At 42.7% G+C, this 71,428-nt stretch overlaps 2 protein-coding genes and 1 pseudogene across 7 annotated transcripts; 1 reads left to right on the forward strand and 2 right to left on the reverse strand.

Moving 5' to 3' along the window:
* Positions 1-4,334: 4,334 nt before the first annotated feature.
* On the reverse strand, positions 4,335-37,006 carry SPPL2B (signal peptide peptidase like 2B). Of its 4 annotated transcripts, none has more exons than XM_066205791.1 (15): positions 36,934-37,006; positions 27,391-27,510; positions 25,157-25,339; positions 24,371-24,460; positions 23,874-24,013; positions 22,913-23,055; positions 21,980-22,076; positions 21,709-21,825; positions 20,123-20,204; positions 19,240-19,314; positions 19,043-19,105; positions 17,643-17,742; positions 16,725-16,802; positions 14,342-14,502; positions 4,335-13,350 (listed from the first exon to the last, which is right to left on the reverse strand). In XM_066205791.1, exons 2-15 carry the CDS (start codon positions 27,490-27,492, stop codon positions 13,063-13,065), a joined length of 1,719 nt encoding a protein of 572 aa, XP_066061888.1. In that variant the 5' UTR covers positions 27,493-27,510; positions 36,934-37,006; the 3' UTR covers positions 4,335-13,062. The 4 variants fall into 4 exon arrangements, with proteins under 4 accessions (XP_066061888.1, XP_066061887.1, XP_066061890.1 ...); XM_066205790.1 differs by lacking the exon at positions 36,934-37,006 and adding an exon at positions 36,264-36,481; XM_066205792.1 differs by lacking the exon at positions 36,934-37,006 and adding an exon at positions 36,264-36,481 and having other exon boundaries at positions 13,282-13,350; positions 14,274-14,502.
* On the forward strand, positions 36,380-46,132 carry LSM7 (LSM7 homolog, U6 small nuclear RNA and mRNA degradation associated). 3 transcript variants are annotated; one of them, XM_066205795.1, is made up of 5 exons: positions 36,380-36,535; positions 36,705-36,795; positions 38,014-38,085; positions 44,955-45,366; positions 45,589-46,132. In XM_066205795.1, the coding sequence occupies exons 1-5, from the start codon at positions 36,479-36,481 to the stop codon at positions 45,899-45,901; spliced, it is 945 nt and encodes a 314-aa protein (XP_066061892.1). In that variant the 5' UTR covers positions 36,380-36,478; the 3' UTR covers positions 45,902-46,132. The 3 variants fall into 3 exon arrangements, with proteins under 3 accessions (XP_066061892.1, XP_066061893.1, XP_066061891.1); XM_066205796.1 differs by lacking the exons at positions 44,955-45,366; positions 45,589-46,132 and adding an exon at positions 40,403-41,449 and having other exon boundaries at positions 36,436-36,535; XM_066205794.1 differs by lacking the exons at positions 36,380-36,535; positions 36,705-36,795; positions 38,014-38,085 and adding an exon at positions 40,546-44,220.
* Positions 46,133-49,034: 2,902 nt separating this feature from the next.
* Positions 49,035-68,035, reverse strand: LOC136302088 (ceramide synthase 4-like; annotated as a pseudogene).
* Positions 68,036-71,428: the final 3,393 nt, after the last annotated feature.

Genomic DNA, 71,428 nt, shown 5'->3' on the forward strand with positions numbered 1-71,428 from the left:
ACAATTTCTGCACTCCTGCTGAAGGGGCTGGGAGCAAACGCATCAATGTTAGGTGAGAAGAAGAGACACTATGGATGTGATCTCTGGCAACCAAACTCAACAGGGCCAGTTGGGACAACCCTTGTCTCTTATGCTTGCTGCACATACGGTCACAGTGTGCAGATAAAATGAGCACTGCACTAAAGCAATATAATACTCAAAGTTTAATAGAACAATCAGGAAAATATTGTGGTGCACCAGAAGGATTTACACATCTCTAACAGTTTTTAGCTGGTTTGCTACATTTCATGTTGGAATGCTGGAAAATGCTGTGCATGGGATATGGAATTATTTCCACGGTCAAGAAAATTTCTAGATGCAGAAACACAGTTAGGAGAAATTTACATGAAAGGATGTCGAAGACCATTCACTTCGTTCTGTGTCCCAGGAAGATCCTTTTACTGAGGGCATGGAAAAAATGAACGTGAGGTTAAATGATTGTGTCTCCTGGTTCCTTCTCTGTGGCGCAACAACTAGAGAAAAGGAATGGGGACAGAAACCAGCTAATGAAAACTGTTTCGAAATGAAGAGCTTTTTATTGTGAGAATCCTATCCTGACACATCAAGATATATGTCACATACTCTGCAGCACCACGCTCAAAAGACATTTTAAGTGCAGATTTCCTTGCTTAATCTTCTTTTTCTGCATTGGGAAAAGACATTTCTCATTTTTGAAAGGGAAAAAAGTATTGGTTGATTTAATTCAATTTTAAATCTTGATTTCACAGTGATAAACCAATCAAGATATAAGAAAACATGGGCATAGAAAAGAACAATACTTGTACATAACTTTATGAGAGACATTTGAGAAGAAAATTCTTTTTCATAAAATTAAATTCTTCACTATGCATTTTTATAAATATGCAAAACTGATGGTTATGTGGCTTTCTTCTGCTAGAGTTTCCCTCTCTTTTTTTTTCTCCTGCAGAAAAATCACAGAAACATTGAGTGACTCACTAACTTCTTATTAATTAAAGTTGCTTGAACTTTGATGGAATTGTTTTGAGAGTATGCAACCATTGAACAGCTCTGTAATGGCCACAGAGTCGTGCCCTTTCTCTATTCCCATTCAGGGAGTACAAAGACACAGACTAAATATACTCTTCATTTGGACTTCTAGAGGTTATTTGGAAAGAATTTCTCACTTGAAATACCTCACTTGGAGCACTACGTCTACCTGTGGGGTCCTCAGCATCTGGAAGGACATGGACTTGTCAGAGCATGTCCAGAGGAGATGCTCCAAGGGCTGGAGCCCCTTAGCTCTGGAGTCAAGCTGGGAGACCTGGGGGTGTTTGCCTGGAGAAGAGAAGGCTCCAGGGAGGGCTCAGAGCCCCTTTCAGGGCCTAAAGGGGCTCCAGGAGAGCTGGAGAGGGACTTGGGACAAGGGATGGAGGGACAGGACAAGGGGAAATGGCTTCCCACTGCCAGAGGGCAGGGATAGATGGGATAATGGGAAGAAATTCTTGGCTGTGAGGGTGTGAGGCCCTGACACAGAGAAGTTGTGCCTGCCCCATCCCTGGAAGTGTTCAAGGCCAGGCTGGACAGGACTTGGATTTAATGGAAGGTGGGGCCCTAGTTTAATAGAAGGTGTCCATTTAATGGAAGGGACTGGAGCAAGATGGGCTTTAAGGTCCCTCCCAACCCAAACAATTATGGGATTCTGTGAATAGACTATTGCCCTAATCACTGTATAGTAGGTGTTGTGGATATTTTTGCCAGCTTTAAAGAGCTCCTGACTGTGGCAGGACAAATAATGTAACAGAGTACAGCTGACAGGGCAAAAGAAACCTCCTCAAGTTCAACAAGTCTGAAAAGTTCTTCCCCTGGAATCCCCATGCTACAGAATCATGTGTTCTCTGAAGAAGAGAACATTCTCAGAAGAATGTTCTCTGTATTAGTGCAATTCCACGTTGTGAAGCAGACTGACCTAGGAAGGGGCGGCAGCCGGTCAACTCTTGCTGCTCAGGTAGTGTTTCCTTGTAATCCTCCACATAAAAGGACTTTCCCTGCCCCACACAGAGGAAAACATGGAACATTTGAATGGCTGGGCTAGATGGCTGTGCATTGCAGAGGATGCAGACATACCTGACTATAACATAATTTGCTCAGGAGCATTTGTTAGGAACAGGGTGATTCCTGGGAGCCACTGGAGACATATAGCACACTCTTCTGAAAGCTGCATCTCTTTCCAAGGAACACTTCTAACTGTGAGCAGTATACAGAGGTGATCTAGAGAGTCAAATCTGTTTTGGAGGTGAAATTGAAAAACTGTGAATATGGGAGTTGTATTTAAATCAAAGAACCAGAGATCACAATACTGTATATGCCTCGTTAAGTTTCCACAAGAAGAAAATAGCACAGATTTGCAGCCTCGCCAAGTCCTAGGGTCCCCAGGTGGTCCAAGAACTCCCCAGTTAATCTTCCTGCACATGAGGCAACGAGGTGATTTGAAATTTGGAAGTTGACTGAATATTTTCCGAAAAGGTATTTCAGCGCAGGTCTCCAGGTGGGAATTTCAGTGTGCCCTGAAACCGACCTTCAGGCAGCACCTGTGCATAGAGCAATCACTGTGCTTAACTGAGCCATCATCCTGGGTGGAGAATGTGGAGAATTCAGCCCTTCCTTCCAGAGTTGCCTGAGGGGGTTTTGCTGCAAAACTAAGCAAGGTGTGCAGAGATAAGATGCTTGTGAATAGTCCACACGAACTGTCCCTGCAGACGCAGAAACGGTCACGTAGGACAGATCTTTAGCAAACGCACAAGGTAGTCAGGAGGGGCTTGGATTATCAAGATCTGCACCTCTGGCACTGCAGGGAGAACTGTGGGCTCTACCGCAAGTGTTCAGCAGACTAGCAGTTCAGTCAACAGTTCCTGTTTGAATGATGCCTATAATATGGGCCTTTTACAAAAATAAACAACCCCCCCAAAAACCCCCCAAAACAAACAAAAAACCCAAACAACCTCCCCAAAAACCAAACAAACACATCCCCTGCAAAAACACAAACAAAAAACCAAAACAAAACACAAAAAACCCAAACAAAACAAAAAAAACCCTAAAACAGTAACACCCCCCCCCCCCAACCAACCCAAACCCACAAAACTCCAAACATCTGTCCTTGTCTATTCTGTCTATAACATTCTGTCCTTGTCTATCTCTGTTTATTGTCCATTAGGAATAACCAAGTACAAGAATATAAAGGCCACACAATTTGTTCATTAAGCTGATTCTGTTCCAGCATGCAGATGTATGTCTAAATCTAGAATACCAGACACTGTTTTAAATGCTATAGGCTGAGGTTTACCATACTTTGGGACAAGCTTTGTGGCCAGATTGTATCTTAAATATTTATTACCCTCTATTTAAAATGAACCCAGTCTTTCTAGTTTTGAACACACTTTTTCTGAATGGAAGCAGCTGTCTCTTGGTTCCTCAGTGACAGCCCAGACAGAAAGGCTGTCTTGCTGCAGCTAGATTTTTAACGGCTTGGATTTTTTTGTGTGTGTGTGTGTGTGTGTGTGGTTTTTGTGGGGTTTTTTTTGTTTGGTTGGTTGGTTGGGGTTTTTTTGGTGTGTTTTTTTTTTTGGTAGGCTTGGTTGGGTTTTTTTGTTAATGTTTTTTTAGAGTCAGATACCACAAGAAATTTCTCAATTTCCCTCTTCTCCGTTGTATTGTGTATTTAAAAGGGAAATGCAGGACATTCTAAGCAGAAACACAGGGTGGAATTGCACTTGTTAGTTTGTACCCCTCCTGGATACACCTGTGACTTGACCTGTAATTCAGTAGATATTCAGCGTTTTTTTTAGAAAAAGGGACTGTTAGTAAACACCTCCCTTCCCAAGCAACAGCACTTCAACATGCAACAGAGTAGTCAAACCTAATTTACCGGTACAATTGATCACACAGCTTTAAATGGCTGGTGAGGCCCTGGCACAGGGTGTCCACAGAAGCTGTGGCTGCCCCTGGATCCTGGAAGTGTCCAAGGCCAGGGCTTGGAGCAACCTGGGATATTGGGACAGGGTGTGGGATGGAATGGGCTTTAAGGTCCTTCCAACGCAAACTGTTCTGGGATTCTGTCAGGGTGACAAAAGCCCAGGAAAGAGATTACTTGTGTGGACCGTGTGGGGATGTCAAACACTCTTTCTGGTATTGAGCAAGTTTTAAGAATTTTGCATGGAATCCAGCTCATGGTGGGAGCTGTACACAGCAATCTTTAAATTCCAAATGACCTTTTATCCCGGAGTAAACATTTTTAAAGTGTTTCAAACTTAAGGGTGATATAGAATAGCAAAACTCAGTTCAAAAATTAAGTATCTTTATTTGACACTTTTAGAAAATTTTTTACAGTTTTAAACTAAAACAGACTAAAGGAAATTCCAGTGTTTTTAAAAGCAAAAGAGAAGGAAAAAACCAAACTTGACTGCCATTGTCAAGTTTGTTTTCTTTCATGGCATCTATATATGCCTGAAACAGCCTTCATTATTCTATAGAAATTTTACTCTGCAGAAACCCTTGGGATATTTGTCATCTCTTTAAGACCCTGCCATCTCTGTTTATTTTGAAATAGGGATTTTTTAAAGTTACATTACAGAAGGAAAGCTAATCTACACCTGGTCACTGGAAATCCTATGTATTACAATGCATTTACAAATATAAAAATATATATATTATGATATGCTGTGCAATTGGATACAAGGCTGTAATTCAGCCAGAGGGAGGGCTGGTATCAAAACCATAAAGATCCATACAGACATAGGGTGGGAAAAGGCCACCCAGACTGAACTGAAAATCTGAAAATCTGATGCATGTACTATGGTAAGACCCACAGTTTTGGAAAAACAGAAATGTTTGCCAAATTTTTTTTTTACTACTTGGAAACAAACTTGCTTTTTCCCCTTGGTCTTCGCGATGGCTCTCTCCTACTGTCAGCACAGGAAGGGATCAGTAAGGTGACACAGTCAGCTCTTTGTTACTACTCGCAAACAATAACAGCAGAAAAAAATATCTTGTACCATAGATAGAAGATACTTGTATCATAGAAAAAAGTCACAGAATTACTGATTTATCTACCCTTGCAGATACCATGCAATATGCACAATTTTGCAAGTAGCAGCCTGTGTGAGGGGAGAGGGACCCTCTTCCCCCTGGGGAATCGACAACGCCACAAGCAGCTACAACTGTGGAACTGATCCACGTGGCATATACCATTGACAGACTGACTGACAAGGTAAAGGCAATACAAGATAGGAACCAGGGAATCGAGGAAGGACATTCATTTTATCAGCATCACTGACTACATCCTTTCACAGAACTAAATTACTCATTCTTTATGTCCCGTCTGCACTTCATTTCCATTGCTTGTTTGTTTGAAAATTTTTCTGCAGGAAAAATACTCCAAGTAAGTTTTCATACCAGTCTCCTACACTGGCCAACTTCCTTAGCAGTTCTTTATTTGGAGGGAGTTTTGTTTTTTAGTGTAGGTTTTTTTCTAATTAAAAAAAAAAAAATTAAGGAGCCAAACTGCACAGAAGATCTTAAACCAGCAAAAACATATATGTTGGAACAAGAGAAAATCTTTCCTTCGGTACCTGAAATGAGCTTAGTTTATTCTTCATGCGTACACATGTAGAGGCAAACAGATGCATTTGCAAGTGCTAAAATTAACAATCTTTTAGTTCGCACTCTTCATAACACTATCCTACATACTACTATTTGAACACCATTACAAATTCCTTCCACAAAGACATCAGACATTTAAGACTGTTCTATTAATGTTATCACCAAGAATCAACTTCCTCTCTAAAAGCTGCTACCATCAAGAATCCAAGAAATGAGCATTAAGCAAATGGGTCTTATCTTGTAAATCATCTTTATACTGCTTGAAATGTTTGCCTCCAGCCTCCCACCAATCCACACTCAAAGCATTTCTGATTCAGTTTCAGTAAAGTAACACTAGCAGGGGTCATAGGGGGCTCGTGGGTTGCTGGTGGGTTACCAGACTCCAGTTCCTCCAGCCTTGAAGGAACGTGGTCAGAGCATCCCTGAGCAGGGCTGTAAATTCAGGTTTTTCTAATGTTTTGCTTTCCTCTCTTGCTAGGCTGAAAGTACCAGAGTTCACAGTTCCTGTCAGTGGCTTTAGGATTGAGGCTTCATGTGTTCAGCCCCGTGAGGAACGCAACATCTAGCCCAAGCCCCAGGCTGAGCACAGTGGTCAGTTCCATTTCATGCCTTTCATACGGCACCAGGAGTCCATTGTGATACAGAGATTCCTTCTTGCTCTCCCACAACCAGTGCTGGCTGTGGGACTCTCTATGAGAGTTTGAAAGCCGAAAGGTCGCTGGAGGAAACAAGTGGCAAAGTATGAGTTGAGGACAAACTGGGGACATGCTCACCCCAGCACAGGCACACCACTGCACTAACTGGCCATCAGAGCAATCAGCCTGTTTCCCACACAGGCTGGCTGCCAACTCAGGGCCTGCTGTAACATCTCTGATATACACTTTTTGAAGTCTCCACTACTGTTTATGAAAAAAGTAGGTTATGACCCAAACCAAATTAAACTATGCCACTGTTGGGTTTTTTTACTTAGTCAGACTAAACCTAAACCACTATTTTGAAGTTTTTGTTTAACATAAATCAGAACCGCTTCAGTCAGAGCAGAACAATAAAATTCTCTTCTGGTTCCTTGCTGGGGAATGCATGTAAAAGAACTGTGCTCCTCCCCAAACATCACCAGCTTCCCACTATCCTGGTGTTCAAGGCTTGGATCCACAATAAAGTGGAGGGTTTGTGGCAATTTCCTGACTACAGATATATGTTTCAGATGAAAAGAGCTATTTCTATCCATTCCAAACCTGGCTTAAGGAAGAAGTTATTGTATTGGAAACATCAGACATGACTCTTGCATGCAACCCTACCCCAAGGGTCGCGCTCTGGGAAACTGCACCGACTGCACAGGGTGTTGCTGCTCATGCAAAGTGTCACATTCCCAGGGATCAAGATCTTTCAGAATTTGACGATGAGGTGTTGCCTGTCTGCTACTGCAGGGCTCCTACCAGCCTAAGCCACCAATTTTTTAGGAGTTATGACAGAATCTTAGGATCATAAAATGGTTTGGGTTGGAAGGGACCTTAATGATCATCTCATTCCAGCCCCTGCCATGGGCAGGCATGTCATCCACTAGATTCAGGTTGTTCAGAGATACATCCAGCCTAGCCTTGAACTTCCAGGGATGAGGCATGAGCTGGTAATGAGGTGGTTTACTCTGAAACCATGTCTCCTCATATCTTCAGCTACCAATATTTACATGAAACACTCAAAGTCAGTTCCCAACATACAATGCACATCTGTCAGCAGGAAGCACTTCTCAACCAAAAAAAATCTAGCTTGCAGATCATCTCAGAATTTCTCAAACACCTGGATGAAGTTTGCCATGTGGAGCTAAACTTACATGCTGACATGCAGAAAAAGATTATGAGAAAACTGGATAAACGGTAACACCACCTTCATCTAAGGAAAGTGGCTCCAAATAATCATAGAAGCATGTGCACCAGTAAGCCCTGGCTGCTGGACTCACCAACAGTTTCTGGGAAACAGAACCAAGCCTGAGGCCCTGCATCACATCAAGTTAAGTCCTCTGCTAGTTCCTGAAATTACAGATGATTGTGTACAGTACACTAGTTCCCAATTAAAGAAAATCCAAATTAAACACATTATTAATCACCTATCACTAATCTACAGATGGCAAAATGTCATTTTACTCCACATAATTTCAATATTTAACTGCAAAACTGGAAAAGGTGGAACCCTCATGGAAGAGCACATAATTGATAAATAGAGATGACAGAGAGAATCAGGGAAAAGAAAGTTCTTTTATGCCACTGCCCAAAGGAAGCTTCTGGTAGCACACAAAGCTGTCTTGTTCTGAAAGCGTTCCAGGGTGCCAGAATCAATTCAACAAATTAAACACAGACAAAAAAAAAGACTAAAATTGCTGTGGTTTCTTTCCAGAGGATTTATCACTTTTAAGTAGCAGAAAACACAGTCTTTGTCTCATAAGAACTGAACTGTCCATCACAGCAGTTACAGAACACCCTGACAGCATTCACAATATATAAATCGATTGTTCTGGGATAAAGTTCATGCTATAACATCATTAAACCCAGCAATCCTGACCCTCAGACAATCTGGACGGGTAGGCCAGGGCTTGTTGGCTGGCCCCAATTGCCAGCGGCATGAAATTACTCTGGTGGGTGTGGTTCAATTCTCTCCTCGCAGAACCAAAGGAGTTCATGCACTGGGTACTGCCCTGTCCTGCTGAACCCTTCCCCTGTCAGCCACTCCGAGATTTTTCTACCACCAGCACCAAAATTTCCTTATCATAATTAAAGTCTATTAATTCTAATGTCATCCTTACTTGAAAATGACAAATTATTTTCCCAATTTGTAGCAGCATTTCAGATTTTTGGATATTTATCATGCTCCTAAGTCTTCTCTTTGGAATAAACACTTCCACTGCCTTTCTTGTTCGGTGTCTCCTCACACTTTTTGAGTCATCTTCAGTTTTTTCTTATCTTCCCTCTCTCCACCCTACCCAGCACCACTGGCAAAAACCTAAACTGAAAAGCTGCTAGTGCAGCTCTGCTCTTCATGTCCTGCCCCAGCTGGGAAACCACATGTGAGATTCAAATACCTACAGATTCATTGTTCCTTGTTAATGATGCTTTCCGGACCTCTGACCATAGTTCCTGTCCTTGGTTGCCTGAAGACATAGCCCTACATTCCTTCTAAAACATTAGACATTGTACTTGTCGTGGGAAAAAGCACCATCTCTGCAGGCTTCGGATGAGTATTTGGATCTACTAAGTATGTCTGTACTTCACATTTGTGTCAATGTGCTATGTGCCAAGTGTTGATAATCATCAGTTGTATACACTGCTGCTTGGCCAGCATATTCAGCCCTCAGTGTACTGCAACTAACACACCAAATGAAGAAAGCATGTACAAAATACTCTGCTTTGTTCATGGACAGTCAATGAAGCTGCTGTTAAAAAGAAGTATCATGGGCTTTACATCCCATACAGCCTGTGTAGTGAAACAAACCAGAAACACACACACAGTCATGGGCCTAAAGACAGGAACAAAAGTACTGCATCTTGCACTAAAACAGTGCACGCAAGTTTTAACTTCAAGGCAACACTGTTCTCAAACATCCAATACTGGCTTTTCTAAAGAGCTGCAGGTAAATTCACAGCATCTCCCTGAGGCAGATTAATTCATTAATGACTGCAGCCACGGTCTGCAAGCTCACAGGGCTGTCATTTCAGCAGAGGCTACTGGCTGGGCTCCCTCTGGCTCCACAGTCAGCACCAGTTTCCAGCATACTCAGAAGTCAACAGGCACTACCATGGTAGTCATGATCTGTTCCCAGTTAGAACAACGCATCAGGAATGCAAAAACCAAAGCTGAAACACAGATACGTGTATAGCTGAAAAATACTATCAAGACATCCGTAACAGCCATACTGAGGGGTACTGTAAGGAAAGAGCATCCTCTGAAGGAAAAACTTGACAATTATCCAAGACCATGGAAAATGTTTAAGAAATTTGGAAACTAACAGTTTTCTAAACAAAATTCTCTATGAAACATATTAATAAACCTTTTGGAAAATAGGCTGTGCTGCAGATTTTCTGTTGTGGCAACTGTCCAAGTTTAGAGAAAACATTTAGTATTTTCACAAGTGTAATTCTTACATATGTGGATGTGCTTTTATTAGTGCCACTGGTAAAAACAGAATATATTTTCAAATCTATTCTTTTGTGTTTCTTTTCTATATATTTAATTTAAAATGCTCTTCATTTGTGACAATAAAATCCACAAAATTTAAAGAGAGTTTGGGATACTTTTCTCTTGTCACCCTCAGTAAAGTCTTTCATATTCCATTCTACCTTCAGCTGCATTTGGGCAATCCTTCAGGAGGAAACAGACCAAAAGAAACACTTGAGGAAGGAATCTGATCCTCGTTATTGTGATCCAAAGAGTCAGGTTTTCTCAAATGGATTTTTGTTTTAGTGGTGTTAGTTGTTGTTGGGGTTTTTGTGTTTGTTTGGGGGTTTTTTTGACTAAAAGAAACGCTTCCCCTGAACACATACAAGTTCTCAGGAACAGAACCCTTACTGAATTTCTAGGCAGATAAGGCTTAGTATGTGAAAGACATAAACAAGAAGCCTATCAACATTATTTTTAACATTAATATTGCTTTCAGTACTTCAAATATTAAAACTCAAATTTGGTGTGGAATATGTATCTGAAATCACCAAATAAAATCAGAGTCAGTCACATTGAACTGATATGCATTATTTTCCTATACAACATTAAGTTTTAAATTAAGCTGATCAGGGAGGTTTTTCAAATATTAAAAAATACAGCCTTGGTTTTTGATGGAAGTGATTGAACTGCCCAGGATCAGGGTCTGAACAGTCACAGCCAAACTGGAGCACCAGGGTCATCTGATTTGTCCAGTTCTGAGATAGTCAAAATCTGTAAATTGCTGCCACTTCACATGCTTTAACTGGAGGTACCGCACTGAGAAGCTATTGTGGTGTTTTTCCCCTGCATTCTTTGTTCCTTGGGGGAGAAAAAAGTTACACTTAAAAATAGACGGAAATTCCCAAAAATCTGAGGTGAAGGAGATTTGTCCAGAATGCAACTGTGAAATGCCTAGTTCAGTGTGACCAGTTCTGTTTTAACCGAACTATGAACAATCTGAGAAATAAACTGTTTCCTAACCACACAGAAGAACAAACGTGGAAGTACATTTTCAAGTAGATGATAATACCTAATGCTTTGTCATCAGAAAGCTACTGGCTTTTAAACATGTAGAAAGCTACTCCAAACAACATTCTGACTAAGGATCATCAAGGCAAAAACCAACAGAACTTTGAGTCAGTCTCCAACTTACCTTGCTATTTGTCAAGTTCATTATTTGAACACACAATTGCTTTCTTAATTTAATAACCATACTTACACAATGACTTAAATTCAGGCATAATCCAGCTGACTGAAGTTTTCAGTAGAATGTTTATGTTGCTTTTTATTAGTAATAACTGGTTCAGGTTACTGCTGGCCAAGGTAATAGTCCATTAAAGAGGAGACTGAAAACCAGATTGCTTTAGTACAATCTTCCATCAGGGCAATTTGTAAATTAAATGTAGTGTTGGTCATTGGACTCAGGGAGCCTTCCAAAAAACTTAACAAATATCCTATCAGACAAAGGTTCAAGGCTTTAAGCAGGAGCTGGTAAAACTCTGAAGCCAGAGTGTGGTTTTAGAGAAAGCTGCTAGCTTTCCAGAGAAAGAATACTACCACTGCCCACAGAAGCTTTCATCCAAAAAGCACAGGGCAAACTTTTGGAAGACCTAGCCAAAAAGACAATGGCTGATATTTAACAGACAGACTTGAAAAGAGAACCCACCAACTCCAACATGCCAACTGGAGATTCTCAATTTAACAGCAATGCCCCTGACTGCATCACTGCGACAATACTTTTGTAAGTGACATTTTGGATTCTCAAATACTCGAGAGTATTTCTTCCATGCAATCTGGTAGTCATATCCAAGGATCCTATAATAATTCAATTTTCTATTTTAGTTTTCATGTGAAGTGTTTGAGGCTTTCTGGAATTGCAACTAAAATGCAGAGCAGACTTCTCTCCTAAAGGCAAATATACTTAGATGGAATACACAAATCACATCCTCTTCCTGTGTACAAAAGTTGATGCATAAAAGACTCAATCATGTTATACAGGAAAACACACAATTTCAGGAATATGAAGTAAGACCAGCTGCACCCCAAAATTTTTAAATTCACAAATTCCTTCACATTGTAGCAAGAGATGCAAAATAATAGGTGAGCTCCCAGGCTCATTCCAAAACCTGACAGACTATGCTTTGGCTACTCTTGGGACAAGGACAAAACATGACTTAGGCAGTTGGTAAGTTACAGAGCAGCAAGTAGCTTTTAAATCACAATTGTTTCTAGCACCATATGTGCTCTGTTGGGAATGAAAAAACAGACTATTTTCTTCAGAATTAGAAATCACAATTATATTCCTTGAATGAACAACAAATAGAAGCTCAAAGCCCCAAATATAAGAACATTTGCGCTTTAACATTTTCCCAATGAAAATACTGCCTGTTAAGCTTAGTATAGTGCTCCTACCTATTTTTTTTTTTTACCTATTTGGCCTATATTATATTTCTAAACATTTCTAATATGCATTTGCTTCCAGGCAGCATTCTGTGACCAAGCCGGTTTATTATTAGAGCCCTTAGAGTTCACATGAATGCCTAGAAAGCTTCCTGGAGCTCTATTCACCCTGCCTTTTAAACTAAACTAGTAGCCCAGGTACCTAGAAAACAAAGACAAAAAATTAAGAGATGCATTTAATGCACCATGGTAACATACACTTTTGGAGTAATGGTAATTAACCATTCTCTGCATTTCCTGAATGTCAGTTTATAATAATGCATTCCCTTTTATCACTGGCTTTGACAAGTCAGGAGAAGTAAAGTAAACGATGACAATAGGGAAAGTGCCAAAAAAAAAAAAGTGACCATGTTTCTCTCAAGTAAGCATTATAGCAGAGTTGTTCAATGCTTTCCTTCCATGTTAACCTATGCCATGGTAAAACAGGGAAACAGCCGCACAAGCTCGAAGTACTGAGTAAATAAAGACTCTTGATGCTACCCTGCTATAATGCAAATGGAAAAAATGGTCAAAGGCGTTCACTAACAGTGATCATTAAAACCCACAGATCAGAACTCCTGGAGAGCACCATATTTCAGAAAGATGTTTTAAGTATACAGCTGTACCGAAGCTGGAGACAACATTCCTTGTTGGATTCGACGATCAGACTCCTAGTGAGGTTCCTCAATGAAAGCAAACCCTACTAAACCAGTCCTAAATACATACTGGTTTTATATAGATATGTTTGTGAGGGAAAGTACGGAGTTCTTATCACATCACTTATTCCAACTGTTTTTGTTCTGCATTTAGGCATTTGCTTTCAAGGTCATCCTTATTCTGAGCAGGTGGTTCCTCACTGTGGGCAACAGAGATTTCTGACTGGTCTGTCTTTGCACTGGCATCAGCCAACTCCTCTTCAGCCGACGTGGAGCTGTGCAGCTCCTTCACATGGAGGGTGGGATTGGTCATTTGCTCTGTGTCTTGTTGAGAGGTTGGTACACTGCTGTCTTTGGGAAGCGGAGGGCAGTTGACAGGAGCTATCACCACGGGAGGCTGAGGTAGGTCTTTCTGTAAATGGAAGATCACAGTCAAAATGACAGAAAGCAAGAACTACTGTTCCCAGGTATCTGAGGTAATGGTCATACAGGATGAAGATTAAAGGTCCATCAACTACGTTATCCTTCTCCAGCAGTGGACAGATGCATACAGTTATCTTTTCTTTGTGTTTTATAGGACACCAGGAAAATTTTTCCTTCCAGTAAAGTGTTTGCTTTCTGAGTGATTGTTCCTCACCAGTTTCAGATGTGCTCACCTGATAAGGCAGCAACAGGCACTTGGTCCTTGGACACTGTCCAGTTCTGCCCACCTTTACTATCAGTGCACAAGAACTGGCAACTTTTATGTAACATTTCAGATGATCTCTAATATTTCTCTAATTAAATTCCTTTCCCTAGTGGAAGCTTGTGAAGGTTATCACAAATAGTTGAATAATAAAATAAAACTCACTGGGGAAACCTCTTGCTTGATAGATTTGGCCTTCTAGTAAATATTGAAAAACTAAAATCATGCATCATGATAGAAATTACTCCTTTTTGAATCAAGTTAATCTCACTTGCAGCACAGTGAAACAAAGTGATAATTTACTGCACTGGACTACATTTCCACCTTCAAAAACAGTAAGCTATGAAAAAATATGAAGAAAATACCTTAAGCATATATTTCACATAGTACTAAACCCCGCATTTTATATAATATTGTAACCTTTCACTATTACTGATACTTCCAAGAGAGATCAAACAAGTAACATTTTGGCCAAATCAAGGATAGACAAGGTCTACTTTACTTGTCATTACTCTGATTTAAGTGGCCATAAACACTGCAAAAACCAGAAAACATTACTGAGGCAAAAAAAAAGTATGTAAAAAAGCAAATAATCGAGCAAAACCAAAATCTTTGTGTTTGTGTGATAATACTGCAATATTTTACTCAACTTTAATTTTAGTTAGGTTTTTATAATATTAGTATTTCCTGAAGACACTCATATCAAACTGGTATTCACCGCAAAGCCGCTGCCCGTCCAGAACATGGCAAGCTCCCTTCTCCAAAGGGCCACCACGAAGCTGGTGAGGAGAGTGCAGGGCACCAGGTAGAGGAGAGCAGGCTGACCCATCTGCATCAGTGCCAAGGCAACAAAGGTCACAAGAAGGCCTATGCCATATGCTAGGAGGAAAAAAAATCCAGCAAAAACGCGTTATTCAGATATAGCTTTGCTCAAGCACAACTAAATAATTGGCTAAAGAGAAGTTTTTCAGGCCTCTTTAGAGAGAAGCATTATTTACACCATGTAAACCTGGAATACTACAGCTTTTCTTTTGATAATAATATGTGAAAGTAGTGTGAATGGCCTAGCCCATATTGTGCAAGTAAATAATTACCTTAAGCAAAATAACTATATGAAATATTCCATCTCATATTATATTTACAAATTCAGCAGATACAGACAAATATTTTGACCATTATAATGTGCTTCTTGTTTGGGTTGGCTTTGGCTGTTTCCTACTATCCTGGCACACAGGTCTAGGTTATACGTTTTTATTATTTTCTATTTAATTTCTGCATAAATGTGGCAAAATTTATTTAGTAGAAGAGAAGCAGCTTGTATCTCACAGTGTAATTATTTTCAATTACATTTTCAAGACAATGAAGTTAATCCAACCTTTTCTTCAGATCCAGATTGCAGATTTTTCTTCAGAAGGTCAAGAAAGGCATTGAGGGGCTGTCCAGAGAAGGGAATGGAGCTGGGGAAGGGTCTGAAAGAAGCAGCTGAGGGAGCTGGGGGGGCTCAGCCTGGAGAAAAGGAGACTCAGGGGGGACCTTCCCACTCTCTACAACTCCCTAACAGGAGGGTACAGCCAGGTGGGCTCCCAGGGAACAAGGGACAGGACAAGATGAAACGGCCTCAAGTTCTGCCAGGGGAGATTTAGATTGGATATTAGGCAGAGCTTCCTCCCCAAAAGGGTTTTCCAGTCCTGGCACAGCTGCCCAGAGCAGTGGTGGAGGACCTATCCCTGCAGGTATTTAAAGATGTATGGATGGGGACATGGTTAGAGGTGGGCTTGGCAGTGCTGGAGGACTGCCTGGACTTGATGGGCAGTGGATTGTGATTAGAATAACCAGTAACTCTTTAAAGTTCTTGAAAATGCCTTTTTTTTTTTTTTTTTTGGGGGGGGGGGCATATTCCATTATTATTGAGAGTTCCTAATATCTATATTTTAGTATCTCTTATTGTTTTTTATTGTGATTTAAGTCCGTTGCCTCACATCTAATGTGCACACTAGTAAGAAAAGTCTCTCTATCCTCTCTGCAGTCTCCCATTAGGTTGCTGTGGACAGCAACAGAATCTGCTCTTGGCCTCCTCTTCTTTTTACAACGCTGTGCTCCAGTCTTCTGCCATTCTGACAGTCTCCACTGGATTTACTCCAGTATGTCAATGTCTGTCTGGCACCAGGGATCCTGGTTAACCCAGTCTTAAGTGACAAATTGAGAGGAATAAGAACTCCTCTCATAACTGCAGACTCCATCTTGCTAACTCAGCCCTGTACGTGGCTCATTCTCAGTGCTGAAATAGCACACTGCTTTATCAATAGAACATTTCCCTATTTCTGCAAACACATTTTCAAAGTACCACATAAGACAACAATTTTGTTTTACTATATATGAGAGAAAATAATTTGGAATATCAATAAAAGCATCTCTCTACCCATTAGTCATGTCCATGAATGTACATATTTTTTCAAAAGAATTTCTAAAGAAGTTGTTCATTACAACTTCTCATGAAATTTACTGCAAGCATTAGAAGTCTTTGCTAGCAGAAGTACACTGTAAGAAAGACAACAGGAATCTGTCAGATCCTATCCATCAGTAGTGTTTAAGTTCATGGCACGTAACTATGGATTTTACAAACTAAAGAAGAAAATTTATCTAGAGGTATTATAGTCATCATAATAAAATTCCCTGCATCATAGGTTATGGATTTTTAAAATACACAAGAAATCAAGAAATAAGGAACAAAGTCAAAGGATGATTTCCCTGAACCTGAATTCTCATCACAATCAACTCAAAGATTGATGAATCAAGAAACCACGACTAGCTGAGCACACATAAAGATAGTGTAACTACAACAGGCAGAATGCGACCCTTGGCAGCCATGGTAACAAGAAGCTCCCCTTATGTAAGGCAGACAAAACAGCTCAGAAAAGCAACATCAGCCAGTTTGGTGATGGAAGATCTACCCTTGAAAGCACCTTGCTAAATATTTCTGTTTAATAATAAAAGGAGGAACAGGATGGAACACCCATACTATGCTATGCAAGACTGATGACATGCTTTTAGAGGGAGTCACTCCTGCAGGTCTTGTGCTCAGGTGGCACTGTGGTACATACCTATTGTGCAGGCTACAAAATAGACTCTGGATGACTGCACCTGGATATCAAATCTATGGCAATAGGCTACCAGTAAGCCTAGGAAAAGAAAGAATAGTTACTACACGCTTTCGACCTAGTCACGCACTTCATCATAAAAACAAAACCATCAAACAGGAACAGAAACATCAAACAGGAACAGAAACATCAAACAGGAACAGTTACAAATGTGCAGATCATAGATAAAAATGCCATCCCATCCCTACTAAACATTTGTAAAAATACAGTGTTCACAACAAGAGCAAGAGTAAGTTCAGCCCTTCAAGCTGATACTGAAGACAGTAGAATTTTATGGTTAATGACTATGCTTGCTGAAGGCTTTGGGAAGGAGGGGAGACCAATGGGGATGACAGATTTCATATTTCCCAAAATACAAGAAAGCAAACAAATTATTTCTCAAAAGAAATCTGAAAGCCAAAAGGTGCATAATTTCTTCACCTGCAGTGATGCCAGGTATAGTTCTACATACTATCTAAAATCAAACTGGAGAGAAGGTATGATAGAAATCCTGGATGAAGTGTGACTAACAGTAAGGAAATTTTGAGTGGTCAGGCATCTGTACTTAAACCGTGTGCAAATGGACAAATAATTTCCTCTATCATCATACTACTGAAGATGTTTTATAGTATAGAATCAGTTGCTAAATCAGCTCTTGTGATTTCTCTACATTTCCTGACATCACTGCATATGAAACTGAACTGCAAGATCAATGTGCATTTTTCTTGTTGAAAAGGTAAACAGTGCACAAAAAACCCTATACTTGAAAATTTATCAGATTTATAGTAGTCAAATCAAACCGACCACTTGAAGCAGGAGTACAAGAGGAATAAACTAATACGACAATTCAACACGTAAAATTCTTCACATGCTGAACAATACCTGGAACTAAAATGTCTCCAAATCCTAGGAGAGAAAAAGGCCTGTCACACAGAGCCAATGGTGAGGAATTCAGTCGTGGAACCTTCAGGACCATTGGGAGCTTGGAATGAGAGAGACATATGTCTGATGAAAAGCACAGTGATGCTCAAACTGCAGGCTTCAAATACAGCGAATGTATCTTTTTATACATTCATTACATACAATATTACTGACAACTAACAAAATGCATTTACGATGGGAGCAATGAAATACTTTCTAAATACTATGTTAATTTCAAAGTCCTCACATACAATTGGGTATCAACTCTGCTTTAGCTGCAGGTACAAAATTTAGGTAAGCTGCTACATGCATAAGAAATAATACTTTATATAGTTAATTTATCTGGGTGCAATAAAAGTCTCAAAAGACCAATACATGAATAATTTTAAAAAGTCATTTTTCAAATCACTTTAAAGACACTTTCCTGCCCCCAGTGTTCCTATTTATTACATAATTTGCAACGCGAGGCACAGTATGCCATGGTCCATTGCAAATCTATATTCTCTTTATTATAGTTAATTTTCTTTTCTTATATTAGTGCCAAAAAAAATTTATATACTTATACTTTCATTACTGTTTTATACAATTCATTCTGTGCATAAAGTTGAATCCAAAGGGATACTAAAGGGATACAGGCGAGAAGAACAAAAGAAGTCAAAGAAATTAGTATAGACTCTGTGGATTGATGCTGCAAACAACTATTTTCTTTGCTATTTTCACACATGACACTATTACATTCATTGCTGAAATAGATCAAATTAATCCCTAAATTAACAAAAACAGGTTTTCCTACAAATTCTTTTTCTTTGTTTTGCTCACTACATGTCACGGTCTCCTACATCTCACATACTTTCCTCCCTGAGTCAGCCACATCTTGTAAGGTATTCATGCAATTTGCTGCTGTCCAACGGTGCAAACCCACTGAACATTGACTTCTGTTTTCTTCTGTCTCCAATTTGTTTCTCTCCTTTACCTACAGCCTCAGCTTTTCATAAAGCAAATGTCAGAAAAGGGAAGGAGGGAGAAGAGACAGATATGTTTTATCTCTTCAGGAAAAGATGCTTATGCTTAATTAGCAGCAAGTTAATATTTACAGATGTGGTCAAGTTTTTGTGAAGCTGAGCTAACCAGCTTTCTTATATTGAAACCATGTCAAAAAAAGATAAAGGAAAATCAAAGCTGGCATGATGAATCACAAGTCTGCTTTGCCCCTCCAGAATAAACATTCAGGAGCACTTATTCCCACATTAAGTTCTTTGAAGACTGGCATCTTCATTTCAGCTCTGTGGTCTTGAATTTGAGAGAAGTTTAAAGTGTAATAGTTGAAAGTTAGTGTCTGATTTTCAGACAACACGGAGTACCTTTTCATGAGTGGCAGAATCAGACGGGCCTGCAGCCACCTCCACCATTATACTCTCCCCAGTCTAAAGAAAAAAATGGGGAAATTGTAAATCAGCACTTCACTCAGCAGCTCTGGGAGCATTTAGGAAGACACAGAGAAAGAAGTCATTACACTTTGCTCTGTGGGCAGCAGGCAATAGAGAAGCACCTTACTTACCTTTGTTAGAAAAGGTGTGATAAATACAAAGAATACATCATACACAAAAAGAACCAGGAGCAGTAAGGTACAACCCTGAAGGAAGAAACAAGATATTTGGTATTTACACACTATGCATTAGCAAACAGCAAAGAAATAATAATTAGAAGGCTATTCAAAGACAAAGCTAACAAAGACTAAAACAAGCCATTCATGTATTTTTCTAAATATTTTAGATGGAGGAATAGGGTCTTGCATGCACCATATAAAAGAAAGTAATTCTTAAACACAGAATTACGTTAGGGCCCAAAATTCTTTATCATGTAAAATCTGGAAATGATGCCATTTCAATTTGCTGGGAAATATGAAGAAGCTCTGCACTGGAGCATGCCAGGCATAGCTTGAAACACTATACATGATTTTACTGTCAGTCTATACAAACTTATAGGTGAAGATAATTTGAAACAAGAGTTTGAAGAGCTGCTTAAGGGGCAACTAAGTGACTAATACTGATTTTTGTCTTAGGATACTGACTAAGCTCAGAAAAATTTGAAAAAAACACTAGACTGATGCATTAGCTGTATGTCAATTAGAAAAACAAAATCAAACCAATCAAAACAAACCAAACAAAAAAACCCCCAACAAAATAACCAAATACATAAATAAATGGGTTGTGTATGATTTACTAGTCAACACTCTACAGAATCTACAGAACAATCACATGCCACTTATTAGTCTTCATTATATTCGTTGCATCCCTTCTTTCCACACTACATATGAATGGAAGTGCATTTCCAAGGTAATATACTCCATTATAAGTGACTCTCTGTTCAAACACATACAAACAAACTTCTTCTCTTTAATTTTCTTCTTAAAGTCTTTAACTTCTGTTAAACTTTCATACCTTAAAAGTAGGCAAGCGAATTGTTTTCAACAAGTAAAGACAGAAAGCAATTCCTAAAGCATCTTGCAGAACCCAGGCCCACCTTAAAAAGAGGAGAGTAACATTTTTGCAGGAAACAGCAGGAAAGGCAGACCAAGCCTTGTCCTCACGAAGGACCTGCTTGGGACAAATCGTGCTCCCCCCCACTCCCCACCCCATCCCGCCCTGATTTTATTCAAAGTACTTGCTTGAAATTGACATTGTTGTCAGCATGAATTTGCAAATGGGAAGTTGTTCATCATCAACCTGATAACTTTCCACAAATAAGTCCCTGGGAGATGAGGGAAGAACTGCGCAATACTGTCTATCTAGACTTCAGTAAGGCTTTCCACTGACAATCTTCCATAAAATCCTCACAGAGAAACTGACTAAGTACAAGCTGAATGAATGGTGAGGTAGACTTAAAACTGGCTGAATGAGGTCAGTGGATACCAAAATGGGAAGTGCTGGGCTCTTTTGTCCTGTGCATAGGTGTGCACCCTTGTGTACTGAGGCAAATTGACACCTGGGCCTGTTTTCCAATTGTGTTTTGCAGGTTGAGTATAAAAGTGCTCTTTGCTTTACTCTCAACTGCTAGGGTCAAAGAGAAGTATGATCTGAGACAAACATCACTAAGATTTCCCAAAAATTGCTATGATCTAGGTATAATCAGAGATGATGCTGTTGCATCAATACCTCTGCACTTGCTGATGGAGCTTCGTGCAGGAGACACTCAGGCCCACTTCAGCTCTGAGGCAGAAAACGGATCCTAGTCCTAAATACAGTAGGTTGGAACACCCTATAGTACTGCTGTACACCTCAGTCTGACACTTCTCTCTCTAAAAGGTCTTTCAAAGTTGATGATTCCTGGATTTGAGTTCTGTCACTGGATGATCCACACAGAACACAGATCCCACAAAGGCAGTAACATGCATTCAAAGCACAACTCAGACATCTTTGGTATCATCATCAGAAACATAAGCCAGCACTTCAGTTCCAATACTGAACCCCCAATAGAGGAACCAAGAAGATGAACACAACCTGTATACATGGGGAAACTGGAATATCTGGGAGTGAGATAAGAGGTAAAAAACCCGAAACAAAAACAAGACACTCCATAAAAGGTCCACCTCTAACAATAGTAGTAAGAACATGCTACAGTCAGGTACTATGGCAACACTGGGTGTAGAGAATTACTGACTCATATCAGAAAGCTGAGAGAAACTAAAGATCTGACAATCTTACCAGTTCTTATTCTCATGAAGAAATAAGTTAGACAACTTGTGTCCAACTTTCCATACTACTTCTGAAAGGCTGTCTTAAGTCAAAGAGATCAGAATACTGACTGGGACTCAGAGAAATTCAAGCTTAACAAGAGACAGTCTGTAATTTAAACGAACAAGAAAATGATGAAGTACATAAGGAACAACTAAGAATTTCTGCCTGTCTCTACTTTTCTTCCTGTCATTCCTTATTTCTGGATACATGTAGACTTCTGTGGGTGTCAGTTACTTATACTATAAAAGCGTATTACAATTTTTAGCACAGACATTAAAATGTACACTTACTGATCTTCATTTCTGAAGATTCCCCAGACTATGCTGACAGAGATACAAAATACTGCCAAGAGCAACATCCGGACCTGGGGACGCTTGTGAAAATAAGGCAAGTTGTTGTCTGGGATTCTGAAAAAGAAACACACCAAAGCTACAGTTGTCTGTGTAGATAGCCTCTTTCTTATAAACATTTTGAAGCATGAAGCCACCTTTTAAACCCCACACCTACTCAACAGTAAAAAACCTAATTTCCCCTATTACAATTTTGAAAGTTGCCACATACCTACACTTTCCCAAGGGGAATCTTCTTACAAAAGGAGACAGACAACTGTAAAGACCAATCGAGGCAGCCAGGCAGAATATTCCTATTATAACATAGACTGAGGGGAAAAAAGTATTAAGTCCAAGTAGGATAAGGCAAGAGATGCTTTTTCCGTATCCTGACTGAATAAAGAACAGACAGTCAATAAGGCTTACTGAGAAACAAGGCTTACATTTCAACCGTGAATGGTAAACTCAGAGACTCCAAATGATTGATTAGATTTGTGCTCTTTAAGTATCTAATTCTAGATCCTTTTACTCAGATGTACGTTATGCAATACCTACTTAAACAAATCAAAACCTCTATCCTAATCTTCTTAAAGTTAAGTCAAAAACCTCAAAGGCAAACTATGGTGAAGCATTTATCTTCTCTTTATGAGTATACAGGTGCATTATAAGGGAATATTAAAATCACTGAGTAGCAAAATGAATCAATACAGATGGGATGCATGTTTCACTACTTCCTCAGCAATACAAAGAAGCATTAGGCTGTCATGGCTTTTTTTGTCTATCTGATGAGTGATCAATAGAAAATTATATTCTTTATAAAGACAAAAAAAAAGATCCTTGATTTTGACTTCAAATTGAACAATAACAGAGATAAAATAATAGGTCTGAGAACCCCTTTAACAAAAGTAAAAGGTGGAAAATACTAAGTCTGTGTCTACTTAGTAGGCTTTAATATTTGAAAGAAGCTTTATGACCAACCACACAAAAAGAAGGATGAGAAAACTACTCAGCGAGTTTTCTTACAGTATTTTAAAAGAATTTAGGGATGAAGACACATGACAGAAGAGAGATGTTTCCTTATTATTTTCACAAAAAAATGTTCTTTAACGATGTCAGCCTTCTGATAATGAAGATGTAACCAATACAAATACAACCTTAAGAGTACCTAAGTGGTCATAGAAGAAATAAAGGAGGACGAGCATTGAGCAGCACATCACTACAAACACACAGATCATTATGGGAGTCACATCCACTGTTTCATCATCATGTTTCTCCGCCCCATCGTCACGCTTGTGCTTCATGTACCTCCTGAAAGAGTAACATGGCTACCATCAGTTCATTCCTTCTACAACAAAATACACAAGGACACTGAATCTTCAACGTTCAAAGCAAAGGACACAAGGGGTTGAAAATATGTCACAACACCAATGCCTGCTTTGATTCCCATTCAAGTCAGTGAAACACCACATTTTCCATGGATGTATGAACATCAGCTGTAATGCAATGCAAAACCAGTAACTGCTGTGTTATCTAGAGTACTATTTCATTTCATAAAAACTCAATTGAATCCTGAAAACTACCACAGAATAATTTGCTAACTTCAGAAGAAACCTTTAAATCAGGTTGTGTGTACAAAATAAAATGTTAGAAATTACCTCCTTCTCCCAATCCCACTTATTGACAAAAGTAACCATAAAATTTCATTTCAGAATTGATAACAAACATAGCATATGTTAGCTATCCAATCAACTTGATTTGCCCTACACCAGTAAAACAAAATTTTATTATTTTTTTACAAAGTATTTTTGTGGTGAATTTTTGCAAAAGCCCAAACAGAAAGTCTATAACGTAATCATTTTCTTTCTGACTTTTTCAAATGTTTGGTCTTTTGACATGGCAAAATCCTAAAATGATCTACGTACAATTTATATTCTAATGATTTCCTACAGTGACCAAATCAATGCAAGGCTCAGGCCTTTCGAACATCACATTAGCATTTTCCCATTCTGGCTACAGTCTCCTAACCTCACTAGCAGAGCTGCCAGGTGATGCTTACACACACACTATCTACTTTTTTCTTCTGTGAAAAATACGTGAAAACTGGTATACTGCATTCAGTTACTCACTTTTTCACATCTCTGCTTCCTGCCCAGTAACCTCCAATTGCAACAGTCCCCACGGCCATGACAAAGATAATCACCATGTTGTAGTCCAGCACAGGCTCATTTGGTGCGTACATTGCTCCTTTCACTGAGCTGCCAAAACTCTGTGGAGGTAAATACAAGTTAGGAAGGACATCCAGAAGGCCTCCTTAGCAAAGGTTCACTTGTTTAATTTTCAGTAAGCAACCTCAGAATCAGGCTTTACTATAAACACATAAGAACCATCTATTGGCCCTTCTATTAGTGATATTTATTTTCAGCACCAGGCTGTATTTTGATTTTATTCCAAAGATGAGAAATAACCCCTCAAGAGATTTGATTTTTTTTCCAAAACACAATAATGCAATCTTCATGAATACACTCTCTACAAATTCAAAGCTCTTAAGGTGGACTTAATACAGTTGAGCAGTGACTCATTTACGTGAGATAATATAAATGAGAGCTTTTAGTATCGAGTTTACCTTGCCAATATCTAACATATCATTATAGCTAAGCAGAGCCACAGGAATATCAATCTCTTCATACTGACTTCTATTACCTCCAGGAGGAACCTGAAAGACAGTTCAGACCAGGTAAGAATATGTTTATTTCTGCAAATACTTCCACTCTTTCAAAAGGGTTAAAGTTGCAAGTTCCGTTCCTGCTAATTTAAAAAATATTCTAGAAGGGAACTTAAGGACAGCAAACATTCAAAAGTCAAAATATATGCCTACTCCCAGCGAAACTGAAGTAATGTAAGATTGTAACAGCAAAATGCAGCAACCAAATTTCAAGCAGTATTTTCTGCACATCAGGGTCATGGGTTTATGACTGATGTGTGCCTCTAGTATTGACTAGGACTCAAACCCACTAATTTTATTTTCAAAAGACAAAATACATGGTGTTGATGCGCCAGCTGAATCTAAAGCACTAGATTCATTGTAGTAGTATGATGGAGTCACACACCAACCTCATCCTTTGACTCCAGTATTTCATCTGGAACAAGAGTAATTCTGAGCCCCTAACTCGAATGTCACATAAGCTCCACGTCAACTCTTCCTACTTAAATGAGCACCTCTTGTTTCATTCATTCTTCCATCAGATACATGATTTTCACATATAGCTATGTAATGTATGTACATGCAGAAACACATATGCATTATTTACCTTAAAGAGAAACATCAAATACCAGCAATATGCACTGAAGACAAGACAATATCTAGCATCAGAGGAGTATCAGCAGCATAGGAAGATAAAAAGCAACTTACCAGTCTCTCTCTACTAACAATCAGCAGCCCACGAGCCCCATTTATCTGAGCAAGCCTCACTTTCTCATAGAAGGTACAATTTCCTCGCATCACCATGGGGATTTGATTATTAAATCCCCCATCAGGTACATCAGAAGGAGAACACAAAACAGATGCAGTCTGATCCTGCAGTTGCAAGAGTGACTGAAAAAAAGAAATGAGATAAATACATATACGTAACATAAAATAAAAGAAGTCAAGAGCAGAAAGCAGAGTTTCTAAGGAGTAATTTAAAACTTTCCAGTAATGGAGTGGTATTCTCAGAGCAACATGAAAGCTGAAACAGCGCTGCCTTCTCTGTTATGTAGGGTCCTGCCTTGTTTCACCATATTGTACAGAATTCTGCTGGTAATAAAATTTGGGATATGACCTTCACTTGCATTTATTTTCTTCAGCATCATCGCTGTTCTGATGCACACAGCCAGGATGTGGGAGGAGGACAGCAAGGTTTTATCTTTGCTGGGGTGGCAGAGTGGCAGGCTGGGATGATGGGGGTATGAACAGCTAGAAACCAAAACACAGGCTGGGGAAAAGTACAGAAGCGTAGGCAATAAACTTCCATGTAGAAACCTACTGTATTCAGTGACTTGAGATCGTTGCAAGCCAATTCCTTAGTTTTGGCTCTCCTCAGACCCAAAGGCATCTAATCTGGTGTGTTTCAACAGGAACATCCCAAAGACACTTCTAGGTTTTAGAAATGACACTGGCACAAATTGTTCCTTGCAAAATCTAAACAACCACCAGCATCTTTGTCCAATTCTATTTGCAAGTTACTTGAAAATTGCAATTATCTACCAAACAACCAAGCTGTGCTAAAAGAAGCAGTCTCAGCCCTTGCTGAGGTGAGCTGTTAAGATTTGAGAAGAGTCAAGGTAAAGTTTTAACCTGAAAAAATGACACATGGAACAGTTTGTATCAGAAATCCACAAGTACACAATATATAATACCAGTGTAATGGACTCTACTGTTTCAGGAGGGAAAGGGAAGTGCCAGGTTGTCAATAGCTACAACCTTTTGCAGAAAACTGCTGTCTCCAGCCTGACCTCTAGAGACAGTGAAAGGCTCCTACCCACACTTCCTGGTTGTCCAAGTTTCAGAGCACAACACAAATGGAGAGTGAGCTCAGAGTGGTGCACTGCATTGCCTCAGTTAGTGAACTGTACTGCTGGAGTACTGAAGGAGGAGGAGCAAGAATGTGAAAGAAGGGAAAAGCAGGAAAGAACCAAGGAAGGAGACAGGGACAGGCAAGGGATATAGCATACACTACCCAAATGTCTGTGCAAGCTTTTCTGGACTATATCGGCTCCTGCAGAACTACTGAGATACGACTACTGAATTTTTATGAGACTGATTTTAACAAGGTGTCAGTACAGTCCCCAGCTCTCCTAAGTACCACAGTCAGTCATGCTTGAGCTGATTCACATTACATGGTCAGGGCAAGTGCAAGAGTTTATCAGCTGAGTCTATACAAGGCAAAAACTACTACTGATGTACCTAGGGACTAATACACAGTTGCAATAAACTCACCAGAAATAACTGAGACTTGCCTATACATTAGTAAGGAACTCCAATAATTCTGTGGAACACTCAACTGGCTGAATAAAATGAACCAAGTATCAGTCAACTGCATCTTCCCCTATTAATAACTCATTCAAAGTGCATTTGCTGATTTCATAATTCAGTGTCAGTAACTTTCTCACAGAAAAGAGTGAAGAATTAACTCGATTTTCAGCTCATACAGCTTTGGATGATGCAGCAAAAGCTTGACACAGTTTATTACTACTTAATCTTACACTTGGCACTGAGGAAGCACTAAAGGACACAGTTCACTATATAAGAAAAGCCATGTGATTTCTTCTTGTATCATGCTGATACACAAAATCCTTTGCAAGCCCAGATATGTGCCATTTTAATTTCATTGATCACATCATTGAAAAGGAGTATTTTTGTTGTGAACAGCAATAGTCATTATCTCTGCACAATGCCCGGAAAAGAACATTGCCATCCTAGCACTGCCTAGTGACCTTAAGAGATAAAATATTTTCTAAGCAGAGCAAATAAAGCAGTTGCTTCAATAAAATAGTTTCTAAGCAGAGCAAACAAAGCAGTTGCTTCAAAGTCTACAAATCTAAGTAAGAAATCAGAAGTTTCCTTGTAACAAAGGCATTTTTATCATCAGTTAGCTAGGTACTTACAGCTTTACCCAGATCATGTGGCAAATGGGCCCACTGAGAGTTGAAGAGAATACAGTAGTCTTTTCCTTTGCTGCTCCCCTTCTCTGAAAGGACATGTACCATCCCATACTCACAGTATACCTGAAAATGCAACAAAAATTTCACAAGATTTTTAGGTTACATAAAATATCAGAAGTGAAGGGAGTAACTTGCTGTTGACTGGCCTGCTTTGTAGTTTTAAAGAAAACCAAAACAGTACACAAAGTTTCCATATCAGTGCAGGGAGTACAATGGAATTTGTTATTATTTCCGTCATGGTTCAAAGAAAGACTTCGGATACATTATGCAGATTCCCTCCTACACAGCAATTGGTCAAAGAATAAAATGAAACAATATTAGATGTGCTTAAAGAAAAAAACCAAAACCAACAAACCAAAGAGCCAACCTCAAACAACACAGCTACACTGGTGCACATAGGTATACATAACCACAGAAAGGGAAAGAAGCTGAACTAATGCAGAACAGATATGAGACTTGGAGTACGCTGCAGCCAGTCCAGAGGAGGCCATGGAGACACTCCAAGGGCTGCAGCCCCTCTGCTCTGGAGCCAGGCTGGGAGACCTGGGGGTGTTCTGGAGATGAGAAGGCTTCAGGGACACCTCAGAACCCTTTCCAGTCCCTAAAGGGGCTTCAGGAAAGCTGCAGAGGGACTTGGGAGAAGGGGTGAAGGGACAGAACACAGGGAACGGCTTCCCACTGCCAGAGGGCAAGGATGGATGGAATATTGGGAAGGAATTCTTGGTTGTGAGGGTGGTGATGCCATAGCACAGGCTGACTAGAGCAGTGGGTTGCCTCATCCCTGGAAGTGTTCAAGGCCAGGCTGGATGTGGCTTTGAACAGCCTGGCCTAGCCCACCCCATGTCAGGGGCCTGATCTAAGGACCCCTCTCAGTCAAACTATTTCATGATTGTACAAATAAGACACCAGCACCTGAAAGTACAGCTTGAACTAATGATCAGTTCTAGATTCACGTCACTCCAATACTCAACCCTGGATACCTCTGCTGAAGATGTGGCAAGACCAAACAGCAGCAGCAGCTCTTTTTCTGTCCTGGGTACCACATGTAGACTCACAAGTCTACCTACTGAATTTACTTATAACTACTTCAGTGACCAGTCGTCACTGTTGTCAAAACTCCAACATTTGCAACAATATAAGTAGTGAAGATTACGTATCTAAGATTTATAATTAAAGGCCTGCCCCGGGTCTGGATGGGATGGAGTTAATTTTCTTCATAGCAGCTAGTATGGTGCAGTGTTTTAGTTTAGTGCCCAAAACAATGCTGATAACGAATGTGTTAGTTATTGCTGAAGGGTGTGCAGAGTGTCAAGGCCTTCTCTGTTTCTCACCCTGTTCACCCAGTGAATGGATGCCCAAAAGGTTTGTATGCCATATATGGTATTGTTTCTAGAACATTCCACCCCAAGACTACATATTGTTACTTCTCCTTTGTTTCTGGTCTTTTAGAGCTTGTCCCTATATTGTGTTTAGTTTCTTGGCACTGTCCCTATTTTTATTTCTCAGCAAAGTAATTTTCTTTTCAGGCACTCCATTGCTTCCGCTCCTTTTTCTTATTTCGCACCACATTCACCCTAAAGTCAGGGGACTCAAAGATTTGTCGCAGCCACCCTCACTGTGACAGAAGGGGTCACAACCAGGCAGATGATTTGACAAAAAGATATTCCATACTCATAGCATGTCACGTTCATTTTTATAAAGAGGTTAGTTATCTTCTGCACCATGTACATGTTAGAATTGTTCTGAAAAACTCTGGAAACGGAGATAACAGAACCCAGATCCTGTAGTAACACAGAGAAAGAGAACAAGAACTACAGTAAAAAAAAACATAGTAAGATGCAGCAAATCTACAAGTTTTAGACATCTCAGTTGTGACACACAGTATGAAACCTGCTTGTTCAGTGAACTGCTCACACTACACCTAACTGCAAGATGTGCTGCTTTTAACACAAATATTTTCAGCTTCCCATGCCTGTGAAAAAATACACAGCAAAACCAGTAATTTCCTCATTATTTTGGTTATGTCAGATTGTACCAGGCCATTTCCCAGCAAAAAGGAAAGATCTGAGGGCTCACAAGTAGGTACTAGCAAACACTTCCTTAACAGACTTATCCCCACATCTTATTCTTTATGATGAGGTCTGTTCTTTTAAATGTCTACTCCTATCCTTCCCTTCCCTGTGTATAGTGACTCAATTTTGTGAGTACTAGGTAAATTCCTCATCTACCCAAAAAGCTGAACCAAAATCACCTACAAGGCTATATATATATATATATACATTTGTATGTTATGTATGTATGCATATACATAACCTGCAAAACAAAGTACTTCTGTGGAGTTGATGCAGTTGTCTGTTTGTACCCCAAGTCCTAGCAGATGTTTACCCAGGGAATCAGAAGGTAGGAAGACAGACAAAACAACAGTGGAAGTACGTACAACTTCCCTATCACTAGTGGTGGTTTTCTTTAACTCTAATTAGCGGTGACTTCATTCTCATATTAAATGAGCCAAAATAATTGTAAATCCTCCTGGATCTTGGAAATGGTTGAAGAAACACAAAGTGTATAATAAGGTCTGCTCGTACTGTTCTAAGGACTCGGAAATAAATCCTCCTGGCCATTTCCAAGTGGCAAACAGGTCCCTTGCAAAGCTACTCCCTCTGACAAGAGGCTTTCCTCCTTGATGAACAAGAAGGCATCAGAGCATTGCTTTAACAGTCAGCCATCAAGCTCTACGAGACACTTCTGTGCTCCTCAGGGCAGCAACACTGCGATTGCAGGCTCTGTCTTGGAAGGAGTGTCAGGCATCATCTACACTCATTGAAAAAGTGTAAGTTACAAGGTCTTTTCTTTATACAAAATACTGAACATGAGCTCCTCAGTGTGAAGTTTGCTCATATACATTCTGTGACCATGTGGTCAGGTTTGAACATCAACACATTAAGAATTCAATTTCAGATTAAGATCTGAACAGCTGATGCAAAAAGATTTTAATGCTTCAGATAAAAATACATTAAGATACAAAAGTAGCGCTCAGAAAGCAGGACAAAACCTAACATTTAAAATGTAATTCAATTATACAAATCCAGATCAATGCTTCTTTTTGAAGGAGAGTCATGCTGAACTTCAGTTGCTGTTTTAGAGCCTCAAAGTGTTCTCACAGCAACTTCAATGTTCAAGTAGTGCTGTCTAGTAATAGATTATAAAAGGACAATGCTGAGAGCAAATGCAAATCATATCTGTATTTTAGCTTCCTACAAGCTATTAGATAGTCAGGAAAAATTTGACCACATATTAAATGTAGCAGTTTCAAAATACTATTTCAACCCAGTGATTTGGAAACCTTGTCCTTAGGAATACCAAACAGCGTTAATGTGACTGGATTTTTCCTATGACCCTCTGTGTTCCCAGAGCACTTGTTTCCTAGTGTAACAGGAGGTTTCTCCATTTTATTGAGGACACTTCCTAATCCTTAGCTAACTTCCACTTACCACTTAGAAGTTTGTTTAAAAACATACATAAAATATTTGAAACATACAATAAATTATCTGGTTCTCATCTGAACTAGTCACACATTTGGTTTCCGATGGAACACTGTCATCCATTAGTAATCCCAGGACACAGGATGAGGACAAGACTATCAGTTCACAACCAGCAGGAGGTTCAAAAAAACCAAAACCACCAACCAACCAAGCAAAATCCCCTCAAACTAAACAAGCAAGCACCCCCCCCCCACCTGCCAGCAACCATCTTACCTTTCTACTATCCCCCTCTGTGTCATACTCCTATCTACCCACACACCCAAACTCCTTCCTTTCCATTCTTCCATCTCTCTTTCTCCTGTCCAGCACTCAAGCAAAACTGAAGTCATTGACTGAAGGTACGTTTAATTGCACTATTGCTCTGCTTTAGCCTTCCCCAAGGAAATCACTTTGTGCCTACTGGAACTGATGAAACTTTGTTTTGGAGAGAAATATAACACCATATCCCTGACCATTGCTGCTACTAATTAGAAAGTTGTGAGAAACTAATTTGTCAACATCTAGTTTAACATTCATAACCTAAACACATCAATAATTTAATAATCATGCAGTGACACTCTTACAAATACACTTTAAATATCTGTTTCTTCACGTAGCAGCCGAGGAACAAGATGCTAAAGATGATTGGAGTCGGCAACAATGTCTGGTCTTAACATGCTTGTTCAAAAATCCATTTAAAGAATCCATCAGTCTTATTTCTCCCTCTTTATTTCAAACCTGACTACACAGAAGTTACCATGCACCCGTAGGAGACAGTCAGGGTAAAAAGATGTTTTTTGGAAAACTTTTGAGAATCACAGAATGGTTTGGGTTGGAAGGGACCTTTAAAGGTCACCTTGTCCAAACCCCTGTCAAAGGGTTGGGAAATCAAGTAGAACAAACCCTGTTCAACCTGGCCTTGAACACTTTCAGGAACAGGGCACCCATCTCCTTCTCTGGACAACCTGTGCCACTGCTTTACCACATGCATCGTAAAATTGCTCTTTAACACTCACAGTGTGCCCAGAGGCAATGCATTCTCCTGCAAAATGTCAGCAAAACAGTAAAGAAATGTCATGGTAAAAATATACAGAAGGCAGATTTTTTAATATTTAGCTCTTCTGCATATAGATGGTCTTTGTTAACACATGCAGCAACTTTTTCCCTTTTTTATAACATTAGTGTTAACTAAGTCCTTTAGAACCAATGACATTTGTCTTGAAGCATGCGGGAGGTCACACTGATTATCTCAGTGCAGATTAAAGCAACTTAAGCACAGTGCAAGTTTCCAAGATATCTGCGGAGAAAGGGAGACACTACTGTGCATACGCTGTGAGGAAACAAGTACTCCAATTCCCTGCTATCATGGACTTGTTAACTCATATCTCAGGTATCCAACCATAGCACCTAAACTACTTTCAACAGAATCAAGTAGTTCAGAAAAGTAACCTGTACTTATTATCTTGACTTCCAAGAGTAACAAGCAACAGAGATGCAACTACAGTCACACACAAAAGACAAGAACAGAAGAACGTTCCCTGCTTATTGTACATGGTCTAACTGGGCTTAGATTAGCAAACAGAACATGGAGTAACTTAGTTTAGAATATTACATGTACAACTCCAAAATCTTCAGGCAGTTTTATAGGAGCTAACTACTGTAGTTAAAAAGCTTTATGTGTATGGGAAACAATCAAGCTGTACAGTTAAAAGTTTTACACCTGTAAGATATATGGCACACATCTTTAAAACGAGAGTAAGTACAGGGTGTGTTGCTACATTTCCATGAAGATAACCATTACTGGAATTCAGGAATAATTCCTAAAAGGCACCCAAGAGACAGTTATACACAAATTTGCTTTCTGAGCTATTTAATGGATGTTCTTCAAAGGAATATTAAGGGAGTAAAAGGTTCCTAATGTGAAGTGCTCAAAACACTTCAGAAGCTATGTGGATTAGTGTGCCAAAAGCCAAATGAAAATCAAGCATGAGAGGAATTAAAGGCAATATGAGCAGGGTTAAGCAGAAGAGGGAACACAGAGTTTTAGAAACTCTGTGGAGAATATAATCTGTGGATAATGTGGATTAACAGACATTTTTACAAAGCTATTATCACTTAGAATCAAAGCATAGTTCTGAAGTTTGTTTTTACCCACTTTGATGTGTCCAGTTTTGTTTTTATTCATGTCAGTAGGTAGGAGACAACAAAAGCTCAAAGCAGTGCTGCTGATGTGCTGGCATAGTGGCAACGTTTAGGATGATTCCTTATTCCTACAGACCACTTCATATCCTATATTAACCCAGGAGAAAATGCCATCTCCTGTGCAGATCCTACACGTGACTACAACCCCAAAGGCTCTTTTCCAAGTGTTTGGATACCAAGTCTAGCCTTTTTCAAACACAGAAAAACAACAGCAGCTGTAACAGTACAGTATATTATAATACTTGCTTCTTAATGATCCTATGGCTTAAAAAGCACACAATAGTGTAAAATTAACACAAAAGGAAGTGTTTTCTATAAAGTTGCAAAACTGGAAAAGATTTTTCACTTAACAGAAATGTAAAATCTGAGGGCAGAATTTAACAAACGAGCTAATCTAATGTTTGTTGTAACAGAAGGGCATACTTGTTGACTCTGAATCTCATCAGGGCTTTCCACAGATTAATGTATAAAAGAGAAGAATACTCCCCAGGTTTTTTGCTGTGCAAGTTTTTTTTAAAAGTGTATTAATGTATCTCAGAGGCAAGCACTGGACTTGCAAGTTAAATGATGGAAGAAAGTGGAAAGGAAGAATTCAGCTCACCCGTATTTCAAGAAACTGCAATGTGAGTGACAGAGCCAACCTAATGTCTGTCTTGTTTGTTCTTCCCTGCCTCTGGCCCCACACTCACCTGAATGTTCTAGACACCTTTTCCGCTTCCAGTAGCTCCATTAACTGACCTGGTCAACCACACGTCAGAGACATTCCACAGACACTGTGAGCTGTGTTCCTTGAAGAGGGAATGAATGAGCAAGAGGGAATGAATGAGCTATCCTACCTTTACAGTAGGTACCATGTGAGAGTTCTCAGGAACTGAAGTCATTCTTTCCCATGAACTGCACTGATCCATCTGGAGACCAGCAACAGCAGGCAGCAAAGTTGTACTCAAATAAAACACTCCTTCAACACTGTACACTGCAGAGAACTACATATTCATAATGCAAAAATTCCAGGAGACTAAACTGTCAGCCACCACCTTAATGCAGAATTTCAGACAGTCTTTCCAATTCTTTGGACCCATATCATAGAGTGCCCTAATATAAAATACAAACTCATCACCTCAATTCAATATATTCTGCTGAAAGCTGCTATGGTGAAGGCCAGCTAGACCCAACATATTCGCTGCAGATCACGTTAGTATGTTTGTCATTAGTCAAAGGCTAACACATCTGCTGTTGCTACAGGACAACTGAGGGGTAACAATGCCTGGAAGGAATGGGCACTTAAAGCCAATGTGAGAACTCAAATACCAAAGCAAGATCTAAGTGCAGATTGACTTGGATCTATAAGATCACACCACTCTTAAAGTGTTCCCAGATGAGGACCCAGATTTGGAAGAGCCAAGCTGATCCTTCTCCCTAAATTAGAATATAGAAGCAAATGCGGACACTACCTCCTCTTGCCCCAGGGAAAACAAACAAACAAATAAATTCCATTATCCTGTTTCAAGGATGGAGACAAAGGTATATACTCACTAAGGCAAGAGTAAGGCACTGAGAATGAGTACAGCTGGTGCACAGCAAATGCACACACCAGCTCCTGACAACAGCTGTCAGCTCTGTCCCCCGGAATAACCCCAGCCATCCGTCACAGAAGTACCAAACCAGGCTGAGTGCAGCAGAGCACTCTGCCTCACGCTAAGGAGGATGTATTATCCAAAACCATCCCAACAGTGCAAGCACGAGAGATGCAGAAGCAATGCACAATATGAGGTATTCAAGCAAATTTTTAAAACGCCAGCTGGGCTAACAGAAACATATTGGCAGCACACAATACATCCACTTTTCACTGCAGCAGCAGGACTATTTCAGCACCCCGGCCAGTCTGCCCAAGCTTGCTCAAGTACAGTAACACTTCCACTGGACAAATATACCAAATGCTTACAGACAGGAATGTGCTGCGATGTGTGGAGCTGAAGACAAGACCTCCAAGCACTCACCAGTGGACTATCTCACCCACTGTCCTTCTGCACTGCCATGCGCTCACCTACCCCAAACTGATGGATCAAACTGACTCCACGCCAGTCTTTGACTTGTTCTTGTTAATTAAATCGTATTAATTTGTGGGGCCTACACCAGCGCTACCAGTCCCTATGAAGCATCAGTGGAGATGACAAAATGCACGGGGCATGCAATATCATAATGAAGAGAAAAAGAAGATAAAGAGAATGGATGAAAAAAGGGGACGATATGGAAATAAAGAAGCTAGCTGACAACCAGACTACTCTGTAACTAAAGATTACTGGCAAGAAATCAGTAAGGAGGCAGATGGAGAAGAAGAAAACATTAGAATTCCATGTTAAGATGTTACCCCAACAATATTCAAGAAGACACAGTATGCTCTAAATTACCTAACAAACAATCAAGAAGTCTAAATGATACATCAAATAACATTTCAAAATTTTCAGAACACAAAACACCGAACTTAAAAGGCAAAAGCTATGTACCATGCAATGCAATTGCTAGAAATCCATTCTCTCGTGTATCAGGACTGCATACCTAGTTTGTCACACCCTTAGAAATGTATCCCACAAAACTAATAAATATTTTAGTAATGACAACAGACTCATGACAGACTATAGTGGAGCAGAAATCCCTTCTTTTCTGCTGAATGTTCCTTATAGGGAGCCTTTCAGTCGGGATACACCCAGAGTCGTCCCTGCGGTCTTCCGGCCCGAGGGCTCGGCTGCGCTTCCCTCCCTGGGGCTGCCTGGCGAGGACGCTGGGCTGGGCCCACGGGGGCCCCGAAGTTTTAAGAACTACGAGGAAAACGCCAGTTACTACGGAAAGAATAAAAAAGTCTCAAACAACCCCGCACCCACAGATAGATCAACACTGCCAAATCACGGAGGGCAAGGCCGGCAGCTACATGCCCTCCGCTGCCGCGGCCCGCTGCGGGGACGGCCGCGGCACCTCTGAGCGCCCGCGGGAGGCGGCTCCGGGCACCAGCCAGCTCGGGCCCGGCTGCGCCCGGGGCCGCTCCCCACCCTCAGCCGCGGTGCCCGCGCGTGCCTCGGGGAGCGCGCAGCCACCGACCTGAGGCAGCAGATGCAGGAGAAGCCAGAGGCGGAGCCGGGCCGGCCACGCCGCCATGCCGGGCCTGCCGCGCCGCCGCCGCTTTGTTCCGACCTGGGCCGGGCCGGACCCTCCCGCACCGGCTACCCAGAGCCCGCCCCGGACGTCCCGCCCCGCCGCCCCGAGCCAACGGGCTCCGCCGGGGCGCGACGTCACTTCTGGCGGTGCCGAATGAAATGGCGAGTGGCGGTGGAGGCGGCGGTGGCGGCGGCGGCGGCGCGGGGAAGATGGCGGTGAGGAGCGGGGTGGTTCGGGCTCTGTGGCCCCGCGGCGCCGGGCGGCGATGGTGCCGGTGCTGTACCCGCGTCCCCGTCCCGCCGCCGTGGGATCCCGCAGGAGCGCTCTGGGTCTGTGTCTCCGCGGATGGTTTGTTTTAACTGGGCCGCCTGTGCTCTGCCCTAGGATAAGGAGAAGAAAAAGAAGGAGAGCATCTTGGATCTCTCCAAGTACATCGACAAGACCATCCGGGTGAAGTTCCAGGGCGGGCGGGAAGGTGAGCCCGGCGCGTGGCTGCCGTACGAAGCTCTTTTGCCTTTAGGCATTTTCCCTCGGCCGATGCCTGTGGGCTCTGCCCTGCTCACGCTGCTTTCCCGTCAAGAGGCGGCGAGGAGTAGCGAGTGCTTTTACTTACTAGTGGTTGCAGTTACTGGTGTGAAGCTTTTCTCGTTTAACTCTTCCATTCATCTCCTGGATGCACTTTTATCTTTATGGCTCATCTGTGTAACTCTTCTTTTATTAGTTGTCTTGAACAGCCTTTTTTTTTTTTTTTTTTTTTTTTTTGGCTGGTTTGTGGGGGTTTTTTGGGGCTTTTTTTTTTTTTTTCGTTGCAAGGGTGCACTTAAAGAAACAAAGAAACATTTTTGGATGTAACAATTAATACAACTGCCGTGCCTTTCATCTCTCGACGTGGTAAGCAGGCCCGGAGTTCATGATTCAATGCATGCCACCGTGCCTTTCCATCCCCGTCCTTTCCCAGCTGGGAAGGTACATCCCAGTGCGGTTGGTGCCACCCGCAGGCACTTGTTTGAGTTGACCATGTGCTGCAGTTTAAAACTCCGCTGGGACTAACGCTTATAAGGGTTTGGAAGTTACTTGAACTCCTTACTGATAAGTGTATTTGTCAAACTGGGAAGTCACTCTGTGTAATTTTCTGATCTATTTAGCGACTAGTCTGGTGGAATCATGTTATCCATTAGGACAAAGTGCCGGTCTGTCTGCAGTGCCTATGCAGTGAGGCAGTGCTTATGCTAAAGACATGATGTGCCAGGAGGGTACCTGGAAGAAGGGGTTTCTGAGGAAAGAACTTAAAATATGGTCTTGCTTCATTTTTAACCACAACATTTCATTAAGGATATTAATTTTGTTTTGGACTGGTCTATTTTTTTTCCTTTGTGTGATATGTACTGACTTGTTATACAGTATTCTTAAAATGCCCTTGAAATTGGCCGAAAAGAAAAATGTTACTGTCTTGAAGAACATTTTGAAGGATTGATTGAAAGGTCTGTAAGTTTTAATTGGTGCAATGCAGACCGGCTTTTGTGTACTTGCCATTGATAAAGAGGATACTGTTTAATATCTCTAGCCTCATTTGTTTGGTCTTGCCTGAAGGAGGAAACAGGGCTGGAGAACTGAATGTACATTTCATGAAGTTTTCTGTTGCTGTATACCTTGTTTTGGTCCTAATCATTGTTTTCTATGTGGTTTTCAATAGCAAGTGGTGTCTTGAAAGGATTTGACCCTCTTCTGAACCTTGTGCTGGATGGTACCATTGAGTATATGCGAGGTAAGTAATATGCAATCTTTGGAAAGCTTCCCCTCCCTGAGTGGTTTTCTTCAGAAACTGTAGATTAACATCACCCAAACTGCAGCATGCTTGAGATAACTATCTTGTAAAGAAAGATATAAGGTGGCAGGTCTATGGGACCTGACAACATGCACCTGAGGTTCCTGAGGGAATTGGCTGATATAGTTCCCCAGTTAGTCTAAAACATTTAAAAAGTGATGGCAGTCAGGTGATGGGAAAGATTTTACCCCATTTTTCAAAAGGGTAGAAAGGTGCCTGGGAACTACTGTCCTGTCAGCATCACCTCTTGTGCCTGGGAAGATCATAGAACAGATCCTCCTTGGAAGTCTGCTAAGGCATTTGGAGGACAGGGAGGTGATTTGAGATATCCACCATGGCTTTACCAAGGGAAAATCCTGTCTGACCAACCCAGTGGCCTTCTGTGATGGAGTACTCCATCAGTGGACAGTGGAAGGGCTTACAGATATCTTTTATCTGTACTTCTCTAAAGCCTTTGACCCAGTCCCCCACAACATCCTTCTCCCTAAATTGAAGAGAGATGGATTTGATGAATGGACTGTTTGGTGAATGGGGAATTGGTTGGGTGGTCATATCCCGAGGGTAATAGTCAGTGTCAATGGCTTAATGTCCTGGTGAACATCAATGACAAGGGGTGTCCCTCAGGGATCTCTGTGGGGACCAGTACTGTTTAGTGTCCATCAGTGATATAGACAGTGGGATCAAGTTCACCCTCAGTCTGCAGGTCACACACCTGCAGGACAGGGCCATCCAGGGGCACCTGGACAAGTTTTTGAAGAGGGCCCACAGGAACCTCATTTTGTTCAGCAAGACTCAAATACAAGGTCCACCTTCTGGTTTGGGACAACCCCTGGTATCAATCCAGGCTGGCAGATGAACAGATTGAGAGCCGCTCTGCTGAGAGGGACTTAGACATGCTGGTGGGTGAGAAGCTGTAAAATATGTGCTTGCAGCTCACAAAGCCAGCTGTTTCCTTGCCTGCATCCCTACTGGGGATGGGGGATTCATCCCCAGGGAGGGGTTTATCCTCTTCTGCCCCGCTCCCACCTGGAGAGCTGCCTCCAGCCCTGGGGAACATCAGTAGGACGTACAGCTGCTGGAACCAGTCCAGAGTGGGGTACGGAGATGCTCCGAGGGCTAGGGCCACTGTGCTCTGGAGCCAGGCTGGGAGAGCTCGGGGTGTTCACCTGGAGAAGAGAGGGCTCTGAGATGTTATCGTGGCCTTTCAGAACTTTAAAGGGACTTAAAAGGAAATGACAGGGAGTGAGTGCCTTAGCAGGCCCTGTTGTGACAGGGCGAGTGGTAATGCGTTTAAACTAAAGTAGGGTTGATTTAGATACAAGAAAGGGGTGGGGTTTTTTTATAATGGGGGTGATAAAAACACTGGGACAAGTTGCTCAGAGAGGTGGTAGGTGCCGCATCCTTGGGAGCATTTAAAGGTGGGACTCCGAGCAACTGGGTCTAATTAATGTTCCTCTTCCTTGCACGGGACTGTACTGGATGACCTTTAAAGGTGATTCTACAGCTGAAGTTAGGTCAAGCACATTCCCTGTGATAGAACATCACTGGTACTCCTTGCTTGAGCTCATCTACAGTTATCTCATTGGCTGCCCTTGTCCTCTAAAGCTTGAATAAAGCAGTGTCTCTTTCTCCTCTCTGATACAAAACGTATCATTTGATAGGACAGTGTTTTTGAAGAGTATTCTCCTACCTGCTTGAAAGGAAACACCTGAATCTTTTAATTTTCTCTTTAAAAGGGAGTTTTAAAATGTATTGTTCATTTCTGTTGAATATAGAGATATCTCATGGAAGGTAGAACTGGCTGATTTGTGAATGTTTGTCTGTCCTGATCCAGCCCTGTTTGGCCTGATTTTGGAATGGACTCTCCTCAATAGTGCATTGAAAAGTCAGGGTCTTTTTCTGATTTGCATTAATCCTCAAGTGTTTGTCTATAATGACATTTTAAATGGGATCAAGAGCTTTTTCTTAATCACTTGCATATATACTATTGGTTAGATGAATGAAAGGGCCTTTGAATTATTTAGTAAGTGTGTTCTGCTTTTTGTTGTATACAAAGCAAATTTCTTTATTGCTCACTGTCAATAAGGTCTTGAAAATATCCGATGTCACTGCGGCAATCACCTGTATAGTCCATGTGTTCAATAAAAAAAAGCAGTTACACCAGGAAAGAACATGTATGTCTGTGCCTTTTGAATTTGATGGAATTTGGTTTCTTGTTCTTATTTTCCTGTTCTAACCATGGATCTCTGCTTTTTAGATCCGGATGATCAATTTAAACTAACAGAAGACACACGTCAGCTGGGACTTGTGGTTTGCAGAGGGACTTCTGTGGTTCTGATTTGTCCACAGGATGGAATGGAAGCTATTCCAAACCCTTTCATTCAGCAGCAAGATGGCTAATGCTTTCTTTGGATTGTCTCTGAAAACTTCAGGGGTTTAACTAATTGGAGAAAACTATCAGTGTGTGAGAAGCTTCCTGTTCTTGGGGAAAGTTTGAATGTGTATTTGTTAGTGTGAAAAAAGTCAACTTTTGTTTTTGTGGCTTTCATAAATGATGAGAGGATGGGGAATGTAAGAAGTATGTTCTTGTTTTCCTCCCACCCCCAAATAAGTGCATAACTATGTTGTTTAGAGCTGACAGAAGAGAGCATATTGTCATGAATTTTCTGAGACCTTGATCTTATGAGTTTGGAAACAACCCCATAAAATTAGCTGAAAATGCCCTGAGTATTGGTTATATTCTTGCCATTTGTAAATACATTAAAATGTATTTAATCCAGATTAAAAGCCTAAATACAGTAGAACATGTTTTTCTTCCTTTTAGATATCAGTCCTCAGTGGAGGAAGCATTATGTTGTAGTCTTCTGCTGTTGAGTTCAGTCTCTTTTGTGGCAGAAAATTACCTCCTTGTGTAGTGTCATCACCTTTACAAGGGATGTAGCCAGGAAGGTCTTTCTCAGCACTTGTTCCAGAATTGGTGGGCTGTGATCTGTGCATCAACAGGCTCACACATTTCTACAGGAGGACTGGTCTAACTTGTGGGATAATTCTTGGTTGAGTGACCTGAACCTTATGGAGATACATCTATTTGATACTTGGAATTTTAGGGGAAGAATATTTAATATCCTAACATGTTCAATTGTAGGCAGTGTCTGGAAGTACTGCATATTTTTATATAGTAGCTATGCACTTGTGGTTTTGCTTGTTATAACTTGATTTGTAAGTAAACATTTTTATTTCTTTTATACTGCAGAAAATGCAAGGTTTGAGGAGTTTTGAGTGAATAAAGACAAATTAATCGGTTTCTAAATGTCTGGTTTTTAATCTGTAAAAGTGCACTACAGCTGACGTAACAATTCTCCAGCCATAAGTCTAAATTAAATTAGTTCAGGAGGGACCAGAACAGAAGCCATGCTTCAAATGGAGTTGATGGGAAAGGCCTGAGGGCATCTCATCCCTCTTCTGAGGCATTTTAAAAACTGCCCAGTTGAGGTATGTGCCTGGAGCCCGTAACCTGCTTCTGCCACCTGCTCTTGCCTTTATAGAGGACCCTTTATGAGGAGGCTGTAGCAGGGTGGATTGTTTTGCTGGCAGCAGCAGCACTTTTGTTCCTGAAGATTGTCAAGAACACATGGCAAGTATAGGTTGTTTTTGTTATTTTGGCCACAACTTGTTCTCCTGTGCATAGCCTTTCCTGGGTCAGCTCCAAAATGGGTGGGAGCTTAGAGTAAATTTCATTTCAGTGAATCTGACTTTCAGGAGGCTCTGAAACTAGGGACCAGGTGTCTTGTGTGTTGTATTGCCTGTGTGAACTTGGGTGTGTCTGGATTTTAACCTGGGGGCTCATAGAGCTGTATGTAAAGTTGTGCTCCTCACAACTTAGTTTCTTTCTAATGCTACAAAACTTGCTTGTGAAACTGCACAATTCAAAAGAGAATCCTTATTTAGAGTGTGAGGAGTAGAATTTGGTTGCCATCAGCCTGAGCAGTCTTGGAACTGTCTTTTAGGTGGGAGAAAGATTGCTGGTGTTGATGCCAATACCATGCTGCACTATCTTTGCACTCTAAGTATAGCATCAGAAAAAAACCTGCTAAGGCTCTCTGGGGCAGATTCTAGGCTCTCAGTGTCAGATCTGCCTGAAGCCATGGGTCAAGTGCATAAGCTCTGGAGAGGAGCATGTTCCCAACATTTCCTGCTCAGGTGGTTGGTTGCTTGGTCTTTGTTGTGAGCTGCATGGCTCTCCTTTTCTGCAGCACAGAGTTTGAGGTTATACCTGGGAGGCAAGTACCTGAAAAGAATATGAAAATGATAGGGGACAGACATTTTAGCAGGGTCTCTTGTGATAGGACAAGGGGTAATGGTTTAGGGTAAAAGAGGGGTGATCCAAACTAGAACTAAGGAAGAAAGTTTTTATAATGGGCATGGTGAGGTACTGGCACAGCTTCTGTTTGCTGAGCTCTGCCAAGAACTGGGAGTGAGTCTTGCTGGTATGGGCTCTTTGGGTGAGAGAGTCCAAGGTTACTATGCAAATCTTCACATAATAGCTTTGGGAAAATTCACTGTGGCATTAGCTGTTGCTTGTCCTACATTTGTTTATTCAGTGCATTCAGATTGAGGATGACAGAACATGTGAAGCCGTCTGTGTTTGAATGGGGGCTTACTCCTTCCTCTTTTCTTACTAAAATTAGCTAGATAATAAAAACTGTAATCACTTTGGTATTTAATTAAACTGGAACTAGTGAAAGATGAGGTAATGTTTGTTTTTTTCCAAATGGGCTTAATATTTTCTACAACTTCTTGATATTTACTCAGTGCTTAGAAATCTTCTGGTTGTTTCTCTCACTTTTTAGCTCAGGCTCTTTGCTTGGCTAACAGCTCCCCTTATTTGCTTTTACCAGGCCTTACCTGGTAAAAGTAGATGCCAGTCAAATCTGCTTTTTTTTGTTGTTATACAGCTGTTCTGCTGTTGCTGTTCAGAAAGCAGTAGAAAAGACAGAAGAGCAAGTCAGGAGAGTAGAAAACATTTTATTTTTAGGACAAGATTGGCTTATCTCATATTTATCCTAGCTAGGGGGATAATGTTTCCAGAGATCTCACATGGGTAAGGGCTGCATAAGACTGAGTTAAAATTAACTGCCTGGCAGTCTACAAGAATGGAGCCTGCACAAGAGCCACAGGAGCTGGAACCTCAGACAGAAATGATTGCAGATACAATTCTTGAGGTTGGAGAGAGACTCTTCCAGGTCAGCCGTAGGTTGCTTTCAGTACACAGTCGATATTTTGAAGCCATGTTTTTTGGAGGAGCAAGAGAGAGCTCTGAACAGCACATAGTGATCAAAGGGATCGATGCAGTGCCTTTTCAGGCACTACTTGAGTTCACTCGCACAGCCCAAGTGCTCATAGGTCAAGAAAATGTGACCAGCTTACTGGAAACAGCTGATTTTTTTCAGTTTGACAGGGTGAAGCTCTTGTGTGAGAAATTTCTGGAGAGAGAACTGCATGTTTCTAACTGCCTGGGCCTGATGACCTACTCACAGCAATTTGCCTTTACAGAATTGTATATGTCTGCTATGAATGTGGCTCTCACTCACTGGGGGCATGTGATATACCAGGAGGAATTTAAGGCATTACCCAAGGAAATGCTGCTGCAGCTCCTGAAAAGTGATGACCTCTTCATTTCAAGAGAGGATGTGGTCTTTGACAGTATTATCATTTGGATAATGGAGGACCCAGCAACTAGAGAGGAAGAATTTCTGGATTTGGTGGGCGAAGTCAGAGTCACTTTTCTGAGTTTGTCCTTCCTCGATATCTTGGTGAAACGCAGCAAGCGTGCTGGAGAGACAGATACCTTTTCCAGACTAATTAAGAAGTTAGACAGCTGTCCCCCACCCAGCTGGCAAAATCCGAAACTGTGTCCTTACACTGGTCGGAGCTATGACACCTTGTATGTCCTGGGAGGAAAGCATGACAAGGAACAGCAAGAATTATTTCTCTTTCAACCTAAAACAGGGACCTGGCAGGCTTGTTCTCCACTGCAGCGCAGGAACCTCACCCAGTATGCAGTGGCAGCAGTAGGTAACTTACAGAGAAGGGAGACTGAGCAAATGCAAGAAGTTTGAGACTGAGAGTTCCAAATGCAGGGAGTCCGGCTGTTGCTGTAAAACTGTTGTGCTCAGCATTGTAAAACCTCACTTATATTGGAGTTCTTATTTGTTCAAAGAATGATTTTGTTTTCCTTAGTCCGGGAGAATGCTAGACAATGCTGCTCTCATATAGCAGAAACGATGCAATCTGCCGAGCTCCTTACCTTGGCTTTATCTAGAATTAGTCTAAGGACTTGGCTATAAGCAGTGTATTTTTGGCCCTCTTTTGTAGTGGTTTAGACAGATGACAGGCAACTTCTGATTTATAGTTGCCATTACATTAAACTTATCCATAGATTTTGGGAAATCTTCATGCTTGGAGACTCTCAAGCCAGCTCAATACTATGGCTTCCTGTATTGGCATTGGTAATACAGAATACTCCTACTATTCTGGTAGGAGTTTGGAAGTGAGATCCCCAAGGTTCTTTCCAACCAGTGTTTCCATGATTCTGTTCAAAAATGGGAGCAGGCTTGGAAAGACTGGCTGCATACTGCAGGCCCAGTGTATCTGTGTGGATGAGGAATTAAATACTGCAAACTGATTGACAGAGCAGTGATTTTCTCTCCTCATCCTATCAGTACAGCCCAGGGGGAAATGAGAATCCCAGCTATGAGAAGTAATCTTTAGCCTTCACGTGACTAATATTTTCTTTGCTGTCTTTCCAGGGAGCTTCCTTTTTGTGACAGGAGGATATTTCCGGGATGAGTTTGTGTGGTACAGTGTGGATTGGGTGCTTATCTACAACTGCTTGGACAATTGCTGGCTGGAAGGGCCAGCCATGAAGAAGTCCCGCAATAGCCACTGTGCAGTAGGAGTAGGGCTCTACCTGTATGTTCTTGGAGGGAGCACAGATGAAGGGATAATCCCAGCAGTGGAGCGCATGGCTGTGATGGAGTCAGAGTGGGAAAGCATGAGTCCTATGGCTCAGCCTGTGGAGAGAGGTGATGCGGTCAATGTGGGAACCAGGATCTATGTGGTCTGTGGCCTGGATGAGAATGGACATGTATATGATGGAGTGCAAAGGCTGAACATGGAGACAGACAGCTGGGATGTCATCTCATTCTCCCCTCTTCCAAGGTAAGAAATAATATTCTGGGACCTGACAGAAGATGAAAGATTCTAGTGTTGGTCCTATTCCAAGAAGAGGTTAGACTGTAGAAATCCAGAAGTCCTGTCCCTGCAACACTTCTGTGATTCTCTGTTCAAACAGGACTTCTGATTTCAGGACCAAGGTCACTTTGAATATTTCAGGGGCCAAATCTTTCTGTTGATTCTGATCAAGGGTTTCTTCTCTCTCAGGTATGACCTCTGCATCACATCCCTGAATGGGGCTCTGTACACTGTAGGAGGCGGAGCTTTTCGATTTGATGTGGAGACAGATGAATGGACCCAGGTGAATGAGGAATGCTTGACCCAGAAGTTCTTCATGGGATGCAGCACTGTGAATGGACAAATTTATCTCCTTGGACAGAGGAAGGGAAACAGTGCCCTCCCCACTATAGTTCTCTTTGATCCTTACCTTGATGTATGCCGGGTCCTAGATAACAAACTCCCTTGCCCCCTTCCTATTCATGGCTGTGTCTCCGTGCGAAGATTCGGTACGTGGGCATAAGAGTGGAAGATCATGTGCTTGACAGCTGAAGGGAGTTAGATTGCATCAACTTTGGCCTGTGACATTTTAAAAGTTTTGTTCCTTTGTAACTTTACCATTTTTTTTCTACTTGACAAATGAACTTGAAGCAAAAGCCCATGAAAACTGTCTATACAAAGGCTGCAGGTCACTTGAAAATGGTGGTTGGTATTGTTATGGTACATAAACTCCTTAGGGTTCATGCTCAATAAAGGGCTGTTCTGACCTTTAACTTCTGTGTCTCTCTGTCCTTTGAACAGCTGGAAAATCACTGCCTCAGTATTAGAAAATATCATAGTATTTCAATAATAAATCAAATGTGTGTCAAGGGAATCTTCAGCAGGATTATAAGCCCATAGTGCTGTAGGACAGAGCAAAAAAAAACCCCAAACAGCAATTGCTGTCAAGCCATACTTAATATCAGTACCATTTTAGCTTGAAATAAGCAAGTTTCATAGGTTATGTGGTTATGGCTAAAATTACCTTTATTCCAGGCTGGAGAGCACCACAGAAAGAGGAAGACTATTCTGGATTCATGGATTCAGGTATGTAATGACAAACATTAGCACACTGAGTCTTAAGAAACTGGCTTCAGTTTCCTTAGTCATCTTTGGGTCCGCAGCTGCAGAGACTCAGAATACAAATGCCCATCCCAAAGCACTGAGTGTGCAGGGAGCAGGTTCCTGCACATAGCTGTAATTAAAAACTGTGTATGAGGAAGAGCGTTTCCTGGGCAGACCTATGGAATTAGGGTGGTGGGGGACTGATCTCCAAAGGCACTCAGGCCTCCCAAGGCTGGAGAGAGAGTCTGCCCCACGGGTGCAACAGAAGCAAGCTGGGAGGCTGCACTGGGATCACTGCTGTCATCTGTGCTGTCAGAGTCAGTTCTCTGCTGTGACACAGCAAGAGAGTTCCTGAGCTGAATGATTAACATCTCCAGAGAAGGGGAGAGGCCTTAAAAACTGAGAGGTGCTGGTCAAAACCAACCCTGCCACTGTGACAGCTCTGTCAGGATAGCGCACATGCAGACATAGAGCCCTCTAGGTTCAGTTTGTCTTCTTCTCCTTGCCAGCTCCTGCTGCAGAGCTGGTGGTCCCAAGGCTGGGCCTGTTCTCTGGGCCCAGGGGCCAATTGTGCCCTGGAGGCTGTACAAATCTTTTAAATGCTGACATTCCCATGTATCATTTGGGACTTTAAAAGAAAGCATCCTACTTGAAGGGACAAGGTATATTAATTCATGGGTAAACCCTTACACCAGGGATCCCAAGGAAGGCTCTTGTACCCCACCAAAGTGCAGCTAGTGAGGGTGAGGTGACATCCTGCTCAAAGATTATATTCTACAGAGAGAGGGTGGCTGCCTGCTTTCCAGAATTGCAGCCTGCAGACCCAAATTCCAGAGTCCTTCAAGGGGAAGCTGGTTCAGCCTTTGAGTAACACGACGTCAGACTACCAGCAGATTTCAAAGATTTTCCTACTGATATATGATCTGATATTCTAGAAGGATTTAATGCAAAATTTACATAAAACGTTGTGTAATTAATTTTTTACATTTATTTTTTTTTTGTTATACTATAAATTCTGAAAATTAGATCTTATGCAATAAATTACAAGCTGGAGCATCATCCACCCCCTCAACTATCCAGTTTAAATGATAAGTGTTGTAATGCTCCTATTTTCCAATTTTAAAAATTAAATCTCAACAAAATTAATATATCCATATAGAAAACTTCCATTTATTATGTATAATTTCTGGTGGAAAAGTGTGCATTTGGAAGAATTTTGTTCAATTTTAGGAGACTTCTCCCTAAATAGACATTCAGTTAGCAAAATCTTTTAGACATTAGAACTATTTTGTATAGTTCATACAGCAAATACAGCTTTCGCCAGTGTCTTGGTTTAGATAGACAGGTATCTGCCAGGGAGGGTTGAAGTCTCCCTTGAAATGTAAGCCCTTCCCCACTTTTCCAAATTATCATAAATTTGCAATTAAAAGGCTGTCAGGCAAAAATTTTGGGAATGGGTATTGCAGTTTTTTACTAGGGATATAAAAATACAGATGTTGTAGTACAGAAGAATAAGCAAGCAAACAAACAAACAAGAAATCCTAGAAAACCCTGACAGAGTCAGAAATACAACTTGACACTCCGTTAGTCAGGGTGTTGGAAGCAGTCCAAAGTAAGCCTTCCTGGAGTGGCAAATGTGGTTCTGTTGGAGTAGAGATGGTCTTGTTGAAGAAAAAGGGTCCAGTAATGGTGAGATGGGTCTGGTCTTCCTCCAGGGATCCAGTGGAAAACTGGAATACCTAGTGGCACTGTGGCTTCTTTTTATCTAGGTTAAGATGGTTTGGCTCCTCTTCCTTGTGTGGAGCATCTTACAACAGCACAATGTTATGTGCCATGTCATTGGTGAGCTCTTAATGGTCTGTTAGCAGAAGATATCTTCATGGGAGTAGTGAAACAATGAAGAGAGGTAAGTAGCACTCTACTATCTGATAAGCGACACTGACCCATTTGGGCAAAGATAAGCAATTCTGCTCCACCCAGATGGAACAGAATAACATGCTCTTTACAAAACCCACGACAGCCAGGCCTTAGTTGCAGAAATAGTTTATCCCAGAGCCTGACCATTTTATACTTCCCAAGTGAAAACTTATTTGCCATTTAAGCCAGTGCCTTTCACATGCAAGTCCTTTCATGGGGTGTCTAGCAATGACTGCCACTGTCTTTTGAAATTGGAAATTGGTTAAATCTTTCCCAGTTTTAGTTTATTATCTCCTGAACCTTTTGGGAAGGCCTTGAGATAATTAGAGATAGGAGTCGTAACTTTAGCAGCTTGTTCAACCCCTCTTCTCTATATACAGTGGGACTTTGGCTGGTATACCCTTTTTTTTCCTGGATGAATGATTATAGAGTAGGAGTAGAAGACTAATCCTAACGGAATGATTATAGCAAACAACTCCTGAAGTGATTTAACTATAGATATGATGAAATTCGCCTCCACCTAGGTCTCAGGCACACAGCAGTGAAGCCCTGTCCAGCCTCTCCCCAAGCTCCTGTTGAGCTTTCCTGCATTCCAAAGACTGCCTGGATCCTGGTGTTTTGCAGCAAGCCCTGTGTTATTCTTTGTCCTTTGCCAGATCCTCTCCTTTGCTCCTGTCACTCTGTTCGGTGTCACTTCTGGCATCTTGTCTTTTCTGAAGAAAAGGAAGTTTAAATCCAAGACCTTTACTACAGTCTCTGTTGGCAGCCGTCAGCGTTAGGGAAGCTGCTCCGGCTGAGCCCCTATAACAGGCAAGGCAGCAACTTATAAACAGGGGAGGTACAGAGGGAGGAATCAAACCTTCAAGCAATAAGGGACAAGGTGGGAAAGGGTAAGGGTAGGATGGACTGACCAAGGATCAAATGGGGGAGTAAGGGGAGGGAGTTCCTCTGTTCCTGTCCTATCACTCGACGCCCCTCCACAAACTTTCTAGAAGCAGAGGAAGGCGACCGAATGACCGACAGGATTCAGGGGAGGAGGCTGGGAATGATACATTAGGATTTCAGCAAAAAGGGGAAGGGACAAACTTGGGAAGGAACATTCTTTGAAACCAGTAGGGGGAAAGGAACAAACCATTAAAACATAACAGAACAAAACAGCATTTGTTTTCCTAGACCTCTGCTACTTGCTGTTGGTGCTGAGACATGGTGATCTCAATGGACCCTTGGTCTGATCCAGGACACCTGTTACTTTCTTTGTCCTTACATTATGGTACAGCAGGTTGGGATACTGCGGCTTCACACTTTGTAGTGGGGACAACTGAAGTTGTGTTTGTTCTCAGGAAAACTGCCTCAAGCTTTTATTGCTTTTTCTTTCTAAGGCAGACATATGATCACCAGAATCTGGGATTTGCCATGCAAAGTCAGCCTCATAGGCATCCAGACTAAATGGCAACATGACCAAAGTTCAAAACTCACCATCTTCGGTGGTGGTATGCTGTTGTTGGAGGACGCAAAATGAAGGACACACACTCAGTCAGTCGCCAGGGCAAAAAAGAGGGGTGTTTATTTCTCGACCTCGATTTATATAGATTCTGGACAATGACCAGGGATTGGAGGATGAGGTTGCCACTTCCCCGACCCCACTGGTCAAACTAGAAGTCCATCCATCAATTGTTCCTCCTCCAGAGAGGAATGATAAACAAAGAGAACAGAATCCAAAACATCACTTTTGTTTACATGAAAATCTGTGAGAAACTCCACTACAAAAATGCTAACTTTAGAAGGCTGAAAAAGATCAGGGTGACAGTATGCAGCAAGGCAGGGACATAGGACAGCAACAGAGACTTATCCCTTTGTGTGTGTATAGCATGTCCTATTTTTTAAATCCTTCTTGGTGTAACAAATGAAATGTTTGGTTTGAAAGAAAACAGAAAGATTAGACTATAATGCTAGTGTTGTGGAATGAGTTTATGAGAAGTTAGTCACTATCAGCTTTTTCAGGCAACTTGGTAAAGAAAAAAGAACATCTTCAGCCCAGTTAAAGGCTGGAAGAGTTGCCAGATGTGTGTACACAAAAGCCATTCTCCAAGGCTCATACCTGAGTGTGGCTTCTGGAGGAATCATTGCTGATGCCCTCTCAGCATGTTGAGTATCCCACCTCCTGAATCCCTCAGATTTTCTTGTTTTATTTCAGATACATGGTGGGTCATTTAAATTTTCTGTGCTGGTTTTTCTATAGTAATTGTATCTTAATAGACCTTTGAGCTTTAAGGCCTTTTATAGTCCGCTAAGAATTTCTTGGGAAATTCTTACCAGTATGATTTGCACCTTCTTTCTCTCATAGGAGCCAGTGTTTATAACATTAGGAGTGGGTTTAAAGAGCAGAGGCTGTGGCTCTAGATTAATTAGTAGCATTAATTCATTAATATAGTTAAAACTCTAGTGGGTTTTTTTTTTTCACTGGGTTCTTCTGTTCCAATTGAATTAATCTTTGAACTTCTAGTGTTCTGTTCTCTGCCTTTCCTCCCTCAACATGGAGGGTCACTTCTCCAGAAGCTGAAACAGTGCATAACACCCACATTCAGAGGGCAGCAAAATGTTACTCACATTAATGGGAAAATGACAAGCCAGAAGATGACGAAAATCACAGCAAAAACATTGAATACTGTTTCACAGACCCACTTCCCTTTCAGGTAACAGAGTATCTTGGCAATCTGTACTGAAAGAAATTTTCGTATGTCCCTTGTGCCTGTGTTCTCCTTCTAGGGGCTGAGGGATTTCCCACATCCTTCAAGGATGATCAGGCTTGTAGCGATGTGTCCTAGTCTCTTTGCATCCAATTACCTTTCCCCAAGAGCAGTAGAACTAGTACTTCCTAAATGCTTTGTCGCTAACTTACATGTGTCTCGCTCACAGGCACTGCATTGACATGTGTCATGCGTAGCAACCCACACAGTTACAGCACTGCCCACAGGCACAAGCACAGGCCTGCAACTGGGAGAGTGACTTTTTACACAGGCAACAGTTTTAAACTAGGACAGATTTAGATTAGATGTTAGGAAGAAATTATTTACTCAAAGGGTGGTGAGGCCTTGGCACACGTTGGCCAGAGAAGCTCTGGTTGTTCCATCCCTGGGGTAAGTTGATTGGGTCTTGGAGAAATCTCATCTAATGGAAAGTGTACCTACCCATGGCAGGGAGTTGGAATGAGATGGGCTTTAATGTCCTTTCCTACCCAAACCATTCTGTGATTCCATGATTTCCAGGTGAGGGTAACACACCTCTAAAATATAATCAGAGGCATCATGGACCAGCATGACTATCATCCCAAGCCATATCACATTGGCACAGCAGGAGACAAAGATCGGGGTGATGGTAGTGATGTGGTCGATAATCTGTTCCTTAAAGTCCTGGCAGGAGAAGAGAGATTGTCAGCCTTACCTTACCCAGGCAGCATGTGTTCCTGCATGCTGCTGCCTCACTAGGACGTGTCAAACACTTCCACAAATCATCAGTGCTTACCACCACACTATAGCTCTCTGAGGTCCTGCACAATCTTAAGAGAATTTTGTCCTTTATGGCCAGTTTATGGAAACCCAGATAAATACCTGTGAGATATACATAGGTGCAAACATGCTGGAAGACAGATTTTTGTAAGTTTCCATGAATCAATCTGCACTTCCAAAATTCCTAATACCCCATATTTTCTTCCAGATGCCTCCTCTGTCTATTGAAAGCCTTCTGTAATGACAGTAGATTGCCCTTGGCCTGGGGCAGGTCTCCTACCCATGGGCTAATATGGAGGAGCTCTTCAACTGCCTGTGCCTCTTCAATTGTCCATGCTGCAAAAGTCACACATACATTTACAGGACCCTCATCAGGGCAGACTAGGCCCCTCCCAATCAGGAGGGCTCAGTCCTCTGGTGTAGATGGCACCTGAGAGCTGGGAAAGGCTGTGATGCCATGTTCACCCAGTGCCTGTCCCTTGACCAGCAATGGGGACCCCAGCCCCCAGCGCTTTCCCAGCCTAGCAGACAGGAAGGCCATGCCTCACATGAGCAGGGCCCAGTGCAAGGTGCAATGGTGGGATATGAGAGCTGAAGGGTTTCACGTGCACAAGGGTCTTCATAAGCAGCACTTGTGCCTTCTCCTTTTCACCCCCAGGGAGCTGACAGTAGGACAGGGGCATAGCCTCATGGTGGGGGCTGACTGAGCCATCTGGTTGTGGTTATGCTGCTGTCACTCACCTTCCTCTTCACATCAAGGGGCAGGGTGGCCACCAGTGAGCAGTAGAAGGAGAACTCCAGGAGGTAGCACCAGCCCAATATGGGTGGTAGAGGCTGTAAGAAAAGTGACAGGCAGTGTGACAGCTCTGCCTAGCCCTGGGTTCAGGAGAGGAAAACAGTCTTCCCCTTCATTCAACCCATGTTTAGGACAGCTGGTGTTGGTCATGCCTAAATTTACCTGTTCCCACTGACTGAACCATTTGCTGATGCATTGACAAGGTCAGTCCAAAGACAGGAGGACTAGCCGTGGTCTGTCTGCAAAGGGACTGGGAGCAGCTGGGGTGCCCCCTCTTCAGGGGGGCAGACACCTCATCTCCATCCCTGCTTTGAGATGTCAGATGTCCTGACCACCTTTTGTGGCCACAGAGAGCCGCTTCTGAACAGACTTGGGTGACAGAGAAAGTGAGAAGAGGTGCCAGCTCTGAGCAGAGCTCTCCATGGGCTGTCACGTGGAGAACGTGTGAGGAGCTCATCAAGCAGGTGTCAAACTGTTTGCATAATGCATAATGTGAGGATGAGAAACCAGAGGGGCATTGAAATAAGACAGGTGGATATAATGAGTTATAAGTATAAAGCTTTTTGTCATAAGCTTGTGCTGTCTCCATACTTGAAGGTTTTCAAAACTGAACTGGAGAAAACCTTAAGTAACCTGGTCTGATCTCACAGCTAAGTGTGGCAAGCAGGAGGTTGGACAAGATTTTTTCTTATCTCTCTTCCAGTATGAATTATCTTGTGATTCCATGTGTTTGCTGTTCACCTGTTGCAAAAATTTCAACCAGCACACGGTGTGGTCCCAAAACCAGGGCTTCTGTGCATAGAGAAGGCAGCAGTAAGAACCCAGAGACTTTTAAAGACATGTAATGACCATGGGAAGAGGTATTGCAAGAACTCAGTGTACTCATGCTAGATCCAACCTGGCTCTGAGGTTTGGAGAAAGTAGTTGGCAAAACACATTTATCATTAGTGAATGTACAGGATGTCATATAGAGAGTCTTTGGAGCAGTGGGCAGCAGCCACAGTCAGGACAGGATGTGCTCTTGTCTGAGATGCAGGAGCTGTGTGTGGATATCTGTGGGGAGCACTTACACAAGGATCCAAGACAAGAAGAGCAGGGTAACATCACTGACACCTAGCCAGCTCCACCCAGGCAGAAGGGAACTGCTGACTCAGGGTTAGGGGTGTTTCTGCTCCTGAATCCCTGAATTTGTCCTTCTTCGGCTTTGCACCCATAATCATGACCACACATCGTCTTTGGATGGGCTCTTTAGAGTGGCCTGAGATCATCAGCCTCATTTGAAATGAAAAAAGACCCCTTGAAAGGTGTCACTTCACAGCATGACCCTGCTCACATACTTAAATCATACAGAAGAGCCAGTCCAGAGAAGAGTGAGGTGAAATAAAATATAATTCTCCAACTAAAACCGAAAACAAGGAATTTAGACCTCCTCCAGAGTTGAAATAGCTCTCCAGCCTGTGCCCAGGATGCCCACAGGGGAACCTGCCCTTGTTTGGACAGACATTTGCAGAATCTCAGCTCTGTTGGCACATGGAAGCATGTGCTGTAAGCCATCAGGGTATCTACAGCCCAACAAGGCTCTACTGAGATCCACACTTTGCCCAAAATTCCTTAGGCATTCCATCAGTGTTAAAGAGGATGCAGTAAGACTACCGAGATACCTCTCCCTCTCTCCTTTTGTTGTGTGAATGTTTGTAGATAACCTATCAAATGCTTATACACCCCAAACAGTGGAAGGCGCCCAGTTTTTCTCAGTGATGGCACAGGAATACTGGGGGATTTATTACTTTCTTCAGAAATGCTGCAGTAGGAAGCACTGAACAAGCTTTCAGGTGGAGAATTTTTTTTAAACATAATAACATGATTGAAGCAATGAATAATTTGTTTTTCAGAGGGGGAAGAGGAGTAGATCTCTTACGTGATGGGAGTCTTTATGTACCTGCAGCATTAAACTTCAAGGTGAGATCCAGGAGTAACTTGATTCTCTTGATCAAGAGGCTTGGTGACTCCTTTCTCCACCTTGACTCCACGTATTACTGAGATATGCAGGAATATTTAATATACGAGAGCAAACAACCTGGGGAAAAGGAAAGCTGTGAAGATTTTGGTGCTTTCTTGTGTTGTTCAGCCACAGCAGCTCCCCTGGGAGTGTGTTTGGGGTAAGGACAGGGTAGAGGGTAGTGATGATGTGCAGGCCTGTTGGAGGTCTCCATCAACAAAAGTTTACCCATCTACTTGGCCTCAAAGAACTTCTTTGTCAGCCTGGGGTGGTCCTGAGCCCACCAGTGCCCGAACAAGATCTCCATCTTTCTGACCAGCAGGTCACTTTGCTTGGCCAGTGAAACCAGCTCCTCCTGGAAAACAGAGCAGGGAGGAAGAACTGAGCCTTTTGGACGCTGTCATTCCCTGTGAGGGAGGAGGAGCTCTGCACACAGGGCCTGCTTCTGCTTGTCCACCTATGCCCAAAGTACACCTTTCTTTGGAAAAAAATTGTATCAACTCTGTTTGCATTTATGAACTCCAGATTGTTTTGGCCATTTTAAAATTCCAATTCAGACATATCTAAATGCAGGTTCAGAACTAAGCACAGCCTCTCCCTGATTATGTTTTGCCAGCTGTACACAATGGGATGCAATGTCTGGCTATAAAATTCTAAATACATTTTTTTCCACCTCTGAGACAATTTTGGCTTATAATTATCAGCTGCTGATGGAAAACTTGAAGATAAAAGAAGTTTCAGCTTGTAAAGAAACAGATACATGGTTCACTCTGTGTCAGTAAACCATTCAGCTGTTGAAGTGGCGCAGTCACAGGCTCAAATGCATCAGTTCCATCATCCTCATTTTCTGCATGAATTCCAAGTAACATGACAAGAGTTAATGTTTATAAACTGTGATTAAAATTAATGTAAAGATGAGCTCATGATCATTTTATAATTAATCTGACAAAGCTTCATAGTGATTAAGGTAAATTATTTTTTTAAATCCATGCATCAGTGTGAGTCATGATCTAAGCCCAGAGACTGGTGGTGGACGGAGTTAAATCCAACTGGAGAGCAGTGACCAATGTTTTTCCATTGGGCTCAGTTTTGGGGCCAGTCCCACTTAATATCTTCATCGATGATCTGGAAGAGGAGATCGAGTCATTTCACAGATGAAACCAAGTTGGGTGGGATGTTGATCTGCTGGAAGGCAGGAATGGTCCTGCTGAGACAATTTGATAGGCTGGATCAGTGGGCCAAGGCCAACAAGGCAAAGGGCCAGGCCCTGCCTTTGGATCACAAGAACCCCAAGGAACAATCCTTGGTTTGGGGCAGAGTGGCTGGAAAGCTGCCAGTGGTGAAGGGCCTGGGGGTGCTGGTCAACAGTGGCTGCGCAGGAGCCCAGGTGTGCCCAGGTGGCCAAGAAGGCCAATGGCACCAGGCCTGTACCAGCCACAGTGTGGCCAGCAGGACCAGGGCAGTGACTGTCCCCTGTGCTAGGCACTGGTGAGGCATTTCAAATCCTGGCTTCAATTAAAGGTCCTTTATGACAAGAAAGTCATTGAAGGGCTGGAGCATGTCCAGAGAAGGGAAGAGAGCTGGGGGAGGGTCTGGAGCACAAATTTGGTGAGGAATAGCAGAGGCAGCTGAGGGGGGGGCTCAGCCTGGAGAAAAGGAGGCTCAGGGGAGAGAGACTTTGCTCTCTACACTCATTGACAGAAGACAGAACAAGATGAGATGGCCTCAAGTTGTGCCAGGGGAGGTTTAGATTGGAAAAGTTCGAGCCCTGGCACAGGCTGCCCAGGACAGTGGTGGACTTTCCATTTTTGAAGGAATTTAAAACATCTGTAGATGTGGTATGTGGGATCATGCTGGTGGCCTTGGCAGTGCTGGTGTCCTAGGGTGACTGTGATGTTTGTATCCCCAGTCATCTGTTCTATGTGCGCTGTATGTTGTGTTCTGTACCTTTAAGACTGGTTCTGAGAGCAAAGCAGGGAAAGAAGAAGCACACAGTTTATTTGGAAAAAACAGCATTCACTCCCCTGCATTTTTTTTCTTCCTCAGGACAGTGTTGTTTGTCGGATGCAGGGACAGTGGCCAAACAGAGGGTTTTTTTCCTTTTAGTTAGTTTAGCTAGCTGAGGCAGAGAAGTTCCCTGGACTGTTTTTTTTTTCCTTTTTCTTGAGACTGTTTAAACTTGCTCTGGACTGAAAAAACCCAGAAGGACACTAAGAGCTCACACCTGCGGCCCACCGGACCTGGACCTCCAGAGGGACTGAGACTGGTAAGAAGACTGAGTGAACTGAGCCACACCCACGGCAAGAACTTCCTCAGTTTTGCCATCTCTCTTTGGAGCGGCAAGCGGTTTTGTTGTTTCATACTGTTCATTCTTTATGCTTGTGGGCATTTTGTTTGTCAAATAAATAGTTTTTTCCACTTTTCTCAAAGGAAGTTCTTTTCCCCGACTGGCTGGGGGGAGGGGCCATTTAAATTTGCTCTCCCGAGGAACCCCATTCAGAGGTTTCCTCCCAAATTTGCCCTAAACTAGAACAGGTGGGAAACTGGTTGGTCTTAGTGATCTCAAGGAACTTTTCCAATCTAAATGGTTCTGTGATTCTGAAGGACTTGCCGTTCTGCCAAAAATAAGCAGCCTTAATAGACTCTACCCAAAGGGGTGATGGCTGCCTTCCTGCCAGAGCCAGCAGCTCTCACACCAGCTTCTGTGTTTGACATGCAGCAGGTCAGGAGGTGCTGGGATTGTACCTGGTAAACATATTGGAAGCTGCTGCAGTATCTGATTATACATCTCTTCCCTGTGTTATAAATGGCAGGAGACACAGTTTCCTCCTTTAAATGCCTTTATTAATAAACAGGGTCTCGAGGGGTGGCCTACGCCGCTGCTGCTCCCTTTCATCCACACCGCTGAGGAGGAGGTGCAATCCACTTTGCTGCTCGTGCTGTAAAGTGGGAGTTCTCGCCTCACGGGGGTTCCAAAGAACTCTCTTGGCTCATGGAGTCCAGGGGTGTCTTGCTCTTTAAGTACTTTGTAAGTTATGGTGAGATACAAAAACTTATGAAAACCCTCGGCATAAATACCCTTGTGTATGGTCAGTCCAGTGCTGTCCTTGGCAGATTTAAACTTTGAGTTGGCTCGTTTTTGGCCAGGGGCTCTTGGTGTTGATATGGTCCCATCATGCAGCTGGGCTCTTTTAATTCCCATAAGGGTGGCAGCAGCAGCCTGACTGACAGGCCGGTTGTCAGCAGGAAGTAGGAAGAGGATCCGACAGGAAGTGGAGCAAGCAGGGCACAAGCCAATGGGACAGGCTGGGTACAGGCAGGTAGAGCAGCAGCAGAAATGGAGAGTGGTGATGCCAGGGAGCAGTGATGCCAGGGAGCGGTGATGCCAGCGAGCAGTGATGCTAGGGAGCAGCAACAGCTTGACTTGACGGAAAGGCTAAGTGGGATTTTGGGGTAAGGGATACAGAGTGGACAAAACTGCCAAACAGCATTATAACTCTTGAACTAAATTTAACAAAACATTACAACTCTATAACCAACAACTTATAACTTCATCACAATTCTTATTTATTGCAATCCCCCCTCTATTTCTTTGATCGGGCTTTGCCCGCATCAACTTCTATTGCTCTTTATTTCATGGGAGTGTACTCTCTTCTTGGTGTTGACAATATATTCACGACTAATTCTTTCAATAAGATCAATAAACAAAATTTTGCTGAGGGGTTCATTCATCTCATCCTCTTTTTTAACCACAGGTTTTTTCTTTAATAAGATCAGCAACTTCGTTTAAATGATTTAATTCTTCAAAGCAAAGCCATTCTTTGATAGGGCATTCCCCAGCAAGGCGCTGCCTAAAGTTTGCAGTGTTTTTGGCGACCCAATACTGCTTTCCATCCTCTTCACAGGTGGAGAGCTTTGTTATATCAAAACAGGTAGGGTTAACGTGGGTATGGACTCTTATCCAGGATTGCGGGCTTTCACCGTCGTGAATGGGCTGATAGCACTTGGTACACGCTCCTTCGGCTAGTCTGACTGCTAGCAAAGTCACTATCAGCCTTCCCAAGAGTCCGGTACGAACCGACTTGATTCCGCCCGGTCTTGCCTCTTGGGTTGAAGAATTCCTGAGTGTCACCTGTAGAGATCCCTCCAGTCCACTTTTACCCACCCCTACTTTCTCAAATTTAGTTCTTTCTAGGTAATGCCCTACGAAAGATTGGCTGCTATTCTGGTTTCTGACTACCATGATTATTCGGTTTTGTGGGGTTTTTTGGGTTTTTTTTTTGTTTGTTTGTTTGTTTTTCTTAACACTTAGGAGTAGCACTTTAATCAACACCAAAGAACTTTTCAACTACTAAACTTTACAGCAACACTAAAAAAAACATTCCAACTGCTACACTGGGGATGAAGAAACTTTTTAAATGGAACTTTTATAATAACAAAATGTCCGGTGCTCAGTAACAGTTTTCCTCTAGTCTCTGATTCATTAACGAGTTCCGGTTTTCTTTCTTAGAGTCAGTTTGAGCGTGCTTGGGTCTCTGGCTATAGTCCACTCAGATGATTTGGAAGTGGTGGTGGGATTTGTGTCAGGAGGATTGTCTGGGGGCAGTAGAGGTCCTTTGACTCAGGTAAAATGGGTCCAGCCTTTTTCTTTTGTCCTTACTGCAGTGTGGGTGTGTCTTGGTTTAGGAAGACAGGTATCTGCTAGGTAAAATTACAATCAGAGGCTCTTTGGCAAAGATTTGGGAAATAGGAATAGCAGTTCTTTACTAGTATGTAATACAAAGCAAACAAACACAAAAAAAAGTCTCCCCCCCCCCCCCCACCAAACAACTACAACGTTAATGACAAACGACAACAGTACCAAGAACCTTGAGGGCTTTGTTTCACAAAACCCAGGGCAGTTTGGTTTCGCTGTCCCTGCAGGATCCTCAGAGCACCAAGCTGAAACAGTGGAAAAGTCCCGGGCTGGTAGCTGGGATGGCAGGGTGTCCCGGCAGGCAGGGGCAGGATGTCCCGGCAGCGCAGGGGGTGCAGGGTCACGCTGTAGCAAGAGGAGCAGCACCGAAGAAGCCGATGGCGAGGCGGAGCCTGGACCAGCTCCCCGCGGGTGGCCGGGAAAACTCCGGATTCAGGCCGACCCGGTGATAGTAGATTTCCCAGGACTGGATCCCTTTGGCCACAGTGAAACTCCTCCAGCCAGCAACAGCCGTTCTCCGCTCAGCGTGCTTTGCGGCGGCTGAGATCCTCGAGGAGCGGCAGACGCGCGTCTCCCCGAACGCTGGAAAAAGAAAAGCACGCAGCTGCCTCAAGCTTTGTCTTTTACCTGCGTTATCTCCCCCTTCCACCTTTGTCCACCTCTTTGTTTCGGTTAAGTACTCTCAAATATCCAACACTTGGTCTCCTTGGTAACTTGTGGGGAAAAAATTCTTTAGAGAAAGAAGGAACAAACCTAACCCCCAACAGGGTGGTTAGCAAAACTTGGAAAGGACCCTCAAATGTAGGAGTTAGTGGAGCGTTGGTCCATGACTTAATTAGAACCCAGTCCCCTGGTTTGAATGGATGTAGGTCTGTGTCTAGGGGAGAGGCTTGAGGAAGATGCCCTCTTTTTCTGAGATCAGCCAATGTGTTGCTAATTGTTTTTATATATTTTTGAGCTTCTGCCTCCCCGTCTATGTAATCTCCAGCGCTGTAGGGAGTTAACAAGAAGGGGAGTCCAAACATCATCTCATAGGGTGAAACTCCCACATCAGATCTGGGGCGGACCCGGATCCTTAAAAGTGCTAGAGGCAAGCACTTTAGCCAATTCATGCCCGTCTCTGTTATTAATTTGGTCAATACATTTTTGAGGGTCTTATTCATCCTCTCGACCCTTCCCGAACTCTGGGGATGCCAAGGGGTATGTAGTCTCCACCTAATTCCTAGTGCCTGGATGGTATCCTGTAATATTTGTGCTGTAAATTGGGGACCTCGGTCAGAATCGATGTTATTTATTAGACCGTACCGGGGAATAATATTTTCTAAAAGTATTTTTATTACCACTTGGGCTGTTTCTCTTTTGGTGGGGAAGGCTTCGACCCAATGTGTCAGATGGTCAACAATTACTAGTAGGTGTCTGTAGCCTTGCACGGGTGGCATTTTAGTAAAATCGATTTGTACATTTTGGAAAGGCCTCAGGACTATTGGTCTTCCTCCCAGTTTATTTTTCCTCATTACTTTTTGATTTATCTTTTGGCAAATTGGACACCCTTCTGTAATTGTTTTTGCCAGGCTACATACACCTATACATAGATACTCTCTTAAGAAATGATCGCAGAGCCCTTGGGTCCCCCAATGAGTTAACGTATGGATTTCTTCTAATACTCTCCGAGCTAATGCTTTATTTAAAAACTTTCTTCCATCTGGGGTCAGCCATTCCCCTTGTTGTCCTTGATTTAGCCCCAATTCTTTTATTGTTTTTAGTTCAATATCGTCATAGAGCGGTTCTCTGGTGTTATTGTCTGGAGTACAGTTTGAAGTAAAAATCTTTACTGGATCACCTGGGCCTTGAGCTGCTAACTTTGCAGCTTGATCAGCCATCTGATTGCCTTTTACTTCAAAGGTTTCTCCTCTTTGATGACCTCTTACATGTACCACCGCAATCTCTTTTGGTCCCATTAAAGATTTTAACACCATTTTTATTAACTCTTTATGAATTAGATCTTTTCCCTTCGAATTGAGGTAGCCCCTTTTTTCCCAAATTTTCCCGAAGGTATGCACGATCCCAAAAGCATACCGGGAGTCTAAATATATGGTCCCCTGATCTTGTTTTAATAGGTCAAGTCCCCTCTTTAGGGCATAAATTTCACAGCACTGGGCTGACCAATTTGCTGGTAACTTCCCTTTTTCTAAGATCTTCAGATGATGTTCGCCTCCAGTGCCTTCAATTACAGCATAGCCTGAAATTCTTTTCCCTTCAACCACTCTGGAGGATCCATCACTGAACAATACTCTCCCGTTTGACAGGGGAGTATCTTCCAGGTCTTCCCTCATTTTAGTCTGTAAGTCAATGACTTCTAAGCAATCATGCTCAAGTTTGGCTGCTGGTTCCCCCGAGAGGAATTGGGCCGGGTTCAAAATTTTTGAAGTAGTTAGCTCTATATTTTCTGCAGTAGTGAGTACTACTTCATATCTTAATATTCTGGAATCAGTCAGCCACTGTTGGGCTTTTTGACTTAAAACAGTTTGTAAGTCATGTGGGGTGTGTATTAAGATTTTCCCTTGCAAGGTTAGCTTTTGTGCATCCTCGAGGAGGATTGCAGTGGCCGCTATGGCTTGGAGGCAAGCTGGCCATCCTCTGGCTACTGGGTCTAGGATTTTGGAGAGATAGGCTATGGGTTTTCTTTGGCTTGCCCACTCTTGGGTAAGTACTCCGTACGCAACCCCTTCTTCTGTATTGATGAATAGATCAAATGTCTTTTTGAGGTCAGGAAGGCCTAATACAGGTGCTGTGGATAATTTAGTTTTCAAATCTTCCAATTGCTTTTCATCTTCTATAGTCCATTTAACTGGTTCGGGTTGCACTAGTTTTACATATAAAAATTTAACACTCTGGGAGTACCTATCAATCCACAATCGACAGTAGCCAAATAACCCTAACAGTTTCCTTATATCCCTTTTGGTGACTGGCGCCGGAATAGACAGTAAACCTGAGATTCTTTCCGGGCTTAGTTTCTTATACCCCTTTTCGATTAAATGTCCGAGATAAATGACTTGAGACTCCACAAACTGTAGTTTCTCTTTTGAGACTTTGAGGCCTTTTTCTCCTAAGAAATTTAGGAGGTTTATGCTAATATGTCTGACTTCCCTCTGATCTTTTCCTGAAATCAAAAGGTCATCCACATATTGTAAAATTTGGGTGTCATTTTCAGGGATAAACTGGTTCAATAATTCCTCTAAAGCCTGCCCAAACAGATTTGGACTCTCAGTGAAGCCTCGTGGGAGGCGAGTCCATCTCAGTTGTTGCTTTCTGTGGGTCTCAGGACATTCCCATTCGAACGCGAACCAGTCGCGACTCTCTTTGGCTAAGGGACAGGACCAAAAAGCATCTTTTAAATCGATTACGGTGAACCATGCATGATCCGTATGGACTTTATTCAACAGAGTATGTGGGTTAGATACCACTGGGTGATTGGTGACGGTTCTCTTATTGATTTCCCTCAAGTCCTGGACTAGTCTGTATTTGTTCTCTCCCTTTTTAACAGCAAGGATGGGCGTATTATGAGGGGACATGCAGGGCTCCAAAATTCCTGCAGCTAATAGGTTAGTTATGATTGGAGCCAATCCCTTCCTTCCCTCTGCTGAGATGGGGTACTGCTTTATCCTGACTGGTGACATTCTTCCTTGCATTTTTATTTCTATAGGGGCAATGTTCAAATATCCATACCTCCCCTCTTCCGCCCACACATCTGGCTTTATTTCATCTAGGTCTTCGGTTGTCAACTTCATCATTTGTACTACCATCTTTCCTTCTCTAGGAATAATTCCTACTTTCAATCTCACTTGTAAGTCACGTCCGAGTAGGTTACTATCAATATTTGCCAAGTAAATAAGGTTTGTGATACATTTTCTTGAGTTTCCTCTGATCTCTACACCTTCAACTATAGAGGCTTTAAAGGATTTTCCTTCTACCCCTAAAACATCACAGGTCTTTTTTCCTATCATCAGTCCAGTTGGGAGCTGTTTAATACCAGATTCTTCTGCTCCTGTATCCACTAAGAACTCAATTTCTTTATGGTGGGGACCTATCTCTAACTTTACAATGGGCTCTTCCTGGTGTTTTTCTAGGTCCCCTAGCGCAAAGAGCCCATGACACCCCTAGTCTTCTTTAGTCTCTCCTCTCAACCATTTCTCTAGTGCCTCTTGTTCTTTTGCTATTCTCTCATCAAAAATCACCTTCTTACAATCCCTCTTTATATGCCCTTCTTCACCACAATAGTAACAGGATCTAGTTTCTCCCGGTCTCTGGGGAGTGCTCCAGGGTGGCAACATTCTACTCCTTCCCCGTCCTGCCAGGGGTCTTATACCTTCTCTGTTCTGAGGGTCTCTATCAACTCTCAAATCTTTGACACTTTCCCTTGCTATTGCTACCATAATTCTAGTCTTTGCCTTGGTCTTCTCTTCTTCTCTTCTTAAATATACTTTTAATGCCTCTCTCAATAATTCATTCACTTCTCTCCCTTGCCAATCTTCTAATTTTTTGAGCTTCCATCTAATGTCAGGCCAAGATTTTGTCACAAACTGTAGCCTTAGGAAAACTTGCCCTTCTGGGCTATCAGGGTCAAGGTTTGAGTATTGCTGAACATTCTTCCTGAGCCTGCTTAGCCAGGCTGCAGGAGTTTCATCTTTTTCCTGTGATGCCTCGAAGGCAAGTTTGGTGTTACTGGGCTTAGGAACTGATTCTTTAATCCCTTTTATCATTAACCTCCTGAAGTCCTCCATATTCCTGCAACCCTCTTCTTGGTTTGGGTCCCAGTCTGGGTTGACTACTGGTAATTTTTAGTCTCCTGGTGGACCTGTTCGATTTTCTCGCTCCCATACCCTCATTCCAGCTGTTCTAATTAATCTTACTTCATCTGGGTTGAAAAGTATGTTTAGGATTGAATTAAACTCTCCCCAGGTAAATATATTAGGGCCCAAGAACTGATCGATCTGGTTTGCTATACCCACAGGGTCTTCTACCAGGCTCCCTAATTCCTTTTTAAAATTCCTCACTTCAGAGGCTGTTAGTGGTGCATTGACAAAACCTATACCTCCGGCCACTCCTCCCATGGGAACTTCCCTCAGAGGGAACAACCTGGTCTTTGATCTCGTATTTTGATTTGGTCTCTCAGGGGTTTTTGCTACTTGGGGTGTTTCAGCACAAGAGGCTGATATTTCTGATTCCCAACTTGGAGGAGGAGTGGGAACTGATGACAGTAAAGGAGGTAGTGTGTTATTGCTATCAGGTGTTGAATGTAAGGTGGTGAAATGGAAGGGGTTATTTTTTGAAATATGGGAATTAGGTTGAGAAGGAAATGGAGGAGGTGGAGAAGTAGGGACTGCACGTGGGGATACCAGAATAGAGGGAGGAGGCAAAGCTGGGGGATTCAAGTAAGCTGGTGGACTCAAGTGTAATGAAGGAGGGTCTATAGGATGGATTCGGGGAATGTCTGGATAAGTTGGGGGAGGGGGTAGATGGTCCAGAGGGTAAATATGGGGATTAGGTTGAGAAGAAGGAATTGGAGGAGGTGGACAAGTAGGGACTACAGGTGGGGATATAGGGGAAGGAGGCAAAGCTGGGGGACTCAGGTGTAATTGAGGATGGTCTATAGGATGGATTCAGGGAACGTCTGGATAAGCTGGGGAAGGGGGTAGATGGTCCAAAGGGTCCCACTGTTTATTTTCTTTCTCCTTTTCTTTTTTATCTACTTCCTTTCCTTCTGTTAATTTACAAATTTTTGTAATTTCCTCACCAGATGTACTGTTCTGCCAACAGGCAGCATAACGAACTTGCTCGGCATTGCAATCTCCCTGAGCCTTTAAGTGTTGATATAACAGATTGCACATCCACGAGTCCCTGGTCCCGCACCAAGGCCATTGATTTGGCAGGTCTAGGGTGGGCCAAACTTCAGTGCAGTAGTGGATCATTTTCTCTTTATTCAGGTTTCTAGTTCTATCATTTTCATTCCACGTCTTTAACATGCGCCCAAAGGGGCTCTCTGGTGGAAGGTACTTTACCTTGCTTTCTACTATCTTCTGTTGCTGATTTTTACTCACATATCCACCCATTCTCACTGGGTCTAAATCGACCCTTTTCCACTCAGTCCCTGGTACCCGTAAACGGCCTAAACTGCCCCCCCCCATAGGGCCTCAACCACCTTACCACCACAGCCAGTACCCACGTTCGCTCCTATACACCAGGACAAATCTCCGTAGACAGCCGGTCGACCGGGGCCCAAGGTGTCAGCACTGCCTACTGCCGAGATCGGGTGTATAGTGTGCGGCTCACTCTCTCTCACTACTGTTGAGCTTCCCACACCAGCTGAAGCTCCCCTAACTTTCACTCCTGGCACCCGGACAGTGTATCTTCTAGGCCCTTCCAGAAACACGAAATGCACCTAGAAATACCCCCGACCAATGCCACTCTTCACCCCCGGACAGCACACCTCTCCCTCAGGTGCCCCCGACCAAGGTGACCATACCATCAACACTCTCCACACCCTGTGAGCTACCTCAGCCAGACCCCACAAATCACCCGTGTGTCCTGGACTGTAGCCCCGGCAGTGTGGTGTGCACCTTTCACTCCCTCGGATCAATCCACCCACTCGGACTGACCCGGGCAGCCTACCCTTGTAGCTCGAAAAAGGGGAGGCCTATTCTGCAGGCAACCTACGACGGGCCACGCACACTCTAGGTTTCCTCCGCCCGTTCGGAGGGGGGCCCCCTAAGCCCCTGGAGACGCCTCACTCACTGATCCACTTGCTTCCTCCTTTTCCCGGCCAGCCCCCTCGCGGGAGTCCGTAACCGCGGTACTCAGGAGTCCAGACTCGCTTGGGGGGTCCAAGCTGCCGGCTCCCCTCTCATTCACTCACACACTCGCTCATCTCTACTCCCGCCACCGGTTGGTTTTACCAGTTCTCCTCAGAGCTGTCCCTCGAGGCTAGTGAGCGTCGTCCTCTGGTCCAGGAGGCCAACGGTCCAGGAGATCCGAGGTCGGGCAGTGCCTTCCCGTCCTGGTCCTCTTCTGGGTGTGGCTTATATCCCGGAGGAGTCCCCAAATTGTTATAAATGGCAGGAGACACAGTTTCCTCCTTTAAATGCCTTTATTAATAAACAGGGTCTCGAGGGGTGGCCTACGCCGCTGCTGCTCCCTTTCATCCACACCGCTGAGGAGGAGGTGCAATCCACTTTGCTGCTGGTGCTGCAGAGTGGGAGTTCTCGCCTCGCGGGGGTTCCAAAGAACGCTTTTGGCTCATGGAGTCCAGGGGTGTCTTGCTCTTTAAGTACTTTGTAAGTTATGGTGAGATACAAAAGGCTTATGAATACCCTCGGCATAAATACCCTTGTGTATGGTCAGTCCAGTGCTGTCCTTGGCAGATATAAACTTTGAGTTGGCTCGTTTTTGGCCAGAGGCTCTTGGTGTTGATATGGTCCCATCATGCAGCTGGGCTCTTTTAATTCCCATAAGGGTGGCAGCAGCAGCCTGACTGACAGGCCGGTTGTCAGCAGGAAGTAGGAAGAGGATCTGACAGGAAGTGGAGCAAGCAGGGAACAAGCCAATGGGACAGGCAGGGTGCAGGCAGGTAGAGCAGCAGCAGAAATGGAGAGCAGTGATGCCAGGGGGCAGTGATGCCAGGGAGCAGCAACAGCTTGACTCGACGGAAAGGCTAAGTGGGATTTTGGGGTAAGGGATACAGAGTGGACAAAACTGCCAAACAGCATTATAACTCTTGAACTAAATTTAACAAAACATTACAACTCTATAACCAACAACTTATAACTTCATCACAATTCTTATTTATCACACCTGGAAGTGTGGTTTACAGTAACTGCCTTGCTTGTGAGGCTGGTTGGCCTGGCCTGGGGTGGAGACAGAGAGAAGATGCTGCCTGCCTGGGCTCTTGGGACAGTGGGATACAGGGGACACTTACCTTCTTTGGGGTTCTGCCCAGCAGAATGTAGAAGCCTTCCAGAGTGGCATTGGTCTAAACTTTGGGCCTCCGCTTGTCGCTCACTCCCAATACCCTGCCCAACGGCAGAGCCAGGGTTCTATAAGAGGAAAGGGTTCTGGTAGGAGAGATTCTGTGTGCCTGCTGTTATAAATGATCAGAGCCAAATCCAAAAATCAAAGATTTATTTAACAAATTTGAAAATCAATTTCAGAAAACGTCACAATAAATCAGGACAACATCGATCGAATGTTGAGTGGACAATCTGGGAGCAGCAAAGGGTGCTTCTCCGGAGTACTGCCCACAAATTCGGGGTCTCAGGGTAGGTGTTTTATACCATTTTATTGCCCTGAGGCGAAAGCAAGACTATTACAAAGAATGTGGATTCGCCTAAAGAACATGACATCATGCAAATAATACAATCATTGAAATGTCCCACACCCTGTGAGGGATGTTTGAAAGGGCTTCCTGAGGAATTGAATGAAAGTTCTAGTACAAGAGAGTAATTTAGAGGGTGTCAGGGAGGTGGCTGATTTCAATTTCACTTTGCTTTACAGATGACACCTACCTGGTGGCACTACCAGCAGAGGCATCTCTCTTGCCCCCTCTTTATATCAGGCTTTTCCTTCTCAGGCTGCACAGCCTTCATCTCTTAATCAGCTCTAACACCTGGCAAAGGGTGCGGATGGAGGTCCCAGGGGAGACTGTCTACATCCATTAAAATCTTTTGGCAACTTCAAGCAGTCTCAGTTTTGGTTCCTTCATCTTGGCCAGAGACATCCCATATCCTGCTTGCATTTTGAATCATCATGTACTGAACACAAAGCTGAGGCACTGTTCCCCAGAGTGGTTCTGAAGTGCTCGCACACCGTCCAGCACTTCGGGACACCTCTCATGCACCACCTTCCTCTGCTCCACTCACTTTCACCTGTGTTCTTCAGTGTCTCAGTGCTGTGAACTGCAGCAGCCAATCTGCATCATGAGGAACCTTCATTATCAGCTGATTTTGCTCTCTGCCTTTCCCTCCCTCTTTTTGGGGGCACCTTCAACAATACACAGTTGCAAACAATCCATGTTGGTCTCTCATAGTCCACTCAGGTGGGTTTCCTCAGGCTAGTGAGGGACTTTTCTGAATGGCTTTGCAAAGCTGAGCAGAGTGCAGGTTCTCTCCATTACATGTGCTCACCAATTCTTTGGGGTAACTCCAGCAGAGTGAGACAATTTCCCCACAGACCACCCCATGGGGACTCTTTCCTATTATGTTCATATCTGTTTCTAAAAATTCTATCACATATAATACTTTTTACTGCTCTGACCAGTCTGCATGTCAGACTACAGAGGGCTGTAGATTCTCACATTCCCTCTTGGAACCTTCTTAATTTTTCCTTGATAACAAGATGATCTGAAACAAAAAACAACATTCCACAGTTGGTAGTTGAACTCCTCTAAGAACTAATTTCCTCCTGCCAGTGGGTTGGAAGGTTTGCTGTTACCCAGTTAATCTGTGTGCTAGGTAACGTTTTCTCACCTATGGGTTTGAAGTGGATCCTCTTGGAATATGGCGTCTCTGAGATGTCAGGTATTGGATCCTCCCCCCCTCAGCTGGGGATCCATACAGGGCAGCTTACTGCATTTCTTGGCTCTAGCCTGACTATCCCAGTGTTCCTGGTATCTCCCACCATTATCTCTGAATCCAGCTGTCTTGCCTGTGTTTCAGAGACAGTGTTGCCTTTCAAGTTGTTTCTGGGGATATTTCTTAGCCTGCTTTGTCACATGCTTACATTCAGATGACAAAGTTATAGGTCCTTTCCCTTCTTTAGACATAACTTCTTGAACAAGGCCTTGCCTTTATTTGCCGGCACTGTGCTGTACTTGTGAGAATGAGAAAAGCAATGTCATTCTAAGTGCAGCCATCCCAAGAAAAGGCTCCCTTGGGCATACATTTCTGAATAAAATAATGTGAAAGAATGTGAAAGAATGTGATAATGGAGAGCTTTGAAATTTACTGTGTGCAGGAAGAAGGAAACAACTATGCCAAATTATTCTTAAAACAAGATTCAAAATGGCACCAGATGTCCATGTGTACTGGAGTCAGCAGATTCATGTCAACCATAATTTTGGGCTAGGGCAGCCTGGGGGCCACACTGTGCCAGCCTTGACTCACCCACCTCACAGCAGCATGGAATCATCCGTATATGCTCTTTTTCTCATGGCTCACCTGGAGCTGGACACCTTATCTCCCACAGTTGCTCACTAACATTATGTGGGCACACACTGTGTGATGCATATCTCGTCTGTGCATATGGGAGATAAAAGTATGGGGGAATGAGAGTCAGGCCCTGCTACGGTGCCCAGTGCTCCATCTGGAGATGGACCTCTCCATTAGAGAGTAAGTCCTGTGAAGGAGCTTGGGGTGGTCATCCTGAAGAAAAGGAAGTTCAGGGTGATCTTTGCACTCTCCACAACTCCCTGACAGGAGGGTGCAGCCAGGTGGGGGTTGGGCTCTGCTCCCAGGTAACAAGTGACAGGAACAGAGGAAGCGCACTCAAGCTATGCCAGGGGAGGTATGGGTTGGACATCAAGAAGAATTTTTTCATGGAAAGGGTCGTTAAACATTGGAGTGGGTTGGCAAGGGAGGTGGTGGTCATCATCCCTCGAGGTAATTAAGAAGTGACTGGACTCAGTGCTCTGCTCTTATTGACAAAGTGGTGACAGGTTGTACTTGATGATCTCAGATGCCTCCCCCAATCTAATGGATTTGGTGGTTCCATGATCTGCTCTGCGGGGTTTCTCAGCAGAGAAGTGACAGACTTGCTGAAAGTTTTCTACAACAGCTGTTCTGTAGGGGAAGCTGTCATGCCCCATGTGTGAAGAGAGGAGGGGATGGATACACTAAATTCTTAAACACTGTCACACTACTCAGAAGCTTCCCAGCCCTGGAGCAAACATAAAGGGAGAAGGCGGAGCAGTGCAGGGAGTAAGCTGAATGCTTCTTCATGCCTTAGCGAGTTGATGACAAGAAAACAAATTCAGCAGCTGATCTGCCTCAATGACTCATCACTGTTATGCTCAGTTTCACAGCTAAAGGTAGCACTCAGTAGTTCTTGCTCAAACCCAACAGCTCTCCTGTATCCTTGATGTATCTTTCAAAAGAACCAGATTTGCCTCCTAACAAGTTTCTCTCAATCTTCAGGGACACAACAAAGCCCTGAGGATCAAATCCAGCAGGCATTAACATACACTGGCTCCACTGGGCATTGTGCAGACTCTGGGAAGCGTTCTGCTCCTCATGGGAGAGGTGGTGTGATTTTACAACAGGGATCTTCCCTAGCCTCCTAAAACCTCATAAAAAAAGAATAGATATTAATTTCTCTCCTCCTACCCTTGCAAGGCCAAAGCACCTCTCCAATGTTGTCATCTTGGACTTGCCACTGTCCTGGCAGTGCCAAGTAACCTGCCCTCCCCCCAGGTCTAGTGTTGGGGTGTCCCAAATCGTCCCTTGTTCCAGGGCCAAACACAGTATTACTGAGCAGGAGACAAACCTGGAAGCTGCAGCATGCAGTGGCATGGCTCACTGGGGCTGTATATCCTTTGTATGCAACATCTTTCCTCGGCAATGGCACTCACATGGGTCTCCCTCATCACACATCCACCTGTAAGGTGCAACCAGCCAGATTTACCTTCTGGTGGTTAAAGAAGTAGAAAAGAGACCAGATGACCAAACGTTTAGAAGTCATTTATAAAGAATATTTACATTCAGTACTACAAAATTATGTATGTCCCTCCCAAGCACACCACCTACAGAAGGCTGAGACCATACTCTCAGATCATAGCATACACAACATGTGCTTCCAACTTCCAATTATCACAGAATTACAGAATATTATGCATTGGAAGGGACCCACAAGGATTGAGTCCAGCCTTTAAGTGAATGGCCCATACAGGGATCAAACCCACGACCTTGGCATTATTAACACCATGCTCTACCAGCTAAGCTAAGGTTCCAGAGACAGACTATCTTCAGCAAATCAAAATTTAAATG

The sequence above is a fragment of the Chamaea fasciata genome, unplaced genomic scaffold (assembly GCF_029207755.1).
Source record: "Chamaea fasciata isolate MVZ Bird 193981 ecotype frontalis unplaced genomic scaffold, bChaFas1.0.hap1 SCAF_28, whole genome shotgun sequence".
NCBI classification, from domain to species: domain Eukaryota; kingdom Metazoa; phylum Chordata; class Aves; order Passeriformes; family Sylviidae; genus Chamaea; species Chamaea fasciata.

Bases quoted from the DNA above. Each gene is read 5' to 3' on its own strand.
- LSM7 (XM_066205794.1), top strand. From the start codon at position 43,299: ATGGAGCCTGCACAAGAGCCACAGGAGCTGGAACCTCAGACAGAAATG. The intron at 44,221-44,954 runs GTAACTTACAGA...CTGTCTTTCCAG, and splicing joins GTATGCAGTGGCAGCAGTAG to GGAGCTTCCTTTTTGTGACA. The intron at 45,367-45,588 runs GTAAGAAATAAT...CTTCTCTCTCAG, and splicing joins TCATTCTCCCCTCTTCCAAG to GTATGACCTCTGCATCACAT.
- SPPL2B (XM_066205790.1), bottom strand. From the start codon at position 36,320: ATGGCGGCGTGGCCGGCCCGGCTCCGCCTCTGGCTTCTCCTGCATCTG. The intron at 20,205-21,708 runs GTAAGTGTACAT...CCTCTTTTTAAG, and splicing joins ATCTTCAGAAATGAAGATCA to GTGGGCCTGGGTTCTGCAAG. The intron at 13,351-14,341 runs GTGAATACCAGT...TTCCATTTACAG, and splicing joins GGACGGGCAGCGGCTTTGCG to AAAGACCTACCTCAGCCTCC.